The following is a 70,777-nucleotide window of genomic DNA, read 5'->3' as shown; positions in this document are numbered from 1 at the left end:
CATGATTATAAAATAATAAAATAAGACAGTTGTAGTGGCACTCTTTCTTCGGTTTTTTAAAAGAAACCACTCAGAGCTGCAGACACAATAACTTCTTCACTCGCACGACATGACGAGTCCTTTAGGTTTAGATGTCTTTACTTAAAAATAAAGAGGTTACAVGTCATTTGCACGSACGKTAAGAAAACTATATGYTCTCGTACAGCTYTGTCTAATATGGCACTGCACGTTCTCCATTACRTCACTACAAGGGAGCGTCAAGCATTTTTCATATCAATAATTTTCTTAGAACTAAAACTACATAACAAGATGAATTAAGAATTATATAAAATATAAACTGCAACTATAAAATTTACTTTTCCACATTATATCTTTCCTGCTTTATGGCTCTTACAACAGTGTTTCAGCTTACTTTCCAAAACTTTAAGAAATCCTGCTACATCTTACATTTTAGGCCAAAACTAACTATTGATTATAACTGTTCATAATTGTATCCATCATTGCAAAATCCTAAGTACATAATGTCATGTGAATAATGCCAAATTTATTTTGAATCGTGAGAGTTTTTAGGGTCCTTCAGGTAATTTCTCAGATGGCATTTTATCATAATTTGGCTACTTAGTGTAGCTTTAACAGTTTAAAGGACTCAAGAAGTAGCTGGAGAAGCAAAGAAAATAATATTTGGAGAAGGTACAATCCTGCCATTCATTCTGTTTAAAGCACATCTATGCATTGAAATCCCTTAACAAAGCACAGAGGATTCTAGCTGATCAAAAGCATCCTCTTTGCTGCCTTTGAACTGTTACCCTGAGGTAGAATGCATCGCCACCCATCTCTTTTCAAAAAATAGGACAAAACAGTCTTTCATTGCAAAAGCAGTCCATTTGTTAAACAAACATTTACAAGAAGACAGGTTTTAAACTTCTCTTTATGGCCTAGCAGGCCTATACATTAAAAATCTTTCATATTTTCCTGTGCTGCTTCTTTTTGAGTTGATTTGTATTTATTGTTCTATGTCCTTGCAGAAATAAAAAATGGCTCTGGTGCATTAGTGAGCTCAGTTTAGTGGATCTGATTCTTGATGTGAGGACTGGCTTTCACTCTTTGCACTCCAATTTTACACAACTTTTTATTATTTGGTACCTTCCTACTCACGTTTTATCCGACCCATGCATGTAACTCAGCTGCTTATCGTGACTGCAGAGAAATATCAGAGGTAGTTTCAATTCTTTCCCTCTATTTCCGCTTTGAAACCTTGGGACCCATCTTTAAAAATGCTTTGAACTGCTTGTTTTAGTAGTTCAAACACCAAATATACCTTAAAATGCATTAATGCGTACAGGGTAAACCATCTAAACACGTCCATATCTCTGATTTTGGGGTTACAGCCAATCAGCATAAAAGAAAATAAATACTTCTGGATTAACTGCCTTGCAAAAACCAACCAATAGTGTGTCAAGTAATGTTGCGTCCTTCCCAAGCTGCTTTTATTCTCAAATATTTCAGATATTCTAAAGAATATTATTCATAAATAAGCAGAAAACACAGTAGTGTGGCTAATGGTAGATATTTCATTAACACTCCTGTGAACCCCTGATGAAGTAGCGCTCTGGGCAAAGTGCCTTGGTGTCCAAGAGAAAAACTCTTGACTCTTGACTGATTTCTGCTTTTTCTTTTATATGCAAAAACACACATAATATAGTTATGAGTTAGATTAAACTCCTGTTTGTGTGATTTGATGCTGTGTTTAGAAGAACTAAACGCAGTAATTTTAACCCTGATTTGCTAAAAGTTATTAATGTTATTCTCATAGCACAGCTCTCTAAGTAAAGGGTTATCCCAGCTGAAAAGAGCAAACAGATAAACGATTTTTATTAAAAAATAACAGCAAAAGTTTTGATTTAGATCAAAACGACTTTCCAAAAATGTCCTAAGATTCTATTATTTTTTTTTGGCAGCTGGTATAACAAATCAATTTCTTGGAAATGTTTTGTTTTTGTTCTGTTTGAAGTGGTTTTGTTAAAATCTGCAGCTGTGTGATACTGAAACAAACACAATCTTGCTTCTGGTGACTTCTGCTGTTTTCAAGATGTCATGAAAAATCCATGAGCAATCAAATACTTTTGGTCTTTATGTCCCATATGGCCTCAAAATGAATGCTATTTTAATAGCTTCATATGTGAATGTTATTCCAAGACTGAAGCGTAATTCCACAACTTCTCTGATCAAAAAAGAATGAATTAAAATACGCTCTGACTAAAAGTGCTGTTGTTTTACTGGAAAAGTTGTTTGATATTTAGATAATTAACTAAACACAGTAATCACTGCATGACTCTAAACCTCCAGTCAATATGCAAATATTTGGTTAATTTGACATCCTGTGAGAGTTTTCTGTTATTGGATTAGATTAAAGGAGCAGATTATCGGATGTAGAGCCATCTAGTGGTCAAGGCTGGAATAACTAAACCTTAAAGTGAGTAGAGAAAACAACAGATGCTGCTGGAAGACTTTCAAAAGGAAATTTAAAAGGGTTAAATAAAAAAATATCAACTTGGATAAGATAAGATGAGATGAGATGAGATGAGATGAGATGAGATGAGATGAGATGAGATGAGATGAGATGAGATGAGATGAGATGAGATGAGATGAGATGAGANAGATGAGATGAGATGAGATGAGATGAGATGAGATGAGATGAGATGAGATGAGATGAGATGAGATGAGATGAGATGAGATGAGATGAGATGAGAAGAGAAGATAAGATAAGTTGTTTCGTGAACATCTTATCTTAAATCCTGCTGAAGGGAAAGAGGACTGTTGGGTAAAAAAGGATAAAAGAAAGAAGAATAATAGGATTACAGGAAGGACTAAACATTTCCAAAACATTAAAGGACAGAAACATTTACAGAAACATGAAGAATGAAAATGCACAGGAAGAAAAGTTTTAACAAAAGAGATGAAAGGACACAGCTAATTACAATGTTTAAAAATAGAAAACAATACAGACCATTGAGTTGTACTCTGCCACTTCCTAAGTCTTAGTTCCAACAACAATTACACTTCAAAATAGTGACTTAGTGAAGATCAAAAGGTCTCACTTGACCTTGACCCGAACAAAAATGGAAAACAATGTTTGAACAGAAGCTGTTTTACTGATGAAAAGGAGAACTTCTACCTGCAGGGTATGTTCTGTTCGTGGGTGGATTTCAGCCGTACTTACCAGCCAATACAGCAAAGGACCAACGGTGCTGGTGGCACTTGCAGCATGAAGGCCTGGGGTCAGGGTTGCCAGGTCTGGCTAACAGTTTCCAACCCAAACACGACTCCAAACAAACACAAAATAAACAAACCCAAACCTCAACCTCGATTTAAAGTCGTTAATGATAATGGTATGTTCTTTTAAGTCATGAAGTTTCCCTTGGATTTCTGTTTTACAACACCACTACATAGCGACACTTGGTTAATCATCGATGTCATGTCCGAAAGAGTCTAGAGATTTCAAAATAAATCTTTAAATTTATTTTCACTTGCCACTTGCAATAATTTCTTGCTTCTACTTTGATCCATTGAAATGTTGGATGTTTGTTTTACAGACATGCAAGTTAAAAAAAAAAAAGGGAAAGAATTTAGAAGAAACCCAGTTTGTGGTTTTTATTGAGAAAAACAAGAACCAAACTGATGTTAGTGATGTGAGGTCCTGACCTTAACCTTAACCCAGGTCAGGAAAATAACCCTCAAAAGGACAAGACAAGTGTAATAATTATGCATTTTATTACACGTTTTGGGCTTTTTTTTTTTTTTTGCAAAAAAATAAAATAAAAATTGGGGCCTGGGGCTCAAGAATTGGGTTTGGGGTTCAAATCCTAGTCTGGGGGAAAACTGGGTGAGTTTCTCAATGTAAGGTTAATTACTTTAAAACCACCTTATTCTGTATAACAAATCCGTTTGTTGCAAATGTTTTTTTGTTTTTTTCTATTTGACCAACAAGTCCTGTAAGGATAAGTAGGTGCAAACAATGAATACATGTCATTCTTTTCAGCCTGATCTCATTCTAAGGTAGTTTTAAATCTGAAATCATCTGGAAAATAATGCACCAACACTTGTAAATACATTTTGGGTTAACATTGATTGCATCAGAGTTTACTTTGTTTCTAAACTTCACACACAGCCTGTCAGTATCTCTTGTCTCTTTTATTTCGTTTCCAAACGGAGACGCCACAGGACCATTCAGTCCACTTCCGAGAGAAAATTCAGGGCAGCACGGCCTCCTCTTCCCAGAGGAATATTTACTCTTCAACGCCCCCTTTGAGTTTCTCCTGGGAAAAGACAAGGAGAAAACTAGAAGGCAAACATGGTCGGCGCCAGCTTTAGAGCCTCTCACTGAACGTAAAAGAAAAGTGAGAGGTGCCTCCCGTTTAGCTCCTGACCCTCACAGGAAGTGGAAGGTGGCCGGGTTAACTTGACATTGACAAGCAGAACGGCGGGAGCGTGTTTATTATGAGGAAGGACCCGCATGCTGGAATCAGAGGTGTGGCAAGGCAGAAAGTGGCGGGGGGACAAAAGGTGTGCTCAACACCTTGAACAGAGCCGAGAAGAAAGGGTCACAGTGGCGACACGGTTTGGAAATGTTCCCAAAAGCAGATGACAGGTTGTGTCTGAATCACTGCTGTTATTTCCTGACTGAAGCTCCAGCCTGAAGTGATTCAATTCCGATTTTTTTTTTAAAATTAAATTGGATTTTTTGGGCGTTATTTGCAAATGTACGAGGCTTTAAGTGATCTCCAGTTTTTTCTTGCTCAGGACGCAGAACAGTGACGTAAATGCGTAAATGCGACCTGGCCGTTCAGATTCTGGTCACATTTGAAACTTGGGTTGCAGTGTCAACGCAGCTTATATCTTTTGTTTTCTATGTGGTATTTATGTGATTATTACTGTCACAAATCAATAAGCAGCTTTTGTTATTGTTAACTTTGTGAATCTTTCAGGTGCACTGGAGGATTATTTTATTATTATTTTATTCTGAGGGTGACGGATCTTACAGTTCAACAGTCAACAGCTTTATACAATAGTATTTTTCTTTCCTTAGTCATTTTTAAAAATACTTTTATTTTAGTATTAGTGTAAGAAGGGCCAAAAACATTAGCCGCATTTTTACTCAAAGACAGACTTGGGGATTCAGAGCCATTCATTATGCTTGGCTTAAATACAACAAGGATTTTCTGTCTGTTTTGTTCCTGAGGTCTACAACCTGTACAGTCAAAACGCTACTTTTGCCCTCAGTCCAGCTAAATAAAACATGTTTAAAGCTGCTAATGTTTGAAAAATAGATAAAAGACAATTTATAATATATATGTACTGTAACAAGTTGGCTGTTATTTTTAAGGAACAATAAGTTAATCTCTAATTTTAGGTTTTAAAATCATACCCCTGCCCCCAAAAAATAATTTTATCAAAAAGAGGATAGATACATTTTCATCTATGGGATGTGAATAGTTGTGAAATATGATGGAAAAAAAGCACATTTCCAATCTAATGACAGGAAAAATTTATCTAAAAATTTAACTGGTACCTTGTTGCTCTGTAGTGGAAATGAAACACAATTATTGAATGAGACAATTGAAAAAGTACTAAAATCTGCTTTTATTATTATGTCTACATAGTGGATTTTTATTTAAAATTATTGCCACTTCAGAAGGTCCAAAGAGACACTTTGGTCCACAGAACTGCAGGTTTCAGACCCTGAGTAGACTAAAAACACATTGCAGACCAATAATGTAAAACGAAGGCAAACACTTGAGATTATAATCCAATAAAATCAGTTCATTCACAGTTGAGCCAAAATCTAGGGAGATTTAAATCCTGGCAGAACAGCGCCCCCGTGTGGCCATCTTTAAAAACTACAGACGTAATAAAAACGTAAATCATGTTTGAATGGAGGGGATAAAATCTAAAGCCAACCGTTTTTCATTTTATATTTATAATTTTAAATTTCTCGAGATGTATTTTATGAGACATGTTTACAGAAATTTCACTCAGATCAGTGGAGACAGTGGAAGAAATAAAACCCGTTTTAATTTTGACATGAATGCATCAAAAACATGCTGAGAAATATTAAGAAAAAATACAAAAAAATTATGTCTGAGGGAATTTTTCATTATCATCCCAAAGGGAAATAAAAAATTAAAATGTGTCTTTTTGGAAGCTATTTACACTTTTAATGTAATTATTATTTTTTTATATGTGGACTAAACTGACTATTTCTGAATAGAAATATCAGTACAATATAAATATCCTGAATTGACTTAAATAGACTTTAATTTTGGGTTGTTTGTCTCATCAGGAAGTGTTGTAAATACAAGAGAAAAAGTAGTAATTTTTTTTATGGAAAATGATTTATTTTTCTATTAACTGACAGTTTTTTTCACTGCCTCCAACATTTTCTTCCTTAGTTCACCAAGACAAACTCACATTTACATCATCCACGTCTAAAAATACCTCAGATTTTTGGTCAGCATTAAGCAGCCTCACCTTACACACAAACACACACGAAATGGGGCCGTTGGTACAAAAATAAATCAGACAAATGGCAGGCGGCACAGCCACTTCATCCTGTTTGCTACAGATTCTTAAGGCAGATTAATGTTGCATCTTCATAATCGCTGTGAACCCGGACCCTCCGTGTGCTCTCCCACATTTCTACAAACACACCAGAACGTGTAGCATTTTCATTCATAAATAGGAAATGGACAAAAAGACATGGTTCAGTCTCAGATGTTGATAAATATTCCTGGACTAGTCTATCTGGTTCCCAGTGAAAGTGTCTGTTTCCTCTGCCTGTGCTGGGTGGATGCGCCCTGGAGAAGCGGTGGATGTCAGGATGCTCCTCAGTTGTCAGCAGCTGGGATGGAAGTGGAGTCTGGTGTTTCTGCAGCAGCAGCGTCTGCAGGCGTCTCTTCGCTTTTGGTTTCCACAGAGAGCTCCTGCATGGAGTCTGCAGCCTCCTGGACGGATTTAATCTCCTCTGAAAACAGCAGAGTCGCTTCAGGTTACAGCCTGCCGTCACAGCAGTATGCTGTGATTCAAATTAGCTAAAAAAAATGTAAATTTGACCTCAAATCCAAAAGAACAAAGCAGATTCCACACAGTCATTAAAACAAATCAAAACTTAGAAAGTCCTGTTCTCCAAAGAGCTGCTGTAGATGCTGGCAGCCAGAGTCGGGGAGAAACTAGTTACATTTACTCAATTACATTTACTTGAGTGACTTTAAAAAAAAAAAAAAAAGTACTTTTAGGAGTAATTTTACTACATTGTGCTTTTTAATATTTTATTGTGAAGTATTTCTACTCTTACTTTAGTAAATGTTCTGGATTTTCTCCCCACCGAATGAAAAACAAACATGTTTTATCCAAAACTCAACCAGACACAAACACACACCTGCAGTGTTTGTTAAAGTTTTGTAAATTTCTTATTGAAAGAAACTGATCTGGAGAAATTTTCTTTCATTATTTTTTAATAGTTTTATGAATTGTTGTCCTTAAAATACCAAAATGTCAACTTAAATTTAAGATTTTGATGCAATTTTTAAATATAACATGACTGATAATTTGATCAGTTATTCAGTACTTGAGTAAACGTTTTTACCAAATACTTTTTTTTACTCCTGAGTATTTTTTGGATGGCTACTTTTTACTTTTACTTGAGTAAAAACATTTAAGCAGTCCTACTGTTACTGGAGTACACATTTTGTGTACTCTACCGCCCTCTGCTGATGGCTGTGGACAGAAAAGATCTCCAGTAGCAGTCTGTATTACACCGCTTCTAAGGAAGCCTCTGACTGAAGATGAGGATTTTGTTTAAAAGCGACATGAAGGTGATGTTTAGGGGTAAAGGAGTGGAAGAAGCAGCCATTTTGTGTTAACCCAACATGATGGCAGAAAGACCAGCTATGACCTCAAAGAATCAATTGCTGTTCATACAATTCATTCTTACAGGTCCAAATCTGAACTATTTGGAAACTATCAATGTATAATCACCAAATAAACAGACAATTTTATCTCAGACTCTAGAAACGTCAGGATATAAAAGTACAATTAGAAAAACTCAACAGGTTCAGGTTGATTCAAAGAGAGAAGACTTTAGCAGCTGAGATCTGCAAAGTTTCATCCGAGTGAACCACAATGGGAACAGAGATGCAGAAGCTGATAATGCATTTTTGTCCTAATATATGAACTAAAGCTCATTTTTTGAAGTTTCTGGATGATTCACCTTTGCTCTGCTCCATCCTCAGTTTGGCCATTTCTGCCTCCTGCTTCTCTCGCTGCTCCTGCAGCTTCTTACAAACCTTCTTGTGGGTGAACCAGTGCATTTTCTGGCACGCTTGTCCACAGTAGATGACCTGAAAAAAGAGCAAACTGTCAGTGAAATCCCTCACTTGATAATTATTTCTGTGGTTTCAACACTCACCATTTTGCAGATGGAGCATCTCTTCTCAGCTCCCTTTTCTCCACAGGTGGTGCAGAACTCTGCGTCCATGAAGCCGACCTGCCCTGTGATGGCCTGAGTCAGAACCGAGAGCGCCGTGGGGTCGTTACCCTGCAGGGCAAAAACCTGATCAGATATCGCCATCGAAAACACAGATGTGACGGGAAATGTTTGGGCTGAAACGTTTAATCGTGATGAATCGATTATTGAAATAATCTAATTTAGTAACCAATTCATCGTTTTAATTGGAGCAGACAGACTCAAATAAAGGCTATTTGCTGATTGAACATCATCTCAGAGCAGTAATAAAGTAATAAAAACCTTCTTTGTCTGTAAATATGTCCAAACTCCTCTAGCGGCAGTTTTATCTTCATCTGGTTCAAATTCAACAAGAAAAATAAAAAATTCAACCTGAAAACTAGTCCTGATGTTCAGTCAGAAATGTTGATGTTAAAAGTATTTTCTTTTACAATAACCAAGCGCTCACTAAAGGAATGTGTTTAACATTTTAGGCAATAAAATTCTTATTTTCTTATTTAAAAAATTGTTCAATTGTTTTCTAATGTATTGTATAAAAAGAACGAAATCTGCAGAATGAGAATTTTTTTGATCATAGAGTGATCAATAACTGAAATAATAGTTGGCGTATTTGGAGTGAATTTGACGTTTAGTTTGCAAACTTACGATGTCTACAGGGGCGATGCTGCGCACCAGCTGCTGCAGCAGCGTGGCGTCGCAGTACGGGAACTTGCGGATGCATTCTCTGATGAACTTCTCCTGGAAGACTGGGAAACCGTCGCTGTCACGACCTTTCAGCAAACTGGAGCGCACAAAAAAGGGAAAACACCCAAAATCCAGTGAGAAACAGGACAAAACATGTTAAGACTGAAGAAACAGGCTGAAGTGACATCGACTTAAACAGGACAAAAAAAAACACAAAACTAAATTATATGAGATACCCAAGGTACAAGAGAAGGGATAACTAATTGTTTTCATATAAAATACAACACTCACCCTGGAAAAGACGTGTAAAAAACCTTTTAAAGAAATGCATCTTTTGTTGCAGCATCATAAATTTAAATATAAATCAGTGGTTCTTAACCTTTTTTGGGGTACCGAACCCCCCAGTTTCATATGCGCATTCACCGAACCCTTCTTAGTCCCCCCCCCCTCCCGACACGGTATTCTGATTTAGTAATGTAATTATATAAGCTGTGTTACCACCCCCACGCCACTAGAGGCAGTAGCAACCCCGAAAAGATGCGACTAAGGAGCAGATTTAGTTAAAAAAAATTGGTAAAAACGGTGAGTTTTGCTGAAAGACACAAGTTCAAATCCATGCTGAGAGTGGAGCTCCTTCAATCAGTGCTCCTCCGCAGCTCTGATTGGCTAAGCAATGTAACGTGATCCTCTGATTGGCTAAGCAATGTAACGTGATCCTCTGATTGGCTAAGCAATGTAACGTGNACGTGATCCTCTGATTGGCTAAGCAATGTAACGTGATCCTCTGATTGGCTAAGCAATGTAACGTGATCCTCTGATTGGCTAAGCAATGTAACGTGGTCCTCTGCAGCAAGTGACGGCAAAGCGGGGCGTCATCACGACTTTACACAAGTGTGTCTTTACCTCCGCGGCAGAGGCTCCGCCGAACCCCTGAGACCGACTCACCGAACCCCTGGGGTACGATCGAACCCAGGTTAAGAACCACTGCTTTAAATACATTTATGAAAAAAAAAAAAAAATCACTGGAGTAAAGATATTTTTACTCAGTTATCCTCTCTTTTATTAATATAATAACAAGCCTTGTTTCTCTTAGCCAGTCTTCAAACAAGGTAAGACGGAAACATCATCACAGACCAACATCACAGCAATGATAAGAAAATTAAAACAACTGCAGCAAACAAGGCTGGATGAGGAGTCAGTTATCTTAAAACAGAGCGGATGGAAAAGAAGGTGAAACAATCACCAGATGAAATGACAGAGTGGCAATTTGGGGTCAAAGGTCGCCGTGGAAACCAGTAGATGCTACTAGCTACATGTCAACCTGAAAAATTTAAATTTGGACTTTTTTTCATGCTAAATGAATGAACAAAGTTCTATTTTGCAAAATTGTAATTACTAAAATAACAGATGAATTAATGTTGGTTTTTTTTTTACACATCTTCACCAGGAGGACGTGGAGGGTTCTGTTGGTAATAAAACCCATTTCCCTCACTTATTCCCACCTCTTTACGAGGCCGTCCAGCTTGTCCTCGCGGTCCTTCAGGAAGGAGCCACACTTTCCCAGCACACAGCTGATGTAGTGCATCTTCATCGCCAGAACCTCGTTCATGTCCTGCTGCTTGATGCACTTCTCACAGATCAGCTCCATCACTCTCCTGCATTTGTCCAGAGCCTCCACCTCGGCGAGCAGCGGGTTGTCCTTCACCAGCATCACCACCTGGAAAACAAAACAAGCAACGGTGGAGATTATTTGGTTTTCTAGGCGCTGTTCTAGGAAACAGCAGAGCATAAACACAAAGTGAGCCGTCCCAGTTGTTTCTGCTCGCCTTACTGGTTAGGATTCTTCAATTTAAGCAGTGAGAAAAGCACACGGAAAAACGAACGGGAAAATTCACCCGAAAGCTGCCAGGTTAAAGGTTTTGTTGTAGCAGACACTGATATGACGATAAATTAATTTGATTTCAAGTGTTTCCAATTAAGAAATGTCTCAGTGTTTTGCTGGAGATGCTAAAAAGTGATTGAATACTTAAAAAAAAAAAATCAGGAAAATATGTAAAAGCACAGAGATGAACAAAGAAATGTTAGATTTTTTCAGCAAAACTCCTTTAAAGCAGCTCTGAAAATCTCTCTCTCCTGAAAAAAGGTTTATATTCTCAGATAAAATCCAGATTATATCAACAAATAATTTGCATAAGATAAAAAAAAAGGTCTCCCACGCAATGCAGGTGGAGAGAGACTCTTTAAAAGTTACCAGCGTAAATCTTGTTGCTTTCTTGCAGAAGGTGCAGCTGACAAACGAACTCCACACAGACTGTTAAGTCAGTAAATTATGCAAGAAATAATGTGATGAATGCAATATTTTATGGCAACTTTGATTTTTATTTGCATTAGCTAAACTGGTTGAGCTGCACTTCTCTTCCTGTTGGGTAGAATTAACGATTTGATGCCACATTTAATTACAAGTTTTTGTTACCGACACTGAATAAAAAGATGAAAATGGGATCGACTGTGTTTCAGAAGGGTGACATAAAAGCAGAAAGCATATTAAAGGTTCATTCATGCTGCTGGAAGATGAACCGGGTCTTTACATCCCACATGCTCCGTTCAGTGAAGTCCTACTTTGACCGGGTTCAGGTTGGTGCTCATGATGATCTTATGGAGCGGTCCGGACAGTTTGGGCGGCAGCTTTGGTTCCTTCTCCAAACCCTGCGGCTTGGTGTAGTAGTCCAGCCTGGCTCGAGAAAAGTAGTTGTTGATTACGGTGACGCAGTCGTGCTGACCTGAGGATGAGCAGCGGAGGGTGGTTAAAACTCTGAATGTCGATTTTAAAACAATAAAACATAATTTAGCACAAGACTTTTTGTTGATTCACTTGAAATCTTGTATTTTATAATTTTGTGGTATAAACACACATTTTAGTTACATACCAAATTAAGCAAATAAAAATGAATTAACTAGCATCAATTATCCAAATATTTCAGTCCATTGTGTTAATATAAGAGACGGTTTTTACCTAATTAGATAAAAATGGTTAAACTTTTATTTTAAATAACATTCCTGCTGTTGCAGTTTTTAATGCTACATTGCAAAAACTGAAATACAAGTAAGATTAAATATCTTAAATTAAGGAGATTTATCCTTGTTTTCTTTCCGACAAGATAATTTTTCTCACTGAGAGATTTTTATGTTAGAATATTTTTCTTATTTTAAGTGTTTTTGTACTTAATTATCTCAATAAGATATTAAAGCTTGATATTAACAAAATATTAGTTATTATATGTTATATATTACTAAACTAGAATATCAATATTTACAAAGCAAACCTCAAGTACTTAGTTTGTTTTAGTAAAATTCTCTTATATCAAGCACAAAAAAAGAAAAAAGTCACTTACTTATTGTAAATAGTCTCATTTTATGCTCTTAGTCACATTTTGTACATTTTAAAAATTACCCTATTTAGTTGCAGAGTCATTTGGATTGGAGTAGCTACTTTTAATAACTGCACAAAATTTATGTTGAAATTTCCCCCTTACTGTACAGCATTTTATTCTTTATTTATATATTTTATGTTCTTATCTTTGTGTGAATTGCTTTGATTGCCTGCCACTTTGCTGCTGTTGCACTGGGATTTCCCCACTTTGGGGATAACAAAGGATATTTCTATTCTAATCAAACCAGAAAAAAAAAATATTTCTTATGTTTAAGGTTTTGTAGATTTTAGAAAAATGCAATAAGAATAAATTATATGGTCACAAACCAACAAAAGCTGCCATCTGAGCGGCAGTCCGTCCAACAGAGTTGGTCACATCTGTTTCCGCTCCGGCATCCAGCATCATCCAGGTGATGTCAGTCTTTCCTACAAACATAAAGGAAAAACTTCTAATATATTGTGTGTTCAGACGTATTTATTTGTTGCTGTGTGAACCTGCCAAACCCCACAGTGATGTATGAACCCTGACGCTCACCTGACAGGCCAGCAAACATGAGCGCCGTGTATCCGTGTTCATGCTGGTTGCAGTTTACGTCGGCTCCGTGTCGGAGGAGCAACTTGCACATGTCTGCTTTCCCTTTGTAGGCTGCGTGCATGAGCGGCGTCATCCCATACTGAGACGAAACCAAATCTGTGATTAACCATCACACTCTACCTACAACTACATCTACTGTGGAGCAGAAATATTACAGCTGACAGGAGCGTTAAGTTGAAAGCAGATGCATTCAGGGCAATAAATTCACTATTTTTTAGTTCAAAATAGAGACACATATGGGATACATGATCAAACAAGTGGAGGGAGAGCTGCAAAAAGCTTTAACGTAAACAAAATAATGCACTTAAAACTACATCAAACTCCTCATATTAACAGAAATACAAAAGCTTCTCAGAATCAAAAAAATAACTACAAACCTTAACGGCATCAAAGTTGATATACAAAAAAGCTACAGGTAATGCTCTATATTGTATATTAGTAATATAACAGTATATACAATTGTTTTTGCTTTTTTTTTTGTTGCAATTTTACTTAGGTAAAAAAGGAAGTGTGACTGTAAAACACAAGTCTTTTTTAATAAACTTGTAACGAGAGAAAATAAAAGTGAATTATGAGCATGTCGGGATAAAATCACCAGTCTCGCTGTGTTTACTTGTGCTAAGCTACCTCATCCAGACAGTTAACTCGAACATCCTTACAGCCCAGCAACCTGGAGGCCTCCTGGACGTTTCCTAGAAAGAAAGAAAGCCTGTCTTTTCATCACTTTCATACATTTCCAGATTGAAGTTTTATACCAGAATATACAAAACAAATTCACAAACCCATCTAGCAGCTAAATTTAATCAGCATGTTCAAACTTATTTCTAGCTTTCATGTTAGAATCAATAGAAAGGTATAAATAAAAACAACTAATTTCCTACTTTTTATTTAAAATAAAGTGCTGTCAAACCATAGTTTCTAGACAATTCGCTATAATGGTCTAAATGGGTAGGCGTGGAGCTTGTATCGTACAAGCTAACCAGCAAGGATTAGCGTTAGCCGAGGAGGCTTACCTGCAGAAATAACCTGAAACAACTCCTTTTCGCTTGGAGACAGGTCTCCTTTCTTTGCGGTGGACATAGTGATTGTTTACACCTTTAAATAAAATTTAAATGGCACCAGTATTGTCACTAGTTTTCTCACAAGCACCGCAGTTCTTCTCTCTGACAGTGTGATGCTCAGGTATGTGTGCTAGCTCTGGGCTAGCTGTCATACGGAATGTACCATTTACACCTGAAATAAGGGGGGTGTAGCGCCACGACAGAAGACTAAAAAACTCAATGTTTGTCGTTATAATGACCTTACTTTTAGAATTATGTACTCTATATAAGATTATACGAGAGTAAAAAAATTAGTATAATCGAGTAGCTACCCATAAAACGAATAAAATGCATAACCGAATCACCCCTTTGTGTTTTGTGAAAATAATCAGGTCCACGGGCGTCTAGAAACTCATTCATAACCGAAATCCCTCAGCAGTGAAAACCAGAAAGGCCATATTATACTAGTTTTAATTATAAAATTTAAATACTGTTATAGAATAAATATTCATCCGTCTTTCTCTCATTTAAATATTTATTGCATGCAAATACTCAGGTATACAGTATTTACTAGAAAAAAAGCAAAATTCAAACAATATCAAAATTCAGACTTTGTTCTTGAATAATTACAAATTTGATGAAAAGACGGCAGAATTATAAGGAAAAAAGCAATTGAAAGAGTCATGCAACTATCACTATCATTGTTACAAGAATGTGGTCATGTGTTGATGTAAATTGACCCAAAGAAAATCAAAACAGTCTTTCAATAACAGTAATGTGTACAAATAAAGTTCATTAAATCAATTAGATGAATTGCCACCACCTAAATAAGTATGAACTCTACATTGTTGGGTAACTCTTTCTGTCATGATTAAGGTTCTGTCTTTGATTCACCTTTCAAAAGGATTTACAAAGTTTGCACTTGCCACTTGTCTTACTGCTGGATTTTCATGTGTTTTCCATATTCAGGAGAACAAATAGTAAAATATAACTCCACGTATCAGAAACATCACCTCCTAAATCACATGTTTGCTCCAAGACGTGGGCCTTTAAAGCTGCACAGACCCACTTCTGTCCAGTGTTGAGCTGACGGCACAGCTGAAAAAACTGAAACGCCACCAGATATTTGGTAAGACTCTTTGATTGTCTCTGCAATAATAACGTAAACAGATGCAAACGTTTGTTTAAAAAATGTCTTTACTATGTATTTATAGAAATGTTTTGAAATCCCAGAGTTCTGACAGTGTTTTAGTGTCGTTGTAGATAGAAAAAAAGTTTTCAAGAAAGAACAAGAACATTTCTGAGTTTGAAAGGTCAAAAATTGACAAGAAAAAAAATCTTCTAATCTTAAGAATTAAAATAAGAACATTTCTGAGTTTGAAAAATTGAAAACTTGCTCGAAAACAATTTTGAGATTAATTTCAGAAACCTTTTAAAAAATACAAGGAAAGTCAAAAATGTTCGACTTTTGGAAATTTTCCAAGAGTCAAAAGTTGAAAGCTTTCAACTTTTGAAACTCAGAAGTTACCAGTTTTTTCTTCTTGAAATTTTCTGACATTAATAAAAAAAAAATTCTGCATTATTTCATAGCAAATTTTCCACTTTTCAAATTCAGAAATTTCCCCCAAAAAATTTCTAGAAACTTTCTGAAATGTTTTGGCTAAAATGTACTCCTCCTTTTGTTTTTCTATCTTCAAAGACAGTAATACTCATTACTGACTCTCATGTGAAAATTATTTTCTAGTGTCCAAGTACAGAAATAATCTTTTTTCCCCATTTGCAGACTGTCATAGCTGCCATGGAAAGGTTTATGCCTCTAACTCTGCTGGCAGGTCAGCATGAACCGAAACTTTTCTCATCAAAAACATTTATTTTAAGAGACAGTGAGAGATTTATGCCGTTTTGTACCAAAGGCCTTTGCTGTCCGTCTCTGGCTGCCTCTCAGTACCGCTTCGTCTTGTTCTCCACTCCAAAAACGTGGAACGACGCAAAAATCTACTGCAGAGAGAACTGTCTGGATCTGGCCACCATTTACTATCAGGAGGAGATGTAGGAAGTCGTGAAGCTCGTCGAGAGCGGACGAGATGATGCGTGTTTTGGGCTTTTCGAAGCAGAAACGAGGAGCTGGCACTGGTCTCTGACTGCCAGAGGTTTCTACAAGAAAGGAGAAAAAGATTTTTATCGCTGGGCCGCTCCTCAAAGTTACCATTGTGGGTTTTACAAACAGGAATTATTCTACACGCTGGCTTGTCATCTAAAACTCCCTTTCATCTGTTTTGATGGTAAGACTATTAGTCACACTTAAATGTCAACTTTTGTTTATTTATTCATTTATTAGAATCATAATTGTGAGCAACAAGAAATAGAAAAGAAATGAATAAAAACAAATGCAAGAGAAAATAAATAAAACGTAGTTGGAAAAGAAGCAGGAAGAAATATTAAGTTACTCATTTATTAAGTTAATCTCTGAGATTTCAGGACTTAGAGCTTTGGATCACTGGGCAAATATTGAGTTTCACACACCGGTACATCTTTAACTAAAGGTGGCCTGGGTATTTGCAAATCTTTGAATTTTTTATTTTTATTTTTGTTTCATGTTTTCCCAAATAGAATGTTTTAAAAATCTTTTTAAAAAGTTAGATACAACTTATGTCTCATTTCTTAATCAGATTTTTAATTTTATGCTAAATAGAACCTCAAACATCAAACAACTTTTACTCAAAAGTAGATTTCTAAATGAATTGAATAAAACAGCAAGAATGAGTGAGCAATGTTCAATTCATATTACCTATGGAAAAAAAAGTAACATGAATTGTATAGGACATTAATTTCCTATGTCAAATAAATCAGGAAATCATAATCCTGTCCTGTTGTGCAACAGTTAATGTTTTGGATTTACAGTGATTTAAAAATCCCTTTTTTCTGCAATGTCTTTTGTCATTATTCTACAAAAAGATCCAATTGCAATCAAATTTTAGTTTGAGATTTTATAATGCCATGGATGCTAACAGATTCTTTGAAGAGAAGAAGATCTTCTGCATCACTGGCCATTTATAATACCTAAAGAATAGGATAATGAATAACTTTCACTTTGAGATTATTCAGCTGTAATAAAAGCAAACTTCTCTCTTTCATATGTCTTTTCTATAATCTTCATCACATTTTCATTCTTAAAAAGGTTTTTCTAAGTCCTTTTAATTCATGTTGACTCTATTTCTATATTTGAGGCTTAAATACATTTATTTCTTGTTTTTAGCAACAAAAGAAGGTACGGACCAGTATGTTATGGTTGATGAAGTGATGGGCTGGAGTGACGCTCTGGAATATTGCCGAACCCTCTACACGGACCTGACCAGCGTGAGGAACGACGCCGAGCTGGACATCATCCAGAGTTTAGCCGTCAACGCCTCAGTGTGGGTCGGTCTCTTCAGGGACTCCTGGGTGTGGTCGGACGGGGCCGACTCGTCCTTCAGAAACTGGCTACCGGGAACGTCGGTGTGGAGCGACGCCGCTGACAGCTGTGGGGCGTTGCTGAAGAACCAATCCAGCAGATGGGGAGAACAGGACTGCACCGAGACGCACCCCTTCCTCTGCTCCTGCCTCCCAGGTTCCCAAATCATTTCAATTTGTAGCTTCATATGTTGTGTTTAAATTTAAATGAAAAAAAAACATGAATTCTAATTCAAATTAATGCACATTTGTAGAAACCAAACATATGCACTTCAAAGTGAGGATCAACTTGCAGAACTCAGCATTGGATATAAATGACCCAGCAGTGCAAGACGGCGTCCTGGAGCAGGCAAGTGTTGCAACTGTTGCACCCAGTGTGCAAAACAAGACACTGCATGCACGCAGGTCTGGAGAAGGATGGTGAACGTCACTCTGTCTTCCTGACAGATGAAGCTGAGAGCGAGTCAGACCGGCGCCAAGGACGTGCAGCTGCGATGGAGGAAGCAGTCTGACGGGAAAGTTTTTGACAAGGAAACTCCTTAAAAACCCTCGATTTAAAATGTGTGAAGAATAGGAGCTGTAGGTTACAAGACAAAAACAAAACATAGATAAATTGCAGTAGTTTTCATTGCATATATCAAACAAATCTTAGGTGTTCAAGCCCATCTAACTTATAGGAAACACACTGCATATGTTTATTTGTGATAGCAAAACCTGATAGTTAAGTTTCTCAAAAGATACAACCATTTTTTCCTCAACATCTTAGATTTTCCTTAGAATTTGGTAGAATTGCTTTTTAAACAGTTTAATTAATGGGTTTAAATGTTACAATTGTCTACGAGCTATACACAAATTCATTCTTATTTATTCAACGTTGTTTCAGTTTTCTCAGTTTGTTTTAGTTTATTTGTGCATTGCCAGTTTTCTCAGTTTGTTTTAGTTTATTTGTGCAGTGCCAGTTTTCTCAGTTTGTTTTAGTTTATTTGTGCAGTGCCAGTTTTCTCAGTTTGNTAGTTTATTTGTGCAGTGCCAGTTTTCTCAGTTTGTTTTAGTTTATTTGTGCAGTGCCAGTTTTCTCAGTTTGTTTTAGTTTATTTGTGCAGTGCTTCACCTCTTGATTTAAATGTGACTTTCACAACATTTCTTTGCATAAACGGAGGAACACTGAGGAAATGACGCTGGCAGTGACCATTTCCATATTTGCTTCTCACTGTAGGCGTGACGGTAACCTCTCGGCCTAAATACATAATCTTGTTATGGCTGTAGTGTCTCAATATCTGACATGTAAACGGGAAGGAAGCAATAAATAATAATAATATAATAATAAGTACTGCCTGGAAAGCTATTATTATTTGTCCATACATTTTTAGTGAATGAAAGGCTGTTATAGATTACCTTTTGGTGGTTTGAATTCATTTAAATGATTGCACTTTTATTTGTTCAGGTCATGTTAAATAAAAAGCAGCATTGGGTTCAATTCTTAATAATCACTCAGGCTGTTTGGATTAAGAATTTGTCTGTGGTAGTCCTTCAGGTAGATTTCCATAATTTGCATCTTGTGAAAGGGTTTTCATGTGTTTTACATACAAAGGAAGACAAAGTGAAATGTGACATATCTGAAACAATCTCCTAAATAACCTGCTTACTCCAAGTCTTTAAGCCACACACACACTTCTGCATTTAACTAAATAATGAGCAGAGAATCAATGAGATTAAGACTGACTAATCCTGACTCACTGCAAATATTCAAATGCAAAGTGTTCTGTATGTTGTGTTATTTATAGGACAATGTTTGCTGTCCTGGGAAGGATAATATCTCTCTCTTTGTTGAAGATAGAGGATTCTTCACTGACAGGATAGGTCAGTATGTGCTAAACTTTTTTGTGCATCTATCCTCAGTTCCTGTTTCTGCAAAGAGCTCAAATTGACAAAACAGCTTTTTTTCCAGGGTAATTTTTTTCCCTTCTAACTAACTTTATGACCCATATAAATCCCACTTGTTTTAGAAATAAAATAGCAAAAGAATATTTTAAGTAAAATTAATAGCCTTTTTATTAAGCAGAATAATACAGCTGTTTTGTGTTGCTGTTTGCTATGTTGCAAGTTGTAACACAAAACAGCAACTTGTTGCCACTACAGGCTTTATTCCAGCGTGGAGCCGTAAACCTCAACCTCACAGAGCGTAAGGTACTCGCTCCTGTCCGGGATGACGATGTTCACGTAGCGTCCGTCCATCCCGTTACAGTCAAACTCATATAGACTCTTTCCTGGAGAAACGGTGATCACACCACATCTATTAAAAAAAACAAATAAACCAGAAAATATTTAATAAAAACTATAATTTCAAGACTTACAGTATTTTTAACCGTCGTGTGTATCAGTCTGAAGCGATACAGTTGATGCTGACTCGGGGTCCGACTGGACCCAGCCGAGGCGCAAACGAAACAGGAGCTCTCACACAACCAAAAATAAAATAAAATTGTTCTACTACATCCTCTGTGTTCCTGGCTGTAACACAGAGGAAGCCAACTTGATCCTTGTTGTTATGAACTAACACCACCACCATAATGCGTCACAGCATGCCAGCAGGTGTTATGCCAAGCGGGGTCTGATACACCCCAGAGTCACACACAAGGGTTAAATATTGTTATAAATACACTCAGATGGTGGTGAAGAGGTGGCAGAACTCTGAAAACCAGTTTCTGACATAATTTACAGGCCTGTACAGTAAGGTGGCCATCAAACTCTGTGACCAGTGTGATCCTGGCTATTTTAGAGTTAATAAAGCCTGCAAATAAAATCAAGGGTTCATTTTAATTTGTGTTTTTTACACTTATGACTATCATTATGTCCCACTAACAGTCACTGCAGCCCCAAGAGGCTTTGGACCTCCATCAGAACTAACATTGTTGCCTTAACTTTTACAAAATCAGAAAATGAAATTTATTAGAAAACTACCTGGAATTGTTGTTGCCATTGTTGTCAAGAGAATCTCCGATGCGGATCTCGGTTCCGTTGAGTCGTTCTTCAGCTGAATCCTGGTTGACGACCTTTATGGAAAACACTTTACGTGTTTTGCGCAGATCCAATCGCCACCAGGGGTTGGAGTCGTTTGAGGTTTGTGAGCAGGACCCCTTAATCAACTGGTTGCCACGATTCCCGTCAATGGCGTTGTAGGGAAGATAAACACCATTCAGTGATGACTGTGAGGCTCTGCCTTGAAGAGCAAGGTTCTCACCTGTTAAGGGAAATAAGGATAATAATAAAACCCAGCAGGAATTAAAATAAGAAGCAGATGTTCTTTTTCAGTTTTTGTAATTCTCAAGCTCATGTTTTTACCCATGTTTCATGGTGCCTGGTCTGTTGTTTTGATTTGTTTCTTTGCATTAACTTGTGTCTGGTAGAACACGTGGTCCATGAGTTGTAGACGAAGTTATTTCTGTTAGATGTCAGAAATGTAACTAAACCCTTCATTTTTCCACGGGATAATGTCCCACTTAAATTCCAGCTGAGTCCTGTTAGAATTACGATTTAATGTTACATGTAATTCATCATCTTTCGGAAAACATACTGAAATCAAGCCTGCATATCCCAGGAATTGAATCTAATTTCCCAATCGAATGGCAGATATAGGTATTGATGAAGACGACTTGTTGATCTTCAAACTGTGTATCAGAACAGTCAAGTAAGACGATATAAGCTAATTTAAAAATGCCAGAGCTACTGGTGCCAAATGAGGACGACTGAGTCTTTCAGTAACTTATATCCTGACAGGATTTTCACTAATGACTATGTCTATCGCTTTATGGTCTAAAAAAACCAGAATCCATCCAAGGAGGGACAGCTGAGTGAACAAATGCGGTTTGAGATAATTGAAAATAAATAAATAAGCTAAATAACTCCATCTCTGACCTCAGAACCAATGGTATTCTTCAGCAGACGACCACGCCATTGCCTGGCCCAATCAGCCTTTAATTTCAGCTCCAACATTCATGGTGGGGTTAGGATTTGGTACAAACATCAGGAGAGCACAGATCTGCCCTTTCTTGAATCAACAGTTCAAGTTACTGTTGGTTACACAACGGTGGAGGAAATATTTTCTTGGCAAACTTAGGCTCTCCAAGAAGCAAATCCAAAAGACCACATGATCTCAATCCAACACATTATCTTTGGGATGTAATGGGATATTAGGATGAGGGATGTGCAGCCAATAAATCATGTTAATTTATGAACCAAAATGTCGGAGTCCGTTTCTGTTGCCTTACAGAAGAATCAAACCACAGAACAAAATGTAGCCTAAACTTTCTCACCGGTCGGGGCGCGGTACCCGTAGACCTCCACTTCACAGAGAGTCAGAATCTTTCCTGATCCAGGTATTACGATAGTGACATAACGTCCCTCAATGCGGTTAAGAATATCTATTACTTTAAAGGCCCCTCTTGGAATGGAGAAGATTGTAGCAGCCCTGAAAGAGAAGAATTTTGTCAGTGATATTTCGGATCTACTCTGAATACTCTTAATTACTTGATTTAAAAATGGGTTTTTAAGAATATATGTAAATAAGAAATATACTGGCTGTCTCCCACAGACCCTTCTGTCATACTGCAAGACCGATAATAATCTCTCACCGTGGGTTTTCAATGCCATTGAATTGTATAGAGTTTCCGATGCGAATCTCTGCTCCGTTGATCCTCTCTTCACAGCAGTCTTCTCTGTTGGTGATGATGACTCTGGTGACGACGTACGAGTCCAGCAGGTCCACTCTCCACCAGGGGTTGGACTGCTGTTCAGTGTGGCTGCAAGATCCGTCTCTGAAGACAGAATTTGTGTTCCCATCAATGGCGTTAGAAGCAGCTCCAAAAATATCCCATTCTCCAATGTAGCGCCGAGCCTGAGTGGCTTTGCCACGTAAAGCCACATTTTCTGAAAAAACTATGTATAAAAAGTTAGGATGTTAGTTAATAGTTTTCTGTCATTGTTAATCAAGATGTTAGGCTTTTGAAAAATGTGTTAAGTAAATAAAAAAGTAATTGTCAAAGACTGATAATGCAGAATCACTGCTGAAAATTGCATTATTGGTTAGATTTTATCTTGTTTGTTCAATTAAGCATTTATTTGATCTTTTAGCAGATGTTTGAATTTTTTGTATCCTATCAGTGGTTTATTCAAATATTAAGCAAAATGTATTGACACACCAATTGTTATATTCTCATAGATTAGTAAATATTTCAGATACTTACTATAATTTTGGGTTGAATACATCGGAAAGAAGAGCAGTAAGTGAAACAGGATCATTTGTCTCATGATTCTGTATGAAACATCCACAGCAGAAAATTATTATCCAACATAAATCTAAATTCTTTAACAGATATTAAGCTTCAGCTTAGAAAAAGGCTTGTTATTTTTACTCAAGCATACTTTGAGCATTTGACAGTGTAATTGTAAAGTGTATGTTATTTGAAATGTAACTTCAGAGAAGAAATTTTAGTTAAATATGTTACAAATTCAGATCTTACCTTGATTTCATCAGTGTCAGACTTTTTGGGACTTGATCAGTCACAAAACGCTTTTTCTCATGTAAATATCTCTAACTGTCCAATCACATTTCAAAACGTAGTGTACTCTTCTTTTGTTCTTGAAAGTTCAAGGATTTTGCAGAGAACCAAATATAGCTTGTCAATGTTTAACTCCCTTTCAGTTCAACAAATCCAGTTTGGAACAGAAATTTGTTTTTTGTCTTTGTCCTCTTTGCCGTTACCCATTAGAGCTCACTCTGATTTAAATAATATATATTTAGAAATGTCATGATTAAGACATATATGTGGTAATTATCTTTTAAAATATGAAATTCAAGTCATTACATCACATAACAAACTCTGCTTCAACAACATATTGTCAAGCGCTTATCACTAAACCTTGGACTCAAATAGTCAAAGTTTAATGCACTCAGTGGAAGACAGTTTGGGAACCAGAAAGGGATTCATGCCATTGTGTTCATCACCGTCATGATTTGTGGTGGCGGCTTGGTGAGGTGAAAAGCAGGACGCAGCCAGACCCAGGTAGAAGTGAAGAATGATTTAATGAATATCCAACAGCGGAGGCACAGGGAAACAGACTGACGACGGTGATACACGACGAGGATCCGACAAGAGACAAAGACAACAGGTGGACTTAAATACACAGGGAGGGTAATCAAGGAATGAGACACACCTGGGAAGCAATGAGCGGGGAAGACAAAACTGGGACAGGACTAAACACAGAAAACCTCAAAAATAACTACACAGAAAACACAGAACACAACAATCACTTCCTGTCTAACAAATGCAACATCGTACCAAAATACAACAGAGGGGTCTTGGACTGGAGGTCTCCCCCAGGAATCATTCCACCCTTCTTGGTCCATGCAGGAAGCGTTTTACAGCATTAAAGCCGTAATGGACTTCTGTGACGTGTGAAGTAAACTGCTCAATAGTTGATGCTCTTATAGACCTGCATTTATAGCAACATTTCATGTTAACAGAATGGATAAGAATGTGAGTATCCAGGAGCAGGTGAGGAGGCATGGCCCTCTTCTGTTCCTGCCTCTTGTCCGTGTCAGTTCATTGGGAACTGAAGAGGTGGGGATGATCTAGGGACTCTGGCAGTGTCACAAGAAAGAGCCTCCTTTACCATGAAGGGTAAAGCTGTCATTGGTGTGGTATAGTTTGGGTGGAGACTTGGACCATGTCCTGGTGTGATGGGTTCCCTACTAGTGGCCTTTTGCTCTTAGGGATGTTTTACCAGCTGTGAGGATTAAACTGGACTCTGGTGATCTCCCTGGGGCCAGCTCAGCAGGCAGGATGGTACTGAATCATCTCTTCTTAGAGTTACAGTTGAGTTCTCTCTCCTGCTAAGAGCTGGGCAGTCCTGGTGCCAGGGACCTGAGCAGACACCTTCCTCCTGGGGTGACTGGCTTTCGATTTTGGCCTTCACTGGCTGCGGTGCTGTTTTGGGAGGTCTGGTTCAGAGTCTCTTTGACCTGGGGGCTGGTGATCCTGTGTTTCACCGGCCCCCAGTGAAAGACAGGATCACCGACATGTTGAAAAGTCGATGCTCGGTCACATCGTTTTCGCACAAACCCTTCAACATCAAGTCAGGCTGTTGTGAAACTCCTCCTGCTCGAGTATGCATCATGGCGTTTTGTCAAATGTTCAAAATGTTAGAGCAGGAAATAATGATTGACAAACTGCAACATCTCAATTCTTGTTCCAAGTTTTCAGAAGTAAAAAAAAAAGAACAGTGAACATAGATAAGATGTCAGACCAGAACTGAGCAGGCGGAGTTCATTGTTTTAGCATGTATGTACTTCCTCACAGACTTCAATGCTATCCATGCTACTCCTTGGCTAAAAAATGACTTCTATTATTGAGTAGTTGGGGTTCTTTCCACATAAACAAACATCAAATGGGGACCAATCACACAGCAGTTTTGCGTGCAGATGGGGGCAACAAGTTTGTCAGGTAGGTTTTGATAACAAAAATAATCCGACTGTGACAACGAGAACCATTTTGGCCAGTTGGCCCAATCCGGCAGAGCCCTTCATCCATGACAGAAAGGACTGAAGTACATACAGGTACATTTTCATTCTTTTTTACAGAATAATTGTAGTTTTTCAGGAAGCAAGTCACAAGCACAAAGTCTGATTTGTCTGCTCAGATAAGCACTGCACTCCCTACTCACTAAAACACAACATATTTTTGTTGTAATTTCAGTCCACCACAAAGCAAAACCAAAACTGCCGGTTAACATACCGTATTAGCTTTATTACTTTGGGTGCAACTAAAAAAAGATAACAGTTAATTACTGAACATGGGTTTGACAAAAACTTTGTAACAACACAGCTATATTCTAATATTTAGAAGAATAATTTATTTGAGGCTGTCAGAGTTTTAGGGCAGCAGCAGATGTCGCTAGTGAGCAATGAATGAGTAATGAACCTTTGGGGAAAGCAATGGACTGGAAAACCTCATTGCTGCTTTATGACGGTTCGTTTGGGCATCATTAAACACAAGATAATGTATTATTGAGAAACACATCTACAGGATCTATTAAAAGTATTCACCCCACACGTTTAGACTGCAAGCAGTCAGAATGTTATATTTCTCTTCATGAAGATGCACCATTTCTTTATTATGGGCCGTTTGCAGCAGGCTGATTGATGAAAACGTTGCCATCCCAGTTGCTCCTCCATTGCAGGCTGTTAACTTATCATATGTTTTCGCTCATTTTCAGCTTCATCTGGGAAAAAAACATATTTATATTATTGTTTAAAATGGTAAAATCTTGCTTTTATTGGTGCTTTTTTTATTGGGATGCTTTGAAGTGCTGTCTTTGACTTTTAACCCACATGACCCAATACTGCTTTTAACTTAATTAATTTTTCTAGATTTACTATTTCAAGGCTTTTTATCTTCAGCTTCCTGATTTTTATCTTTTTTTCTCACCCGAAAGTTGCAAATTTTTCTGGTTTCTTTGACTCTTTCCACCCTTTCCTCAGTGTATAACTTCAATGTTTATAATTTTTCTCTTCTACAGGTTTTATGTCTCATTCCCTTTGTGAACTCATAGAGCTGAGCTCTATGAGTTCACATCTATCATTAATAAAAACTCTCCTCTAAACCTTTTTGCCATTGATTCTGCCAGTATTTGGTTGTGTTTTAAAGAAGCTTTTTGCTTTTATTCAGCGCAGAATTATTCAATTCAGATTTAACCGGTTTGGATGTTTAAGATTTTGAAGTAGAGAAACCGTCTCAATTAAATTTAATACAGAAATTAATCTCATATCAGACAACAACTTCAAAAGCCAGCAGTGGTTTAGGAATATATCATAAACCCTTGAACTGCTCTGCTCGTAAGATGTCTACTTCCTGTTGACTGGAAATGGCGACTAATCTTATTCAGAAACTGCGCTGCGTTTGTGACAAACTCATTCATTTTTGCAACCATTGTTCTAAGGTTCTGTTGGCTCCTTCATGTAATGACCTGATAAAGTTCTTAATCTCTCCAATCTTGAATAGGTATTATACAAAACGCCATCCAAATTTTGACTAGCATGTTAAGACCTTTTCCACATCCTGCTCACCCTGATCTGATCTACCCTCGGTACAGTTGGTCCTCGTTTGTAAGAAAGAGGATAAATAAATGAAAATGTATCTTGATCACTTTGTTCAGTCACACATGGCACCCATCATTAGTTTGCTAAGTAAACTGGACTAAAAGACTTACTTGCTCCAAGATGCTATTTTGCATTGCAGGCTCATTTAGATCCAACATTGAGTCCTCCTGTTGACTGATTCTCAGTTTTATGATCTGCACTTTCCTGGTTTCTGTTATGGACAAAAATAAACAAATTATTGTTTTTTGTTTTGTACTGCTTCTTCACTGCAAACATCTGAACATACAATGATTATGAAAGAGATGTTGCTCTGTTTCAGTCGGGTCGAATCATCAGCTTTCAAGGGGATTGATGAAACAACTGAACCTGGATTAATAAGAGCATCATGAAAAACTGGAAGGATAAAGGATTATAAAAATCATCTTTGCATAAGAAATAAGGTGTAAAAGAAATCTTGAATGATTGTGGTTGCGGTGAGAAGTTTGGTGAAATCAAAACAGAAAAATGACAGTTTTGTTAAGTAGGACTGATATCACTTTCACAATATTAGAGGATCCAGGCGACTGGTGTTAAACAGCTGTGTATCCTGAAGAAAACCACGGATCGGTGAGGCTAAACAGAAAATAAAATGCACATGAAGTGATGCAATTATCATGCCTATCTGTATGATCCAAAGTTTACAGAGTGACTACGTTAGTCCGTCAGTTAAATTTCTTCTTCCCAGATGACACTGGTGTGATTTGAAGTAAACATTCAGGATTTATTAGGTTGATAAGTGTTTGGAAGAGCTTTAAATGTGACACTGCGATGGCAGACAAATGTGTGTCTTAATCTAGGCTAAAGGAAATACTAAAATGTGTGACTTAATTTTGATGGTAGCTTATATTATCATTTTATTTTGGTTGTACTTGTTACTTACTGCATTTGCAGACGAACAGCTGTGCTTCTGTGCAGTTCCTGTCTCCCCATTTGCCAGATTCTTTCTTCAAAAGAGCAGCGCAGTTCCCTAAACTTGAGGCGTAAATCGCCTGCTTTCCCCGCCAGTACCTGAACGAAGAGTCTGTCGTGTCCAACCAAACCCAGGAGTCCCTGAACAGCCCAACATGCACAGCTGTTCCATTAACCAGCTCCTGGACCGTCTGGTATTCTGCATCATTCCTCAAGTTGACCAGGTCTGTGTAGATTTTCCTGCAGAAATCCCGAGCAGCGGTCCAACTCTTTAGCTCTGGATAGAGGATGTACTGATCCACTCCATGTTTTGTTCCTAAAAAGTAAAGTTTCACAGTTTAAACCAGGTTTGAGGAATGGCTCCAGGCAAATCAAAGTCTCACCAGCTAATAGATCAGTTACTGTAAATGTTTATTTTTCTCAGGTTGTTTTATATTTTTATAAAATATCTGTTATAAATCACCTTCCCTTTTTGAGCAAGTTAACTTGTAATGAAAATAATATTTAAGAAACATTTCAGTTAATAATACAATAATATTGTTTTGACGTTTATACCTCCTTTTTAAAGTTTTTAAGAAATCTGTTTTTGGCTACCGGTGCATATAATTAAATCAGAAACTTCTATTATTTTTGGCTATGGTGATTATGACTATCAGCTAATGAAAATGTATTCTAATTGACAGAGATGTACTTGCAATTTTAGAAAGACCCAAAGGTTTTCTCACATTTGGTATCAGAAGAGAAACTTCTTAACACTTATTGTTATTGTTATTTGTCTAATTTTAGCAAAAATGGGTTCGTTGAAGGAGCTCTTAGAAAAGAAATGCGCTGAAGTGTTCTGCAGCTGCCTGGAAAGCCAGACAGCAGTAAAGCATCTTGACCTAAGCTGGCACAAACTGTAATTTCAAAATGTAAATGAATTTGAACATGTCACACTGTGGGGGCGCATCCTGACTGCTACTCCTCTGATTGACCGATGGAAAATGCCACGTACTGTCAAAGCAGACCGAATGCCTGTAGTCTGTGCAACCACCCATATTTAGTTCTCCGTTGTCGTAAACGCCTCAGTTGTAGCCACTCTTTGAGCCCCATTTGAGATAATCGTCTTCTCCCTCCTTGTAGAAATCTTTGTCTGCAAGAGACCAGTGCCATGTTCTCGTGCTGCCTGTCTGCAGCCCAAACCACACGGCATCACTGGAGTCGTCTCCAACGTCTTCCAGGACCACGTCCATCTCCTTCATGTCTTCCATGGTGGCCAGGTCAATGCATGTCTCTCTGCAGTAGCTCTGCGCCTCGGTCCAGGTGTCATAAAAGGCTTACTGGTGTTGTTGCACACAGAAACAACGAGAACACAGGCCTGGAAAGCCAGAAAGAAACTTTTCTTTCTTTCTTTTTGTTGATAAGATATAAAAACACATGAAAAGTAAATTGGATGATCGTAGTTTTGTTTTAGAGCAGGTTGCTTAAAACAGAAACTGACCTGTAAGCTGCAATATCATAATAATGATAATGTTTTCCATAACCGTCATGACTTTCACAGAAAACATAGATGTCCTATAAGGGTGCAAACAAAGCAGTTATAAGATTTAAAGCAATATTAAAGTTTACAACAAAGGTGAAAGTCATGACGGTTATTGTGAAACTCAGAAGACTGATGTGAAGTCTTCTGAGTTTGGCTAAACCTAAAATACTTATAGCAATAATAACTCACTTCTGCTCAGTTTTTAGTATTACTAGTGGTTTCCAAAGAGTGACCTGAGGCTATATGTTTGTTGCAGCAGTTTAAGTTTGTTAGGGAGATTTGCTATTCTGATCCTCCTTCCTCTGTATGTAAAACACTATGAAAACTAACCTGGCAAATTAGAAAGTAAAACTTTAGGTAAAGTTTGACATGAAACATGCATTACTCATGGTTTTCTGACTGCATGGACAATAGATCTTCTGTATTTGCTTTTGGTGTTGTAAAAAGAGGCAAGTTGTGGAAATGTTGAATACATAATTATTGAACTCAATCTAAATAAAGTTGTTTTTCTCTCAAAAAATGTGGGAACCCAGTTTTCTTCTTTCCAAACAGTGTGCTACTTTGTGTATTTATTTAACTAAATGTGTGGTTGCAAAAACTTAATAAAATAAAAAATACAGGAATATTATGGATGGTGAAAATGAATAGCATTTCATGTCAGCCGTCAATAAAAATCAAGAAGACAAAGCCGCTTCTCTTTGCTCACCTGGGATTAATTTTTGCAATTAAAGCCTAACAGAGGATCTCAATGCAACACATGTTGTGTGTGTGTATATATATATTTGTTGAGCTTATATGTATTTATTCAATAATTTAGCAGTAAAAATGGGTTTGGAATTGAAAATGTTTATTTTGTTACATTTTTTGATTAAAAGATTATTAGGATTCATTAATAACAGACTTTGCAATTAACTAATTTAAATTTCTTTTAAAAGTTAATTTAAAAGTTAAGAGTTTTATAAAATTTCAGTGAGATTAATCTACTGCAACTATATACTTTTTTATTTCTAGGGTGATTTCTTAACCCTTTTACCTGTGTCATATAAAAAGGGTTGTGTTTTTTTTTGTTTGTTGGTTTGCAGCTGAAGAATATGGTCAGCTGCAAATGCTTTTGTTTCAATTTATTGTCATTACCAGAAAAACTGCAGCTGTTAATCCGACTTGTTTTAGAAACTAGACACATAAGAAATAAAATTAGGGGAAAAAAAATCAACACCTTAAGTACATTTGAAAGCCTTTTATTGAGCAGAAGCATCAGGTTTTTTGTGAGCAACACAAACAACCATTTGTTGCCACTACAGGCTTTATTCCAGCGTGGAGCCGTAAACCTCAGCGAGACGTAAGGTACTCGCTCCTGCTGGGGATGACGACGTTTACGTAGCGTCCCTCCATCCCGTTACAGTCAAACTCATAAAGACTCTTTCCTGGAGAAACTGTGATCACAGCACATCCGTTAAAAGAAACAGAAAATAATATTCATTACATTCTCAAGGCTGACACTACATTTAATAAAACCAACAACAACTGAATGAGTTGTCAAATCAACAACTTTCCTTTCACAAAATCAGAAAACTACCTGGCATCGTTGTTCCCGTTGTGCTCAAGAGAATCTCCAATATGGATCTCGGCGCCGCTGAGTCGTTCTTGAAATGAATCCTTGTTGACGACCTTAACGGAAAACACTTTACGCGTTTTCAGCATATCCAGTCGCCACCAGAGGCTTTCGTCGTTTGATGTGTGCGAGCAGGAAGCCTGAGTCCAGTCGTTTCTGAGATTCCCATCAATGGCCTTAGATGGATCACCGGTTTCGTGCTGAGAGGACTAGAAGGACAAGGTTCTGACCTGTTCAAGGAAAACATTGAAGATAAAAAAATCAGCAGGAGTTGAAATAAAAATCTGACGTATTTTTTTCAGTTTTTGTTACTCTCTGGGGATGATTTATCATGATGAAATACATTTTACCAACGTTTCACTGTCCCATATTCTGACTTTTGTTTGCTTCTTTGTGTGTATTTGTATCTGGTAAAATCTCTGGTCCAGGAGTCATAATGAAAGCTTATGATGTGAAAAATATAACTAAACCTTGGTTTTACTTTTTGAATAAGCTGAGCATTATTAAACGTTGCTTGGTCCATGAATGTTGGATTTCAGCTACAACATTCGTGGTGGGGTTAGAGTTTGGTGTAAACAAGAAGAGAGCACAGATCTCCTTCCACGAATCAACAGTTTTGATTATATACTGCTCAAAAAAATAAAGGGAACACTTAACACAATATAACTCAAAGTAAATCAAACTTCTGTGAAATCAAACTGTCCACTTAGGAAGGAACACTGATTGACCCGACGAGGGTCCCCGTGGTCAATCAGTGTTGCTTCCTAAGTGGACAGTTTGATTTCACAGAAGTTTGATTTACTTTGAGTTATATTGTGTTGTTTAAGTGTTCCCTTTATTTTTTTGAGCAGTGTACAATGGTAGGAGGAAATTGTCACTTTCCTACAACAACGACCAATGTCGTTTTTTGCCAAAAAAAAGTGACGTAGGCCATTATTTTAGGATGGTGATGAAATATTTTATTGCCAAACTTCGGCTTTTCGAGAAGTAAATCCAAAAGATCAGCTGATCTTAATCCAACAGAGCATATTTAGGATGTGTTGGGAGATTAGGATGAAGGATGTTCAGCAGACAAACTTTGTGATGGCATCATGTTCATTTGTGGACACAAATCTCTTTCCTGTAGAATCTGCGGTTTTGTGTTTAAAAGAAATCCGGATTCTGTCTCAGTATATTTCTATTTGCCATAAAAGACAATTTCTCAAGTCTTCAACTGAAACAATATGAAAATCATTCAACAGTGATCAACCTCAGTTTTAAACCATAACTGTAACCTAAACTTTCTCACCGGTCGGGGCGCGGTACCCGTAGACCTCCACTTCACAGAGAGTCAGAATCTTTTCTGATCCAGATATTATGATAGTGACATAACGTCCCTCAACGTGGCCAGGAATATTTGTTGCTTTAGAGGCCCCACTTGCAATGGAGGAGATTGTAGCAGCCCTGAAAGAGAAAAACATTGTCAGTCATATCTAGGATCTCCTTGGAGTTGCTCTCAAAGACTTCATGGTATGACATAAGTATATGAAATCAGAAATATTATAATCTCTCACCGTGGGTTTTCAATGCCATTGTTTTGTATAGAGTTTCCGATGCGAATCTCTGCTCCGTTGATCCTCTCTTCACAGCAGTCTCCTCTGTTGGTGATGATGACCTGGGTGACGACATACGAGTCCAGCAGGTCCACTCTCCACCAGGGGTTGGACTGCTGTTCAGTGTGGCTGCAAGATTCGTCTCTGAAGGCAGAATTTCTGTTCCCATCAATGGCGTTAGAAGCAGCTCCAAACATATCCCATTCTCCAATGTACCGTTAAGCCTGAGGGGCTTTGCCACGTAAAGCCACATTTTCTGGGGGGAAAAAGTTAAGAATAGTTTAATCCTATTTTTATCTCAATGTTAATTATTCTGTTGAGTTCTGATAGAATTTATTTAGTAACTAGAAAACTAATTATGTGTCGTAGATTGACAACGTTTACTAAATAGTGATAATTGCACTTATATTCCTTATATTTTATCTTGTCTGTAGATCCACCAACTCTCAACTCAATAATAGTGAACCATTCAAATATGTTCCTTCTATAGTCAAACGTTTCCAGGTGGCATGATAAAGTCAACTTGTCTACATTGTATTAAAAGCATTTCTGTGAGGATTTGAGTTTTCTGTGTGTTTATTTCTAGATTTTTGTTCTTGTGAGTCTCTGTGTTGTCCTGTCTGCTCCTTGATCATTCCCTGCTGTGTCTAGTCTCCCTGATTCCCCGCCGTGTATTTAAGTCCACCTGTTGCCCTTGTCTGTTGTCAGGTCCTTGTCGTACAGACCGTTGTATGTCGTTTGTCAGTCGGCCGTCACAGTCGAACTGGGAAGTCCGTGTCAGTCTTTGTTGTTTTCAGTTGCTACCGGTGCAGAGTCTCTGTGTTTCCGCTCTGCCTGAGATCTGGACCGTTTGAGCTATTCTGCTCATTAAATTCATCATCGTTTATCTGCATCCTGGGTCCTCCTGCGTTCAGTCTCACCACAGACATCACATCATGACAATTTCATTCCAACTAAACATCCAATTTGAATTTCTACAGCTGAATTTGTACATGTAACTAAGTTTTATTTGATTGTATATAACTTTTACCTGTGTGTCCATTAAAATAACTCGAGGTGAATTTTATGTTGTATGTAGATAAGCTGAATTGAAAGGATTTGGAGCAAGTAAATAACTTTGCTAAAGATTTGAATGATGTGCCAGGAAATAACACCAATAATCAAATTATCATCCTAATTTTTAATGGAACAGTGAATCTTTTCAGGATCCAAACACAGACAGATAATAAATCACAGAACAGGTTCTGTGATTAATTGTGATAAAGAGTGACAGGTACAAAAGAAGCAGCCTCTTTAAGATGAAATGTTAAATCTTAAATATTTAATCTAAGTCTAATCTGTGGATAAGAGTTGCTTCTTTAAAATCAGCTGTCCTATGTTTACAGTCTCAACAGATTAATACATATTTTTAGATTATAATTTTGGGTGAATACATTCTAAACAAGAGCAGCAAATGAAACAGGACAACGTGTTTCATGATTCTGCAAAACAGACAAAATAGGAACAAAAGTTTCTGAACTTCTGTACAGTTATTAAGCAGTAGTTATGGTAAATTCTGGTTATTTTACTCAGCCTACTTACAGGATTTAATTTCTGAGAAATAAAAAACATAATTGCACAAATTTTGATTGACATGGTTAGTATTAGAGTTAATAATCAAATAAAAAAATGTTTTGGAGGAATTTTTTGGTTCCTGACATGATAAAACACTCCCTGGGTCAAATTGACCCACGAACATTATTGCTGTACCTCAGAAACGAACATAACAGGAGGGTTAAAATTTAAATTGTTAGCTTGATGTTACTTGAAATATGATCAAATTGAATGAAAGATGTGGGAAATTCAGATCTTACCCTGATTTCTTGGAGGACTGATTTTTCATCACCGGAGCAGAAGGTCTTTATGGTTTGACTTGGTTTGTCACAAAACTTTCTTCCACCTTTTCATCATCCAATCACATCTCACCGTCTAGATAATCCTCTTTTATTTCTGTAAGTTCAACTGCACTTGCAGATTACCAGAAATTGTTTGTTAATATTTACTGGCCTCTCAGTCCAAAGAACCGCATTTGGGACTGAAGTCCGTTTTTTGGCCTTTCAGAAATGTTCTGTTTGTCTTTACCCATCAGTGCTAATCTCACTTAGTTTATATATTGAAATGTAACATTTATGCTGACATTCTGGAATTACTTTTTTAAATATAAAATGAAACCTATTTAAAATATTTGTTGTTTAGTGATGTAAAATCTTGTGGTTATATGGCATGGCTTTTTAACATAAAATTGGTTTTGCCTCATAATTACATTCTAGATATCTAAACATTTACTTTGACTAGACAAAACTACATTGTGACAATCTTGAATAGTAATTTAAGGATCTGCATTTAGATTCTAACTAGTAAGAGTAATAATTCAAGATCTCTTCAACTACATTTTGATAAAATGTCAAAATTCCTTTCATAATATCTCAAATAACAATTTGTAGAAACGACCTCCAGCTAAAAGCCTGAGGAGATGCAAAAGTTTATTTTTGTTAACTTTGGAACTGTAAAATCAAATTGAGCCTTTAACATTCAGAATATGTCCAAATGAAAAGGCAAAAATTCGACGTGGTTCTAAAATGGTGTCAAACTGTTCATATTTACATCTTTATTCAGCAAATTTGTCAAGTTGAGGCTTTTTTTGAACATTGTTCTAAAACTAAATTATGCAGACTAAAACATCACAAATGTTTGGACATGATTTAAACATGGAGTCTATTTGGGAGCCAACAAGGGAACGTTTTTCATTCTACATCAATGCTACAAATGGACCAGAGCTGATGCAGAACTGAAGTGTTTTTGGTGCTTTTATAAAACCGCATCTATGCTTTAAACAGTCTGGACCAAATTGCTGCTGTTGTGGCTTCAGTTAATTACCCACAATCCTGTGCTGCACCAGCCCAGTTTTACTTAGCACTGCAGTGCTAATGCCGGTACTTTGAGCCTCTCTACTCTAGTAAAGACACGTGTAAGTTAAAGTACCCTGAATATGCAGCTTTAATAACAAGACTTCCTTTGGCAACAAACAATAATTCAAGAAACACAATATGAACCATTTTAAAGGCTAAACATCGGTATTTTACAAAACAAGCATATAAAAAGTTGTACCAGGGCAGTTTGAAGATATATTTACATTTTTTTACCATTTTCGTCCCTAAAAAAACTTCCAGATTACAAGTTGCAAGGGCTCTTTTCTCATGATAAACTGTCTAGATCATTCAACACTGTATGATATGTATTAGATTTAAAAAGCCTCCAAACACAGACATCCTAAAATCTTGAAGTTGCATAAAACTGCTCACAGAAATAAATTATAAAAATACTGTACTACAGAAAAACCTTTTCACTGTGCATAACGATAGAGGAAATTAGCTTTTTTTTTGTCAAGTTTGCAAACGGTATTGCTTCACAGTATGTGGACATCACCGACAGTTTCTGACTGAAGCGACACTTATAAGGTTAAAAATGTAGGAAGGAGAATAGAGATGAATCCTTTAAAACAAGGAATAATCGTACCGGAGCCAAAGCAACAAGCTAAGTGAGAAACAGTGATACTTTTTGGCTTCCTCATAGATCCGGACATGGACACAGTGACGCTTCTGTATCAGAAAAAAATACTGGAAAGTCACAAATACTGGGCTGTGAGGGCAGCGACTCAGGCTGGATTTACCACAGGTGTGGGAAGAAGAAACAGAAGTGTGAAACCAGGATAAAAAAGTTTGCTTGAATTTGGTTTGGTCCCGTCTCCCCAGAGCTGTTATCTCAGATCTTTGGGGACTTCGAGAACTTTGTAGACATCGTTGGAAAAGACAGTGGTGAAGTACGGCCACGGGTCGTTGGACATTTGAGTGCAGAAGGGAGTTTTCCCGACGTTGTCGGGGTCCTCTACGTCCCAGATCTCCGGCATGCTGCACCCGGGCCTGAAGAACAGAGACAGGGATGAAGACGAGCCCACAGCCCTAACCAGAGAGGAGAGGTCTGGGCTGGGCTTACCTGGTTCTCCTGGTGCACCAGGAATCCTCCAGGATGAAGAAGTCCACCCCCAGCTTCATCAGGTTTCGTTGAACTGTTTCACCAGACATGCGACTGTACATGGAATAGACCAGCTTGGTTCTCTCCCTGTGAGGAAGCATGGATTTAAACGTTACCGTTAACAGAGTTTACACACTGTTCCCATGGCAATATTCATGGCAATATTCAAGGTAACTTTTCTAGCTTTTCCAGCACTACATTTGGAGACAAAGGCAAAACAAATGAATGAAAACGGTTTCAATTCACCATTAAATCATATAATTCATTACTGTTTTTAATTGGGATGCACCGATCTGCTTTTTTCACTTCCGATGCCGATGCAGATATCTGAGGTTTAGTATCGGCTGATTCTGGTTCCGATATACAATAAACCGTCCTGAATTGACATGCTTTCCTTTCCTTTTTAAAACACAAACATAAATGTATTGAATTTTGAATTTATTTGATAACTTTGCAGCGATACAGCACACTTAAATTATAACTGACATAAAACAAAAAAAAAAGTTTAGTCAAATTTAGCTTCAGACAGTGAGACAAAAAAATTTGCATGAAAATATCTGGTTTCAACTGCAAATAACTTAAAATTAGGCTTTTAATCAAACATGAAGTTACTTTATTAAAAAGCTGTGCAGCTTGAAAATAAAGGACTTTCAGAATCAGGATCAGTGTTTATTGTCATTCAGAAGCACAAAGAAATTTGCTTCAGTACCGGCCGTCCAGAAAAAGACAAACAACATGAGACCGGGGTAGACGGGCGCCTGAGGCTGCAGCCACCATGCAGAAATTAAAAACTTTCCAAACCATGAACACCTCTAAATGAAACTCAAACATTTTCGAGGATTTCAAGTAAGGGTGCACTGATTTATCGGCCAGCCAATTTATCAGAGTCAATTTCTTGAATTTTTGGAGATCAGTGATCGGCCGATGCTTACATGCGAAGCAGATCTTATCCACCCGTCTCATCTACCTCAACAAAGGCCTAAAACTCTCTTCTGTTTTCCTGTGGCAGGTTTGACTGATAAACCGACCCACCAGGTCACATGTACAGTTAACAATAGTCGCCAACTCAGCAACCTTTTTGAAATAATTAGTGACATTTCAGACAAAAAATTTAAATTGGCTAAAATTGGAAATGGTAGGTCAGGATCGGTAATCGGAGATCGGCCAAAAAAATTGCAATCGGTGCATCCCTGATTTCGAACCCTGCATTAAAAGCTGACCGCTGCCCATGGATCCATGAAAACAGCTCAGAAACATGAAAATGTGTTCTTTGTGATCATGAAGTGTGAAAAACTCATGGCAGCTGAACTGACCTGAGACCAGCGTCTTCGTAGTGGGGGTGGTTGACGATCGGCCGGCCAGCAGAGAGCTTCACGCTGGCCATGGTGGGCATGGCTCCTGCAAACACCGAGTCTACACACAGAACCAGTGGAACCAGTTAGCAACAGAGCTGCTGTATGTGTCAAAACGAGATTTTCAGAGTGAATTTAGTTGTATTTCTTGTGAAGCTGTTGACTCACCGGGCTGGGTGTTTTCCTGGATCCAGTCCAGCAGCTCCTCCTGCGGCAGGTTGCTGAACTCTCCAATGATGGCCCACTGGGCCTGCAGGTTGGCCACCCCCTGTATGGCCATCATGCCCAGCACGGTGAAAACTGCAGCCTGTTGCTTGAACCTCTCACCGATCCAACCAAACAACTGGGGAAGGGATGGAGATTTGATGACATGCAGGTGGCGTTTTAAAAAAAAAATACTTCTTGCAGTTATGAAATTCCCAAAGTGAAATGAGTTTAGCTCATAGACACAGACACAGAAAGTGTTAATTTTGATTACTGTAGCTTACAGCTAATGTAAAAATGTGGTTTGTTATATCGTAACTCTACATAAGGCCAATGAAAAATGTCAGGCATAGTCATGTTCCGTACAATATAAGTTTACAAAAAGTGTTCACAGTCCTCCCAATGTTGTGGTTGTCAATTTTGCTTGGGCACCTTTTCCAATTACAGTTTTTCCTTCCACTTGACTTTCCATTAAAATGCTTGTATACAGCTCTCATTGAAAAAGCAAGTGTGTCCATGACTGTCCTTTTTTACAATTGTACACAATTTATGATTAAAACTACCAAAAATAGTATTTTGGTTTTTCAAAATATCTCCGATCGTCTCAAATTATGAATGCAAGATGCAGATGAGCAGTTGAGTTTAAATATATTTAAATATATTGAAACCTGTGTTGGAGCAGGACAGGAAAGCACAAAATATCAAGAAGGCGGCGCTTCCAGAGTGTCGTCAGTGACTCCGTTAAGTGTGACACAATTCCCACATTACTGTGTTTATTTAGTTTTATTTTACTGCATCTGAGGGCTCGTATTGTTCCAATCAGTCAGTGTTCTGGGCTCAGCTTGTCGTGTCTTTGGGGGTTGAGGCCCACCTGTCGGGAGCAGAGCAGTGACGCCATGATGCACATATGCGGAGTGAGGAAGAGCTTCAGGCGCATGATGAGGATGGCCAGGACGGCGAAGGCCACCAGCTGCAGGCTGTGGTACACCAGCTGCACAAAGACAGAGAAATGGATGAGTTTACGCAGACATTCACAACTTCTCACGCTTCCACAGCACACAAAATAAAAAAGACAGAGTTTTCAGACACTCTGTGAACAGGAGCAATATGTATTGGGTGTCATTCATATTTTCTGTAAAGGTTTAATGGAACAAAATGCAAAAACAAACTCCTGACAACAAACAACTTCCTATTTGTGAGCAAACAAATGAATCAATAATAATAATTCAGATCTTTACAGCAGATTTTAGAATAACATGAAGGTTAAAGGTTACATAGGCTGGTTTTTCATTTCATTGTGCAGATCTTCTATTCCAAAAACATGAAATCTTGCCAAACATTCTTAGTAAACTTAAAATATAACAAAACTAACTTGACACCAAGGAGCTTATACACACAAAAAGACTTTTTCTCACCGTTATAAAGGTTATATTGAAATTAGCATTTGTAACCCAACTCATGTGTCACTGTTAGTACTGCACAAAAAAAATAAAGCCATTATGTGAGGAATTTGCTGCTGGTGGGTGAACAGGGTTACAGAAAATTACACAAGACAGCTGGGAGAGGGATGAAGAAAGGAAGGATTTCACAGCAAAAGACAAACTGCTTTTCATGTCTGGGTAGAGACAAGAGGGATGAAAATCCCTTAGAGACAAAACCGACTGCAAAGCAGAGGAGAAATATTCTGAAATCAGAGGAACAGTGAAGCCGATGGCATCTGGATCAATTTATTCTCTATTAAAAAACATAAAGGAACTTTATTTCCTTACCTCTCCTTTTGCAGCTACATCGGACCTGCAGCACAAAACAGGTGAACAGAAGAGACAAAATTATTAATTAGAAAAATAAAAAGACTATCTAGAATATTTTTAAACAAAAACAAAAGCATAGAGAAGGAAGGAGTCACCCTGTGAATTCATCTTCGTCCTCCATGTTTGGAGACGTTTTTGCTTTTTGTGTCAGAGTCCGAATCAGATCCTGCACCGTCTGAGGAGGACAAATTAGGATTAGGGTTAAAAGCAACGGCTGTTGGATTTTTAATGTCATCGCTGATTTTTTTTGTTTTGTTTTTAGTGTTAATGCCCCTGTAACTGCTTGCTCATGTACTGCCTGCTGTGCTCTGCCAAAAATGATTCATGTATTCTTAGCTTAGCGTGGGCTGGGCATAATAAGATTAAACACCAAATATTTTTTCTCTCTCACATTTTTCAGCAAGAAAAATCCTTGCAATAATAGATACTTTCTTTGCTTCTCAGTTTAGTGAGGGAAAAAAGGTGTAAAAGCTGCAGGGGAGAAAACATTTTCATGTAGATTTCTCAAACTGAAGCGATGCCACCGGCTTCCTTCATCCCAGCAGTTCGGTTTGGTTGTCTGCAAGCAGCTTCGTGTTTCCTGCGTGAAAAGAGCTCTGAGGTTTAAAAAGAGATTTCATCTTCATGCCTGACAGCATGCAGCGCTGCACAGAGCAGCAGCGGGTTTGTAGTGAAACCTCCTGACTGTCTCAATGTTTAATTCATGATGCCACATGCAGGGAAATTCAATAAGCCTGAAGAGAAGTGCTTAATAATCCATAATAATCTCAGTGACTTTGCAGAAGATTTTAGCTTCCTTTGGTGAGAGTTTGTTCACTAATTAGTTTTAATAAAGGAGATATTACACACATAATCTAGCAAATATACAGCAGATGGTTTGTCTGCTGCAGCAACGATGATCAGGATAGAAAGAGTCAATGCAATCCGTTGGCTTCCTCGGATATTCGGCTGTTTTGTTTGGAAACAAAATCATTAAAGAGATTACTTTATTTAGTAATAAATAAAAAAAAAATCTGAATTTAAATTATGACTGTTGGATAAAAAGAAAACCCAAAATTCTGTTTATCAGAAAATTTGTACAGTGCCACAGAAAAAGCTTTGTGATGTATCGAAGAACATTAATGGAGAGTTAAGTGGAAGGAAAAACTGCCACGCCATGCAGATCCAGTAATTCATGCAAAAAAAAGGCACAACAAGGTGTTGAATATATGTATGCTACAGTACAGGGTCTTACTCATTTCTGTTAAAAATGCTCTTTTTTAATTAGTTTAATGTTCCGTTTTTCATTTAAGCCATAAAAATAAACATTGACAGAAAAAAAAAACACTTGAAATAAATAACTCTGTGTTTAATGAACATAGATAATATCCCAGTTTCCTTTCTTGAATATAAAAACTGAAAGAATTTAATTTGGAAATTCTTTCACTTCGGTTGGTAATTGGTGTCAAACGAACACATTTCATCCAAATCAAAGCAGCAATTAATGAATATAATCTGTCATACTATTCAGATCGATCGATGATTATTTAATCCATCTCTGCTTTCTTTAATTCACCTTCATATGCCAAGTTTTTACCAGCCTGATTCCTGCTGTTTCCTAACTGGACCTGCTCAGAGGTAAACGTAAAATAAGGAGTTCACAAATAACAATCTGTGTTTTAAAGAATCTCTTTTTATTGTAAGGCATTAGAATCAGAGCTAATCAAAGGTAGATCAGAGTCTTAAAATACGTGAAATATTGGTTCACAGACCTGATTTAAGATTAAAATAATAGATGAAGAATATATATTTACATATAATATCTGCTACAAGATAAATGCATATCAGCTGCTTTAATATAATCTGAATAAATCTTTAATGTCAAACATTTCAGGTGTAATATATTTCTGTCAGCCTCTTGTTTTAATGATTTCTAGAAACCTCCTGAGGTAAAACTGAAAGCTTTAGCTCATCACTCTGAGCTTTATTAGTTCAGATTATTAAAATGTACTGAGGGAAAAAAAGAGCCCGACTTGGAGTGAAACAAATAATTAAAAGTCAAGGTTTTTCCTAATAGGACTATATATTAAGTTTTACTTATTTTATGTGAGCAAACTCACCTTGCTTGCAATGAGCGCAACAACCAGCATGTTGACGGGCAGCAGCAACGTCTTAAGGTAACGAACCGGCGTCTGAGGGAGAGAAAGACAGAGAGAGACATTTTTATCAAGTGAAAAACTTGATCTTTATCCAAAATTCAAAGATTTTTGAGTTTATTGATGAATTTGGGTTTTTAGTAATTTATTTGCATCGTTCATCGAAACACATCTCCACTGATGTTGGATCAGGGGTGTCCAAAATGTGGCGCTGGGGCCATTTTCTGCCCTTGGAATGATTCTATGCGGCCAGTGTCCACAGTTTAACGAGACAGATTTATTTTACCAGACTGCTGATGGTGATGTGCTCAAAACAAATTAAAGTTACATTTTTGTAGATTAAAAAAACATAATGCAGAAAAATGAAGTCTTAAAATTGAAAACTTAAGCAGCAACACAAAATATAATTTCTTTAATAACCACATTTCTAGCTTTCTTTTCATTTTTATGATGCATAGCACCACAAACAACCTGTACATTTTACTTAAAAGTAGAATTGGGTACACCATTTGACTAAATATCAGGATTAAAAACGGACCTGTATCATTTTCTTATAACCTAGAATACATCTAAAATTATGTACAGAATCTGTCTGTATGAAAACCAGGTGAGGAGGTTTCATTTTAATATTGTGTATTTATTTTTTTTCTTTGCATTTTTCACAACATACAAATGAATACATAAATAAATAAATAAATAAATAAATAAATAAATAAATTGTAGCCCATGATTACTTTTAACTTGACAGTTTGTGACCCCTGTGTAGAAATGCTTGGACTGTGACTGCATATGTAACTTTCAGTCTTCATGTATTGTTTTGATCTTGTGTGAATTTGAGTAAAAATAAGCAACAAATCCAAGCTTGAGGAGATGATTGTTTTTTTTTTAAATAAATCATTGTGGTTTGTATTGTAGAATCATTGGAGGTGCAAAGAAGTCAAAGGAAAATTTATAAAAGCTGTTCAATAAATAATCTGAAATAAGACAACAAAGAAAAAATATTTTTTTTTACCTCTATATAACAATGAAATAACACAAAGTACATTAAATACAGATGTAAATGAAAAACACCTGCTTCTGAAATTAAGAGTTTTTTTAATAATGACATCCCTAATCCACAATAATGTCAAAGTAAGGAACTACAATCAATTGCAAACATTTGCAGACAGTCAGTGTACTTTCATTCATATTCTGTTCAAGCTAAATCATTAAGTCAGGTCAGCGTGCAGCACAAAGCTCGACTGAATCAGCTGTCAAGTTCTACTGCCAGGGTTTTTATTCCCTGTCGGCACAGATCTGGTTCCATCTGAACTCTGACACAAAGCAGCGGGAGTTTCAACATGTCTGACATCTAAAAAGAAACCAAGTGACATTTTAAAAGCAATTTAGACTTTCATTTTGGATGAAAGGACTTGAATGCGACTCTTATGAGATGTTCAGAAAGACGAACGTGAGCTCTGCTGACAGAAAACAATTTGGTTTGACTTGCCTCAAACTCCATGAAGTCGAATTCGGCAGCGCAGGTGTACATCAGAGTGTGGAAGTCTTTGTAACTCGTGAATTTGGACTTGATCAGTCCACTGATGTGAGCCTGGAAAAAAATAAAAACACAAAGTGCCAATTCTGCCCTAACATGGAACCAACATGTGGTTTAATACTTTCAGTAGGTTTCAAAATGTTCAGAGTGGCTTAATTTAACTATTTCTGACATCAAGTGTTACAGTTTTACTTGTTCCTACTTATTGTTTCTTACAATGTTTAAACATGAACATTCTCTGAAAATACTCTAATCTTTTAATGTAGAGTTAGAATATCATCATCTCATGGAAAAGTGGAAGCATTAAAACATGAAACCTTGGTATCTTACATCATCAGAGGCACCAAACACAGAGGAGAGCAGAAATTTGAGCAGAACTGTGGAGCCAACCCAAGCCAGTCCCTGCATCACCTGTCGATGAAAACATGAATTATTTTTCAAGCAATCAAAGCCTCTCTGTAAAAAGCAACAAGAGCAAGCTAATAAATAATTTACTATAATTACAAATTCTATCCTAAATGCTATCTGCATCATTTCACCTCCCACTCGTTTGATTTTGCGTTTCATCACACAAGCGTTGGCTGTGAGCAACAAAACACACCAAAAGAAAAAAACTCTGTGAATATTAAACAAGGCCTATAAACAAATCCACAAAAATCACAACAAATTAAAAAATATACACAAAAAGAGTCAGACAGATGAGAACCAAAAGTAAAGCCTGAGCTGAACAGTCATTTTGAAGTAGGGATTGACTTAAAAAACTGTTTTGAAATTAAAAAATTGTTGCAGAAAAAACACTTGTCTAACCCAAGTCTAATTATTACCAGCACATTTCATTAAATATGCTGCAAGAAACATGGAGACTCCACACAGAAAGGTCATCCAAACCCAGCAGCCTCTTACTGCGAAGCAACAGTCCTAACGAGCATGCAGCCCTTCAGCTGCCTTTACAGATTTTCAACAACATTTTGTATTTATAGATGTTGTGACTTCCTGCATGTAGTGCTTGTATTTGCACTAAATCACAAGGCAGATATTTATATCAGTGCTTTTTAAATACGGTTTTTATATCCTTTCCAATCTTCTACCAGAAGGAAGCAAAAGTTTAGAGATTTACACAAATATTTAGTAATAATGTGTCAATTTTTTAAATTCATTTTATTGCATTCACGCTAATGTAAATGAATACAATATTCAATTTGAGTTAAAATGTTCATTAGGGGAAAACATGCTATGACATAGCAGGAGTGCCACAATTAATGGCACGCCTACGTCATCCCTAATTTTACAGGTAGAAGAGATTTTTTTTCATTTCTTATTTTATGATGTCATGCTTATGGCTCCCAGGGCCTTTGAGGAAAAACTTGATCCCAACAAAAGTTGTTTTTAAAATATTTATTCTATGTTTCACATCAGATCCACCTTGAGAGTCTCTTTCTCCAAAACTCCAACTTACAATTTATCTCTGTCACACTATTGAATATTTGCCAGATTTCTTTTAAAGGGAGAACATGCAAACTCTATGCAGAAAGACCGGGGCCGGGAGATTAAACTAATCTCCCGGCCCCGGTCTTTCTGCATGGAGTTTGCATGTTCTCCCTGTGCATGGTGGGTTTTCTCCGGGTTCTCTGGTTTCCTCCCACAGTCCAAAAACATGACTGTCAGGTTAATTGGYCTSTCCAAATTGYCCCTAGGTGTGAGTGTGTGTGTGCATGGCTGTGTGTCTCTGTGTCGCCCTGTGACAGACTGGCGACCTGTCCAGGGTGACCCYGCCTCTCGCCCGGAACGTTAGCTGGAGAGGCACCAGCAACCCTCCCGAACCCACTGAGGGACAAGGGTGTAAAGAAAATGGATGAATGGATGGATAGATGAACTCATGTGACACTATGCAAACACTCTGTCTGCACTGCTGAAGGTTAGCCTACTGTGGAATGCCAGCTGCTCAAAACTGAAAGTAAAACTGAAGGCATGAATTATTTTTTGGTTAACACAACCTTATCACTTTGGGGGGATTTAAGAGCTTTTAGATTGTATTCCTAATTTGTCATTTTGCTCTTTAAATTTTAAAAAAGGAATGCATAAAAAGTGAATGACTGAATTTTAAATCCTTAACTCTAATCCTCATGCAGTATTCAGAATTTAAGTGCGTTAAACTAGAGGTTCATAAAAGTGGACAGTAAGGATATGATAACTGTTACCAAAGACCTGATATTATCAAATAATTTTGCATTTGTGAAGGAAACTTAACAACTTCAGCTCTTCTGTTTGTTCTTTTCTCTGCAAACACAAAATAGTAACATCTAAAGTATCGCCACAGTACATGCTTGAAATGATGCGTGAAAAACAGTGTTAGGTTATTTCTTCTCACCCAGAGGATAACACCATGTTTGAACACCTGAATGAATTGGTTCCTTAAAGCAATGATGACCTAAACAGAAAAAAGACAATTAAATGCTGGTTTGAATCCGTTTCTGTAAAAACACATAGATTCTTACAAGAACATCTTAAATTGATGTTTGCATAAAAAGAACTTCAGAAACTCACCCAGATGGAAATGAGCGAAGAGGCGTAGAAAGACGTGAGGAGCATGGAGTTCCCAAACATCAGGACGAAGCAGACGCCGAGTGTGATCTGAGCAAAACGGAGAACAAGTGTTTTCTCTCAGTGTGAAATCTGTAGCTTTATGTTTGCAAATGATCTGTGTGATCACATAATAACACTTAGAGGCTGACAATGACAGTGATCTCATACAGTATCACTTTATTAATGCACCCTTAGGGAAATCAGCCTTGCAGCCAAATGAAAAACCAACATCACAATCACTCTATATGAATGGCAACAACAGAAATGGAGACACAAGGGAAAACATCAGACTAAAATGACAAACCAATTATAGCTCATCGTATTTTAAATTTGCCTGAATAATAACAGTTTGCTTTATGCTTTATTTTATTCAACTTTCTTTAAAAGATTTTTGTGGCACATCAGGTGACATTAGATCAGAGACTTTGTCTGCCACCATCACTACTGTCTCTTTACTACATCCTCTACTAGTTTCAGTCGTTTCCTTTGGTCACAGAGAAAAAAGCAAAATAATATCTGTGTCTGAATACAGCGGCAGTGTGGCCTGGGATATCTGCATTAAGTGATAATAATAGATCTAACCAATGCATTAAACTGGGAATTCGCAGCCACAAGCAGAAAATAATCCCATTCAACAAAGTCTTAATACTTAATCCCAGTGAAGTGTAGAAAACCGAATTCCTCTCCATTGTGCAGACGTTGATCACCAACTGGGGTTTCTTAGGATTGAGGGGCTTTTCAGCTGTTGCCAGTCGGTATTTGATAAAGCAGTGTAGGATTACTGTAGCAGGTTTTCAAAAAGGGGAAAGCTGTTCACACACAGAGGTACGCTTTGGGCCTCTTCGTTAAAGTGCCGCAGCCAACATGGCTGTATGACATGCATGACAACAGTGACGGTCACCAGAGCCCAAAGGAAAACCTGTGGGAGGCGGCGGAGTCTCATCATGGTGGTGCAGCAAAGGCATGATCCAATTAAGCCCAATAAATCAATTAATCGCATGATAAATTAAAATTATTTCCATTTGGACAACAGTCGTTAAATAGATACTCCCCTTTAATATCGTTTAGAAGCAGGCGTGTTGAGAAACGCTGCAAACATTTGACACAGAGTAGTTAGTTTGCACTACCTGCCACTTTTGCCTGTTTTCCTGGTCTAAGCTAAATGATCATTATTTATTGAAATGTAATTTTATTTACAGAGACTTCACAATCCATTTTAGTTGATGCTGTTCTGTTGTTTTGTTTATTTATAACGTCTTCCTGATGCAGAGTAAAATGTCTTTTTTTAATCTTTGAGTGGGTGAACTCACATTAATATGTCACTTTTCTTTGTTACAAACATTATTGTTACATTAGTTGAAAACGATCTCAAAATGGCAATATTATTTTTTATCACAATAACTTCTGGGACAGTTTATCAGCCATCAAAATTTGCCTGGTTTGTTTCTATGGGTCCTTTCTCTTGGTTTGGGTTCTGTTATCATGAAATTTTATTGTAAAAATCAACATTTGAATGTCTGGTAATGTTGCATTTAAAAGAAAACTGATACACACGTGCTTTATTTTAAAAAAACATCCAGAAAGGAACAATATTTCAATTATTCTCAGATTTATTATCATAAAAGCTAAGCATTTAGATCAATTTATATTTATTTCCTTCTAAGCAGTCAAAAATTGCTGCTTTTTCCTGCCAATTTATTATATAAACCAAACACCTAGGAGGGTAAACACTAACCATTTTATGCACTACATGCAACTCTGCATGTGGTAGAGGACACACACGTCAAAACTGTGTCACTTCTATTTCAGTAGACAAAGCCAAAGTCATCGCCAAGCTCTCTAAATTATGCACAGCCATATGCCTTCCCGTCCCAATCTTCCCGTAAAGGAGCTTCTCCTTATCTGCGGCGGCCACAGACTGCAGCTGAGAGCCAGGCAAGCCGAGGATTAGGGCGACAGGAATGTGGACCAGAGGAACAAACGGTCGCATTCCCGTATGTTCTGAGTTTATTGTGGCAAAAGGAAACTGTGCATGAGCAGTGATACTGTTAATGTCATAGAAACCCATCCCTGTGTCTGCCGGTTCTGTTCTCCTGTCTTATGTGATATTCTTTCAGCTAACACTTCCAGAGATAACACAACATGTCACACCTCAGAGGTAATCAGCTGGGAAAAGGTTTGTTTTATGCAAAATACAGAAATGCTTTCCTTCATGCCTGTATTGACAAATCCAAGCTGTCAAGGTGCAGAATTGAGTTGCAAAGGAGGAAGCATAACCATCAACATGTTTACTGATTAATCATTAATCAGATGTTTACTGATTAATGTACTACATGTAGGTCTGCTGTACCATGTGAGTGACCAGGATGGACTGCATTTTAGCAGCAGCAAGGTAGCCCAGGATGTAGGACGCAAACAGCGAAGCCACCTGGAACACAGAGAGCAGAAACCTTAGGAAGGAAAACCTGCAGCATGTCAGAGGAAACATCATTTCAACGTAAAGGAACAGCTTCTAGTACAGTAGACTCTGGATTTAAAATAGAAAAAGACCTTTAAATAAAACCATCTTTTATTCTAGAAGGACAATCTCACTCTGAAAAAACCCTAAACGCTTTATTTGCTGAAATGTATACAAATTTGGATAATTCTGGCATTACTTCTTGTTCACCTGGGGTGTAAATATGATGTAACACAGAATCCCATTTCTGTTAGCAACCAAGACAAGAGACAACATGCATTCAAGTAAGTCTGAGCCTCATAAACCAGAAATAAAACAGCTCCTCATCTTAAAATTACTCGCATCTTTAAAAGTTTAAAACAACTCAAGCTGTGACAAAGACTCTTACAGCTCTTTCTCTCTTGAATCGCTGAGAAAATTCATCCATCTGTGGAGATTACGTTGGTTGTGTTGGGAAAGCAAAGGGATAAATGTAGTTTTAACAGCAGAAATCTCTTAACAATCAAACTAATTTATTGTTTTCACTGTGAAATTATGCTAATGAATAAAAGATAAATATGTTTTAATGATCACAGAGGTGTCAGGTGTCATGTAGACATTTAACATTATGCCATTGAGACATGAAATTCTCAGGATGAAAAAACAAACTCAGAGGTATCTGACCCAGCGCTAACAGAGGCCTGGGATTTAGAAGTACTATATAAAAAAAAAACCCTGCAAGAGAAACACACACACACACACCCACCCACACACACACACGATCAAGGACATGTTTCCAAGGATGCATTGCAAAGGATGCAAATCGGTTTAAGCTGTGAATGCAGGGAGTCAGGATGAAACAAGACGTAGTGAGAAGAGGTTTGGCTACTTCTTTGCTTCTTTTTCAAACTAATTTCCACACGTTGGGCGATGAATTAGATACAGTTGGGCTGCAGAAGAAAAAGGGCTTGGTGGAAACTATAACTCATACAAACAGAGCAATTTCACACTTTTTGAGAGTCTGCTGAGAATAAGAGCAGAGGAGTGGATTCTAAACATAGAGCGGTATCGAAAGCGCACAGCGGCTGTGTCAGATTTTGCTCAGTAGGTCTTCAGTTATGATCTGTGCTTCTGTGGGGCCGTGTTGGTACAATTAGGTTAAACCGACAGCTACACCAATCACATTCCTTAGGTTCCCATGGAAAGTTTACTCCAGGGTATCGGAGAGATCGTCCATCATTCCACACAGGATGAGCAGGGTTGCTTTCAAGCTGGATGTGAAACAGTGAATGTGATCTTTATTCTGTTTCAAAAACCTCCCAATTTTTAAGCCACAATCGACGGGAGCCTAGCAACCCTAGTGGAGATCCCACACGTTTGCTCAGCTGGTTTTACTGCTGTATGCACTGACCAGTGTTTGGTTGTTGACTTACTATTCAGAAACCACCTGCTGCATTCTTGTTGGTTGTGCAGGAGGCTCTACTTCTGCTTTTTAAAGATGTATGTCTGCGTAATTGCACGTCTGTTTGCAGCCACTTTCACATGTAAATGTTGAGTTGGGGAGCATAGCCTGCAACAGTTTACTTGGCTTTAAAGTGACAATCCGCCCTAAAAGCGCTCAAACTGAAAGGAACTCAAAAAAGGCAGAACTGAGCACTAAAATCTCTTTATCTAAAAATGAGTTTGTGCAAAAAATGTAATGGAAAATATTTTGTAAATCCCATACACCCCTCCTAACCTCTTCAAAGAAGCAAAGTCCCTTTTAGGGAATGGTTTAAATGGTTAATATCTTAACTGAAGGTGATAATTCTGCTTTAGTATAAATGTAGATTACTTGGTCCAAGAGGATGAAGCTTAGAATGTATCAAACGAGTTCAATAAAAAGCTTAGTCAGGCTTTCACTGGATGCTATTTGCAGGTGAAACAGAAGCAGGATGCAGTGCACCAGTATCTTCCTGCATGCAACCCTGAAGCGTTTTCCTGTCCTTCCCGACTCCTCTACTGTCTTCTTGCTTTGTTTCTCTCATGCTCAGCAACAGCGTTTGTCAGCAGTGTCCTTGCCAGAGTATGATGTTTGTTCCCAGTTTATATCCTTAATCTACCAGCCCTGCACACATTCTCTGTCTCTGTTTACCTGAGTGAGCAGCACGAACTGGGCGAACTGCCAGGGCAGCATGAAGCATAAATTGGAGATGCCCAGAGCGACCATGGCTGTCCTGCTTGGGTTTCGTATGCTGCAGAAGAAGAGAGAGGGAGGAGGTAAAACCATAATTCAGAGCTGAGAATCTAGAGGAGATAAGAAAAGCCGTATTAAGATGTCTGAGAAAACAGACACGTTCAATGGCCCTATTAAAAAACCCACTGAACCTTATTATGTATAATGTCACTCAGAAGAGAGAGCCTTTTCCGTTTACCGTAAAGCCGATGCAGAGCGGCTTCCTAACAGGTCTCACCCAGAACAAAGTGTTATTCACAAGATGATACGACATGACAGGATAATGTTTCACTGCGGTAAGTGCTGCAGCTCCTCTGAGAGCTTCCTTCAGAGTGTCATTTAGCTGATAACCGGAGCAGAACCTCGTTTCCTCAAAGCACAAAAGCAGTAATATAGCTATAGACTACCAACACAAACTACACAAAGGGTTTTATTCGAGAATACACTGACGGCTTAATTAGAAACATCTCGGTATTAATGAAATTATCCCTAAAAGGAGGACAATCTCCTTCGGTTTTGGGGTTTTATGTATCCAGAAGTAAAATAACATTCTGGTCTTTGCCATGTTAAATTATTTAAATCTGACCTAAAGTGTTCAAAAGCACACAACAGTCATTAAATATTCAAGAAAGACAAAGTCAAAATGGGTGGAAAGTTCAATCGGAACCAGAAGCTTGGAGAATGTGGTGGATTATGTAAGTGGTGCTGCCATAATCTCAGTTGAGAAACAGACTTTCTCCTTGAAACAAATCATATTTGCTTGTTACTTTTTTACTACAGTGAAACAATAAAGTTTCACTGTTAACATGCAAGACACAATGAACTGAAAAAAAATCTAAATATTGCTGAACTAATAAAAAAAAGGGGATGCTGGACTTTTTATAATATATAGAGATACTTCGAATGTATGGGATTGATTTAGATTATAATAATGGAGAGTAGCTTTATTAGTTTGAGGATGCAAAATGTTAAGATAGCTGTTTAAGAATGTCTGGAGATGATCATTGTAAAAGGTCAGTTGACAAAAGGAAATAAAAATCATGGTCAAATCACTGAAACGCTGTCTATGTGAGTACAGTACTGACAGGTGAGCGTTAGCATGACGAGTGATTTGTGCATTTACCGTAGGATGTAGGTGAGAAGCAGCATCTGCAGGACTAGAAATGGATACGCAAAACTCTCCCTGAGGGGTGGAGTCCACATCACACGAGTGCTCTGATTTCATACAGAAAGAAAATAAAGGACAATCAAACGGAAGTGGATTACAGTTTATGAAATTATTTAATAAGCAATGAATTTCTATATAAAAAAACAGGAAGGCAGGAAGTTTTCATGTACTGCTCTAAAAAAAAAGCTATACAATCTGGCAATAGAAAACACGTCACTTCATGCATGTTAAAAAGGAAACTGCAGCTAAGCAGATCTCTGATTTTCAAACTCTAATTTCTGCTCTGATCAGAGTGATTGGTTGGTTGTATTTTTTTAGTTGTTAAAAGAAACATACTCACTTCACCATGATTGAAGAAAAAACACAACGTGGAGACAATTCCCCCCAGTCTGCTTCCACTGGATAGATAGAAAAATAAAGAAATATATCAAAACATCAGACGAGAGATGGGAGAAGAAGTTTTCTAGTTGTTGTTTTAAATACAAAGAATGGCCAAAAACAGAAAACAAATTATCACTCGACACATAAATTGGCATAATCTTTGCTTTTCTCTGATGCTGCAGGGCAGAGCTGAGGGCAAACATGAACTCACCTGAGGTAAGTCCCATAAATAAAGAAAATGCTCATCATTGCGCCATTCAGCAGGAAGACACAGGCTACGTAGAAATATGCCGGGTCGCCCAGTCCTGATGTGTGCCAAAAAAAAAAAGAAACAGAGTCACATTTTACAGTCAACAGATTCATTTGCAGCTAAAGGATGTTTGGCAAGTGGGCAGGAAAAACTACTTCAAGCTCAACTGCTGACATTTTCAGCTCTGTAAGATCAGAAGCTCCTCAGGTTGGTAAAATTAGGTCAGGCACATATAGCTCACAAAAAAAAGATAATATACCTGAGGTGCTCTGCTTTTCCCATGAGGAAACTCTGCTTCACTGCTGTGGATGTTTTGGTTACTGTACATCTGTTTTTTAAATATTTCATTCACCAAAAAATTACACAATTATACTTTCAGTTTGCAAGTTAATATTGCATTTTATAGCTCCTTCAGAAAAAATAACCTGATTTTAGAAGGTTTGCATCAAGATTTCTGGACAAGTTGTTTCTACCAAGCGGCGTATTTGGAAGAAAGTGCCTTGATTAGATAAGACTAAAACTAATCAATCTGTCAAGTTTATTTGTGTAGCACATTTCCACAACAAGGACGTTCAAAGTGCTTTACACCATAAAACATAACAGAGTAATGAATCATGAAACAAGCAATAAACACATTTTGTCAAATGCCATTATCAAAATCAACAAGCAAATACACAATTTTCTGAGATACAGGGAGCCAGCAAAAGGATTTTAGAAATGATAGAGATGTTGTTCCTGGTTTTAGTGAGAACTTGAGCAGCTGGAGCTCAAGTTCTTTTATTTGTTGATTTTATGTGACTTTATTTGTAGAAAAAGACTTCAGATCACCCTGACAACACCATCCCCACCATGAAGCATGTTGGTGGCAGCATTGTACTAGGAAAAACTAGCTGGAGTCAATAGGAGGTGGATGGACTTAAATACTGGTCAATATAAATGAATAATACAGAAAAATACAATCCTATAAGAAATCATGTAGAGCAGGGGTGCCCAAAGTCGGTCCTCGAGGGCCGGCATCCTGCACGTTTTAGTTCTCTCCCTGGTGGTAGTAACAACCTTTTCAGCTTGTCAATGTTCTTCTAAGGCCTTCTAATGGGCCATTATTTGATCCAGGTGTGTTAAACCAGGGAGAGAACTAAAACATGCAGGACGCCGGCCCTCGAGGACCGACTTTGGGCACCCCTAATGTAGAGGCTGCAAAAGACTTGAGACTGTGGTGGATTTTCTCCTTCCAGTAAGACAACAAGAAGAAACAAACAATCAGAGCTGCAATGGAAAGATCCAAGTTCAGTAATCATTACCAGTGTCCTAAATGTTTTAGAAATGCTTCTGCTTCAGCCATGCTGGAAAAATCAATGATTTACCTCCTTAATTTGTAACCCGGTTCTGCAGAGGCTGCATAGAGATGTTCGTTTGATACAGATGCTGTGAGATTCAATCTGACTGATTCTGAGACTAATTCGCAAAGACGAGTGGGTGCAATTTTCAAATTTTGATGTTTGGAAAGCTGGTAAAGATTTGTCTGCTTATACAGGCTGTTAACTCATGAGTGCTGCTTACAAATATATGTTCAACCTCACATTTCAGGAGACTAAAAATGAGCACTGTTAAAATCGGTTCCTCATAAAGCTTCTAGCAGAGTAAGAAACAAAACAGTGAATCTTATTAAGGATGCAATGACTAACAGGTTGTATGTGTGTTGACGTGATCCTTCGACGGTCTTGTGTGGCTGTGAATCACAGAAAAAACAGCAGCTGGTCTAAATATGGAGCGCATACTCACTGCTTTCTGCCGTGTCGCTATGGATTTCACAAAAATGAAAACGACGGGTGACAGTTTTTACAGGAAACGCAGGGTGGCTGTGCACCAGGTTCGTGTAAACACTGTGAAAACAGACTGTTTACAAAGGCCCTGCTGCTTGCACTAATGAGACAGAAGCAGAACAGAGACTGCAGCTGCTGACAGCAACACATTTAAATTAATTCTGAAGCTTTTCTTCATCGCTGGATGCTTCTTAAAAAAAAAAAAACACTAAATGGAAGCGGTGCTTTACTGCTGTACATTTGTTGTGATTAAACTGATTATCTTTTATTGGACAAAAGGAAAAACAAAAAAGGTTCCTCATCATAAACCACCGACAGCTGTTATCAAATAAGAAATTTTACTGGGTGATTAATTGTCCAAGAAATAATTGCAATAAAAGATAACATTGTCGTTTGGAGTCCAATGTTCTCTAACAGCATAAAAATGGCAAAACTAATTTCTAAAGACACTGGAACTAAAAGACATTTTAAATATCCAAAATAAATGAACAAACAAAAAACAAATAAAATAGACTATGAAGTTTCAAAATAAAAAGGATATAGTTTAGTGCAATGCAGCAGATTTTCTGTGTGTGTGTGTTTGAGTGTGAGAGAGAAAGGCAGCTCAGGATGGGGCTCCATGGCAACCGAATACCTTCACAGCTATCCACAGGAGTGAGTCCCTCTCCTCTGTTAATGGACCAGCACGTCTTAGTGGGGATCCCAAAGTAGCCCATAACACCTGTGTACATGCGGTACCAGCTGGCCAGTACCACCTGAGGAGAGCAAAGAGGCAGTGAAAAGCTTGATCGAACAAGACGCTTTCAAAAGGCTTTTCTCTCTCCTCTCAGAGGAATAATCGAAACAGTCTGATGGCTTTATGCTCTTAACAGGGTTCTGGGTTTCTGATACTCTTCACAGAGGCAATCATACTGTCTGAGTAATTTTTTTATTAACAATTAATGACCTCCAGTTTCCTTCAGGTATAAACAAATAGTCAGAAAGGCCAATTTTTTCTAATTATTATCACAAACAACAGAATGAAACAATCGATTTAAGTCTGGAAATGAAGAAACATTCCCATATCTGAAGTCAGAGCTTAAAACAACTGGAATGTGTTCACATGCAAATTTAACAATGTATGCAGATGATACTACTATATATTATGCATTTGCAAAATCAATATCTGAATTTACTTGAATCGTAAACAATGAATTAGAAATCATATGGCAAAGGTTTTTAGATAATAAATTAATAGTAAATACATTAAGGACAAAAAAATTGTTTCTTCACTCAAGTGAAATGTTGTATGGACAAAAATGGTTGCAAAAAGTCTTTTCAGCTAAGGTGCCAACAAGTGCTGCACCCCCAGTGAATGGAAAGAGTAATATAGAGACAATACAACATGTAAAAAATGTTGATAAAACATTAAAGTTACCTCTGGGTAGAGATTGAACCTCTTCAGCGTGTTAATGACCAGAGGATACTCGGTTAGTCGATCGTTCATGATCATGTGGAGTCCATCCAGGAACGAAGGAGCTTCGATGATGGTCTTGTAGTAGGAATAGTACAGACCCTGGATTCAAAATTAAAGATCAAGAAAAACCTATACGATAAAAGCAGGATGAACAACAAGAGAAAGTAAAACCCAACAGACTTAACCCTGAGAAAACACTCTTTTCTTTTTTTTAATGTTTACACACCAGGCTGGGGTCATCTCTGGTGTGTGTACACAAAAGTGAAAGCTGAACTTTGCTCCAACAAGACTGATTTTGTTTGGTAGTCAAATAAAAAAAAAACCTAAATGTTGGGAAATGACAAATTCTGCTGCCTTGTCATCAAAACCGACTTTTGACCTTTTCATCTTGTTGCTCAACATCCTTAATTCCCACCCTGAAAACTTACATCCGTCTGTCAGGCACAGGGCCGCTGCGATCTGAACCATCCTGTTCGTCGTGCTTAATCTGATCAGTACTTTCTAAAATCAATGTGACTACTATGTATTTATATTGCTAACATGTAATGAAGTACACATTAATTTGCTACATTGAATTATAAATGTTTCCTGGTCAGCTGAGAACTCACGATGGCAGGAATCCTCTGAACATTTATTCATTTGAGTGTTTAGATTCATATATAAAACTAAATATAGAATGACAACCTCACAAGTGCAGGACAATCTGGAACCTACGTGCAGGAAGGATTTTACTATGATTCAAGACTAAGTGCAGCAACATCATAACGAAACAAAAGAGAGAAGTACTCAAAAATGCTTCTGCAATCCGGTACAACATAAGGGATAAAATGGACATTTTTAGGATGGATCAGCTTTATTCCACAACAAATGCTACAAGCACCAGGGTTCATTTTCCGTTTGATTAGTTGCGAATACCAACCAGACTACACACAACAAATAAAAATCTCATAACACTTCCCAATAAAATGTCAACTGAGTGATAGACAGACACAAACAAACATTTTGAAAAATTGACCAGTGAATATCAGAAGAATATCAGCATGCAAACATGGTACACAGCAATTAGACTGACCTAGTAATCTAATATGCAGGGTTTTGGACAGTTTTTGTATTATATAAAGTAAAAACTTACATGCAGGTTCTGGTACTCAAGTACAATACAATAAAAAAATTTGAGAAAATTAATAACATCACACCAAATTTTGGCAATTCTCATGACGTAAAACCTTGTAAACCAACACTGACTGTATGACCAATAGCCTTACTGTCATTTGTTCATTCAGAAAAGTTAACTAGAGGCCAGTACAATAACTAGAACTTGTACTCAACAGTAAAAAGTGTGGTGCATTAAAACGACTCCTAAAAGTACCTTTTTTCCCCAAATACAACTAGTTGCTACGCATCTCTGGTTACAAACAGCACAGAAACACGTTCTCTGCTTAATTGTGTCTCATTTACTATAAAATATGAAATGACAATCTGAATTGAATCTGGAAACTACTTGGGTCTGCAAAGCTAAGTTGTGTGGCTGGACAAATGTTCCAGATCCACAGTGGTCAGCGTTTATCACTAGTGGTGGAAGGAGCAGTGGTGAACTGGTGACAGGGTCAATGGAAGAGCAAAGGCCGGTTATACGGTCCGATCCAATAGATTAGCCACTGTTGCTCAGTTTTTTTTATATATTAATGCTGGTTCACTGAGTATGGACCCTAAGGGGAAATTGGTTAAAAACATTGGTTTCTACGCAACAGCTACTTTCTCGTGCAAACCAGAGAATGATGTGACAACACATAAATAAACCTTTTCTTCCTTGAGTTTTTGGACAACATTACCAGGTATATACTTGTGTTTTCAGGAAGTTTGATACATATCATTCTGTATAATCATCTGATTCAGGATATTGCTTGGTTGGCTACCGATATCATCTGGTGTGCATGAAAAACTAAATTTTTATGTTTACTTCTCTATACACTGTAAATTAGAAAGGTGAGAAAATACACAAAGCTTTGCCAGGGTATCCATGATGGTCATATTATGCCTGATCAGTGTTTATTCAGTGATCAGGTAAAAGAGAAAGCCAATGCTTACCATTTCTGTTCGGAAAGCCATTTCCTTCTCCAGGTTGGACAGATGTGAAAAGTGTCTGTCATTCTCAAAGAGCTGAGACAGATGATGCCTAGTCACAGGAAGAGGACAAGTGTGTAAACAAGTAGCAAGTAGGCAAAACGAGTGTGTCTGTCTAACACAGCAGTGTTGATGCTGCAGCTTACCAGTGCAGATATCCAGTCAGCCCAGCTGTGGACAGAGAGATTGAAAACTTTGTGAAACGGGTGAAAATGGGTCAGTAAACAGCAAATACACAAACACTAGTAAAACCGCACAGGTCACGATTTAAATGGGATTGTTGAACCATCAGTTTACTGCTGGGTTATTATAAATGGATATCCAGGAGTGACGTTAATGTGGAAAACCTGTTAACACGTGTCCAACCGGTGAATAATGCAACTATAACGGAGCGGAAGTTATTTATGAGAGTTTATCGACGTCGACTACCGGAGAGCTAGCGCTTGCGTAAGCTAACGGTTAGCCTTGTGATGGTGAACCGAGATAATTTCCCTGATTTCCCGCTGTAACGGCACCAGTTTACCAGCGCTAGCCCCCGTTAGCTTGGGTTTTATCGGCATGCTAGCGGGCTAAAGCTCCGAACTTACCGAAAAGGACCGTGACAGCCAGGCTCCAGACCGACGGCGAAGTTAGCCCGAGCTTGTGTCCGATTATCGACAGCCCGTCTGGATGAGAGAAAGCCTTGATATCCCTGCCTGGTCGCCTAATGGTACTTTTGCTGTGGGGTGAAATATGATGAAGTGTCTGGGTCTGACCGGGACTCTTACCGGTCTGTTTCCTGGTTTTAGCCACCATGACTATGAGGAACGGAGCTTCGGGGAGCGAGCGGAAAGAGCTGAGGGGTGTGAGAGCTAAACAGCTCCACTGTCGCTCCTATCTGCCCCTCCAATCTGGTTTACTACCTGAGTGATGCTGTGACTGACTCCTCGTACAAGTGTTATTACACCGCGCCCCCTGTTGGTGGTTTAGTCGCACTACAGTAAGCGTTTAGGTGTAACCATGGCAACGTAAAGCGCAGACTCCTGTGCATCTTGTTACAGGTTACGTTTAGAAACCAAGTGCAGAAAACTGCAAACAAAATAAAAAGAAAATAACACATCAGAGAGCAGAGGTATGAAATAAAACCAATTTCAGACACAGAGAAAGTATGTAACCTACCTAAATTGATAAAGTATAATGTAAAAAATAACAACACAGCATACTTAAAAGAACAAATGCTTATGTTTTCTCATGTTTTCTTATGTTTTGTCTTTACTGATATGATTTCAAATGTAACTGAGTAACCTTATTCAAAATAAGTAAGTAAAAGTAAAAGTTCAGGTTTTGTAAACAACTTAAAGGGCAAATTAAACAAATTGTAATTACATTAATAAATTTAATTACTTTCCACCCTCATAGCAGAACCAATACATATATTTTCCATATTGTGAAGTGCTTCTACTTCTGCGTTGTCCATACAGGCAGCTTATAGTAGAGTAACATTTTTATGATTTGATTTATTTTGTTTCCCACAATGAGCCCCTGACGATTTTCGTCATAGTACCGGCAAGAATTTAAACTACTTTCACCCCTGGTTCAGTCCACTTATTTTTGATATGTGATGCACATTAATCTTCTATCTGTTAATAAGGTGGTTTGCAAACAACTTCCTAGATAACAGTATGGATGAATACTAATGCAATTTCTTTCAAAATAAAAAAAAAAAACAAGAACTATATCCCCAGATATTCATTATCCCTTTTCATATGAAGATTTATTACTAGTAAATGTATCTCCCTGTGAGAGCATTTATGAAAATCTAAGAAGAATATAAGACGTTTCCATTTGTAAAAAAAAGGAAAAAAAGAAACTAAAACACGAGGCAGTGACAAATCTGACCAGTAGGTGTCACTGCAGAACTACAATCTGTTCTTTTGCAATAGTTATGATTTTATGTTAGTTAAGTTGACATGATTCCTTTTCATAAAAATACAAAATAATGTTATTGTTTCTTGAGACTGCTGAGGTTTATAGAAACTGTTGCATTTTGTCAGAGAATTAGATCAGAAAATATGAGTTAATCTGATCTTTTTTTAAAAATATCTTGGGGAGCAGTATGTTGAGGCATGATGATGTCAAAACGCCACAAGTCCCAGAGTGGTAATGTGACTGAGAAAGTGTTAAAATAGATTGTTTTACTTAGGGTCATAGGATCAAATTCTGTGTCGAGATTGGATATCGGACATCCGATATCATTTGTTAAAAAAATGATTCGATTACTTGTTAAAAATCTATTTTTAACAAATGAAACTTATTTTGATGTCAAACTAAAGACAGAATAGACAATTTACGTTGGTAGCCCATCTAAGTTTTGTCAACAAACTCCTTTATTATCAAACGCCAACATTTTCTTTCTTGCATAGTCAATCTTACATGTTGATACATACAGTGCAGATGTACTTGTTTATCAATCAAAGAACCATTTAATGCAAACTAATTTGAGCAAGTGTTTTACTTTTAAAACATTTGGCACTGATAGATTTTTAATCTGCATAAATAGCAAGAAATCAAAGAAGGAAGATGAAAACTAAAAACTAAATTCAAATTAAGATTCTTTTGAGATGTATGCTAGGGATTGTTTTGGACTGATTTCCGATGTTGTTTATTTATTTATTAATTTTTGATAAGTCTTCATGGCAGTTTTAAGTTATTTCAGGTTCCTCTTAAAGAACTAAAACAACAATATTTAGTGTTTTTTCCCCCTAGCCTTTATGCTATTAGAAAGACATTCTCTCATTCCACACGCTGAGTGAGCTGTCAAAGCAAAATGGTGTTTCTCTAATTTAAAAAAGTTATCATCTTATATTAATGAATGCAGCTTCTTACTTTGGCTATGAGATTTCCGAAAATCTTCCAACATTTCCAAATCTAACATGACAGGGGCAAATATAGATACTTCTTACGTCCTTCCTGTTAGCTGCTGAAAGTCTTGCTTTCTCTCACTTTGTTGCAGCCTAAATGAGCCAGCCACAAGCTGGACAGGTTGTGGAAAAAAAACTGTTTATTTTTAGATTAATGAGTAAATAAATATAATCTTTATTTCAATCTTGTAAGCATGCAACATGTGTTAGTGAACGCAGAGCAAGAAACAGAAACAAAGTAAAAAAATTAAAATGCCAGATAATCTCCATCATTCAGATTATGCGGAATAAAATAACATTTTATCATTTCTTAACCAACCGGAATAAGAGAAAACAAATACTTATTCTGTTAATATCTAATTGATAATAAAAAAAATCTATCTTTAAGTTTTCACTCTTTAACTGTGTCCACTCCACAGAGTGTTGTGTTAGCACAACCTGTTAGCATTTGCATGTAGCGGGTTCACTGATGGGCTAAAACAAATCCCAATATTTGGGTTTCTGACAGTCAAGTCAAGGCCAGTGAAAAAGAAAATCATCAGCTTCAGTCAGCGTCTCTAGTCTCAAGACATTTTCACACTTTTTAGCGGAAAAACTAAAAGTACAAATCTTTTTGATAAAGTGGGAAAACATACATGCAAACAAATGTTTGTGTTTCTTCCCTGACTAATTTGATGTGTCTCACCGTCCTGCTTTCCCTGAGACTGTACTGTCTCTCAGACTGTTTTAGTATCATTGCCGTGGTCAAACAGGCGCTCCCTCAGCCCACACACATCTGACTCTTTGCTTATTGTTACACCCTCTGCAGTTGTTGTTGGAGCACCAGGCGCTGTGCCTTTCGCCGCTCCCTCTGTCCAAAGCCAACCCTACAAAACCACCAACACATGTGGACATCGCATGGGATAAAAATCCTTCCCTGCATGCCACATCTCTCATCATCCAGCCCTAATTCCATCCCACCAGGAGGTTGATTCCTCGCCGCTTTTTGCTACCACAACACTATTTTCTCAAACTCCCCACAGAATCAAAACAGCCAGCTCAAACTGAAACACAATAACTGTGGCTGAGTGGTCGCTGTGGCTGTCAGAGACGGGAGGTGTCGCTGGACAGGACTCTGGTGAGGGATGAGCTATTGCTAGCCGTTCGCTCAGATTGTGATTTGTTTTAACAGAAAACACAGAATGGCAGGGCGGGTACTGTCACCGGTTTCCAGTTCTGTCAATAATGTGAACGACGCTATGCAATTCATTCTGTTACCTGATGATTTAAGTCCAGATTTTATTTAGATCACTACAAAATGCGATGTTTTTTAAATCATTCAGTATTAGCCCTTGTGCTTTGGAACAATGTCCTGCTGCAGAAACAAACTGTAATTGGGTTTAAGGTTCTGCAATGCACAGAGCAAAAATCACAACTACTTCAGTTATGAAAAAACATCCAGGTCTTGAGGAAGCCCCATATTTTCACCACCACGTTGGACATGCAGGATGATGTTATATTTCTGAAATAGTTTTAGGTAACATGGCACACACTTTCCCAAAAGTTAAACTTGTGTCAAATCAGTCCACATAATATTAAAAAAGTAGTTTAGTTACAAATAATTCATTTTTTAGCAAGGTGAAAATTACTTTGTCCAAGCAGGCCAGGTTGGTTCGGATTGCTACTTTCGCTTAAAGAATGAAATCAACATCAGAAAACTCCTGATTTCAATTCAGTCTTTTTCCTACATTAATGTTTGTTTTATAATCTAAGACACTTCAAACACTTACATTTTGACAAAAGTAAAAAAGCAGAAAAAGCTGTAATAGGCAAAAGACTTTCTAAGACACACAGCTATTAACCTATCAGTCAAGTGTATTTTTATGGCAGCAGTTGTGAAAACCAATGACAGACATTACATATTGTCAAGAGCCCTCATTAAAATGATCAATGCACATTAAATATGTTGGTCAAACCAGAGTTTTTGTCTTAAAATTGTCTGGCATCAAACTCAGACAGGTACTTCCACATAAATCAGAACATCAGAGTTTGTTTCAGACCAGAATACAGCCCCCTGCACACTGAACAATGGGGAGTAAGTCATAAAAGGCCATGCACAAAGTGCTGCATTCAGTCATATAAGATGAAAGTTCAGTGGAAGAAAAAAAATTGCACAAAGCAACAGAAATTATCGACGTGCCAAGGGACTGAAGCAAAGCCCATTCAGCTGCGGTGAGTAAGTCGCAGAAGGTCAATGCACAGAGTGCTGCATACAATCATATAAATGAAAGGTTTGGTGGAAGGAAAAAGTGTGGTAGAAAAAGTTGCACAAAGCAACAGCCAAAATCAGAGCATTCAAGAACTGAACCAAAGCCCATTCAAAAGTTTGGAGAAGATTCACCAGCTGTGGACTGTGGCTGGGATCAGTGCTTCAACAGACATTAGGTCATTTTCTAATTTATTGAAAAGCCAATTGTTGAAGCTATTTATTCTTTATTTTCTTTATCCATTTGAATTTTGTTAGTTTATTCTTAAATTTATATTTTTTGTATTATTTACAGAACTTATTTGTAGGTTAATAACTGTTGATTTTATTTATCTTTTGTTTGATAATTTTTTCTTATTTTTCTAAGCAAACAGGAAGTGAGGTGGGTTGGCCCACTTTCTATAAGTGTTGAACCTTCTTTTGCCTGCGTTAAAGAAACTTGAACCCAGTGCCTTAGTGGCTTAATGGAACTTAAGTTGGATGTTTGGTTTGACAAACAATCGCCACTACACCAATGTCTCCGGCTATCTTTGTAAATCTTAGCTGAGTAGTAAAGCTGATGCAATGCCGTATGTGTGTTTCTGAGGCAGAGGCAGGCTGTGTGAATTAATTTACATGCCAGCTGGCCACTCCTGTCGCTGTGACATGTTCATTACGAAGCAGGAACATATGTTGCCAATGCTTGCTCGTTGTCTGAGTATCAGTTATCCCAACATTATGGCCCATCAGTATTCTCTGGAAAGCAATTCAATTAGAGATCTCCAGGGGCCCCTGGGGCCGTGGGGCCCTCAGCTCCACCTCACTGAGGCCACAGGACTGAACGGCCGTCTCTTCAGAGTCCTGTGTGCTTGTTAAATATGATCATGTGAATTTTAACCTGTTAGATGATGTTACTAGAACAGATTCATATTCTCTTTAACTTTGTGATATCTTCAGTGGACTTCTAGGCTAATATTTTGCATTTTATTCAACTATTCATTAAAATGCAAGGCAGCAGATAGACGGTATTTTCACATTTTTCTTTAAATTTACATCTCTGAGGTGTTTTTTGCTTTATTATTATAAAACTACATAGCTATTAATGCAAAAAAAGTGTGATGCAAAGAAAGAAAGTGTATTTTTTCTACCTGGATCTGACATTTTTTTATCCTTGTAAGAGTTGAAATGTGACTTTCTTTTAGTTTTTTTAGCCCTTTATGACATAAGAGAGAAAAAACTTTTTCTTTGCTTCAGAATTTAAAATAAAAGGTTATTCTTTAGACTTGTTGACTTCAAGATGCCACTTTTTGTTGCACTTTTCTAACATGCTTTGAGAATAGTTTTACCTATAGGCTATCATCATATTCGCAACTCATGGTGAATGTAATCCTAATTAATCTGAACCAACATCGAGGGTTTGTTGCTCAAAGCCTAAAAGGTTTCTATTAAAGTCCCAGAAGTAAACTTCACATGTTTACATTTGTGATGGTAGGTTGCAAATGATTTTGTATCCTAAACAGATAATGAAAATGTTTATTGTAGAAGATTTGTGAGCAAGAGTTGGTAAACATTTCATAATTTATCATACTTGAAGGGCATGTTCTCGTCTTTACCATTTTGAAAAAAAACATTTTTTTTTACTCATCACAATACAAAGTAAAAAAAAATTTTTACTTAATCATAAAACTAATCAATTAAATGGCTAAAATAATGCAACAGTTTAAACTTAAATACAACATTTGTGACTCAACATGTTCATTTTGGAGTATCTTTACAAATAGTGCTGCAGGAACAGAACGCAGCTTTTTCAAAAAGAGGTTTCCTAGTGCTGCCACTGAAATGAACCTCAGTGTTAGGTCATATTTATATCCTGGGAAAACTCAGCATTTAATAAATTACAAGTTCCTTTGACATTCTGATAAAAAAACACCTTTATTTTACAGATATTTGTATATATTTATAAAATAAATGAATTAAAGAATAAGCTGTTCAGGTGCAGATCAGAACATGAAAGTTGATTAACTAAACTGAAGGAAGCACAGAAACACCTAAAAAATGGGTAAAAAGATTCTTCTGCATTTACAGTTAATAGTTTATAGATTATAAAGTTTCTCAAGTAACAAATGTTAAATCTTTAAATGAGCACTAAGTAGCATTTTATTATCTTTACTGCATGGCTGACGTTGCTTTTCCTCTCCTGGTTGGATGTTTTGTCTTGAGCTACTACAGGTGCTCCAGGACCTTTCCTTCACCCTTTGGTCGTTGTCATGGAAACACTGTTTTACTTGGACACAGTGATGGCCTTGGACTGATCTTAATCCCAGTAACACAGCTGCCTGGATTACCGGCGCACCTCGACCTGGTGCGTTTGAATCCCCCACTTCCTGGGACAAAGCTGACAGCCAGACTCACCTGCTGCTCCGCGATGGAGAGATAAACGGAGGACGAGGAACCAGGCTGGGATTCTTCTGTTTTTAACAAGTGATGATTAAAACCTGCAGGAAAGAGATTTATTCCCCTGGCTGCATATCAAGTTAATTGAGAGTTATTTTCATTTTGTCTTTGTGTGAATTAATCAGCTGTAAAATGTTTACTATAAACATAAAAAGAAAAGCTATGTGACCTCTTCTCTGGAAGCTTTAAAGCTGTACTTAATCCTGTGACTGAAAATCCACACTGATTTCACTTTTAATTGTTCTTGAATTGTCATATCATAACTATGTTAATCTTTTTATGTTTTTGAATAAATAATTAGAAATATTGAGAATTTTGTTCTGAAATGTATTTCTGTCCTTTTCTTGGATGATTATTTAGACATTTTTTCTTCCAAATCACACACACGGCAGCATTGTTTCCTAAAATGTTTGTCCAGATTTTCTAGGACAGCTGTGTCCTAGAAAATCTGGACCACCAAATGATCAATCAGATCTGGCAAAAGTTGCAGTTAGCTGAACATCCTGCTGGATTCTTCAAGTCTGAAACAACATTTTGCCCTAAAAACCTAAAATCATTTGGATGCTTAAGTTAAAAACAAATGTAATCAAAGCTGTGACTGAAAGCAGAGTTAACTAAGTGATCTTAAAGTCTAAAGAGAAGATGGAGGGCAAGCGAGAGGCCAAGCGGTGAGTTGAGAGAGAGGACATGATTGGCTTAAGTCGGTGCAGAAAGATTGTTTCCTTTGGTGCTGTGCTGCGATTTCCTGTCCTGTGATCATCTATTCCATATGATTAGGCGATGTGCAGGGCATGCAGTCACATGCTGGCTGCGCAGACAAATGAAGTAGAGCAATGACAATGTTGGCAGACCAACACAGAGCGGATTAGCTGCTGCAACGAGGAAAACACACGAGTGATGTGCTTTAGTTGCTCGTAGGACTGACTACTATTGGTAATAAGAGCTCATGCATTTCGCTTCTCAGCTTTAGGTAACAAAACAACTAGTTGATTTCTTTTCCATCCATCTCATTTGAAAATGTAGAGGTTGAAAAGGATGCATTCTCACTTGCAAGGTTTGAAACTTGTACAAATGCTGTATACAGTGAGTGAACCTAAGCAACTCTGAATTGGGCTTATGTAATATAATTAGCCTAAATCAGAGGCCTTCTATTCAGAGTCGACACAATGCTGCAGAGGCCCAGCTCTCCCTCTGCAGCACCTCTAACACTCTCTTTCTCTCACACACACACACACACACGCATACACACAAATATACGCACCCTCAAGCTGTTTCAATAGCACAAAAAGAGTCACACAGCTGGGGCTCTGTAGATAATGGACCAGTTAATGATGTCCGATCTGTACTTAGACAGAAACACAAAGAAAAAAAACAAAAAATCTACAAGGTTTATAATTTGCTGAATCCAAAGTTTAGCTCTAAATATGTCACACAACTCACGACATATCAGAGTCCCACATAAACTCTATTTAAACATGCAAATGCACTTTTCTCATAATTTCCAACCCCAATTATCATCATGACTCACACAGCATAGGCTGCAGATTAATAATGAAAGATTCCTTCTGGGGGAGAAAATGTATAGAATTACCTTTTCACCCATTAAGTTTCTTTGTTAAATGTAAGAATACTAAACGTTTATTACAAAAAGAAGAAAATCAAAAGGTATGAATGATGAATTTATGACAAAATGAGAGAAAATGTAGCAGTTTATACATAACATGTTTTACATTTGCAGTTGCAAAAACATACAGGAGCTTCAAGAAAAAAAACACCTGCATCTGTAAAGACCTATTGGCACCTGCAGAATTAGAATAACATAATCTGAACATTGTAGAACATTTAAAAAATGGTTTGTTTTGTAGGTACTCTGCAAAACAGGAAAAAGAAGAGAACATAACCTGTGGAGTGTGTTAAATGCTACAAGAAATACACTGGGTTTTAGATCATTTCAGTAACATCTGGTGGACTCTTACTGTGAGAATGATGCAGAATATCTAGTCAAATCAACACAGAAATGTTTCGCCAGACAAAATCTCAACCTCAATTCAAGTCAGATTTATGATTTTCCATTCCTGCTTATCAAGTGTTTTTTCTTTCATTATACAGTGATTTTTAAAAATGTTTTTATTAAGCCTCTTACCTTTGTAAGAGGTGTTTGATTTAGTTTTGGAGAAGTGGTCAGGAAACCCAATTGCTTTAATTAAGACTAAGATTCAGTGGTTATTTGGATAAAAAGGTGGAAGATGCCCTGGAATAGTTCGTGTGAGTGTATGCATCCGTGTAACTGCGCCAAGTTTCCCCTGACGCTTGTCAACGCCTTGACGGTTTAATCTTTTCCGCCTTGTGCGAGTATTAAAAGGTTACAAGTGTTCTTCATGGCTTCTTGCACACAGCATAAGGGGTTTGTTCACCAGTGGCAACTTGGTCAATTCTCAAAGGGGATGAGGTGAAGGCTGACGGGAAGAGAGGCGCACAGAAGGGATGCAGATGTGCAGGGGACGTTGGTGTCAGAAGTAGTTTTTCAAATTTTCCTGTGATGTAAAGGGAAATCAGAGTGGCTGCTGTGTTTGTTTCTTGTGTTTTTGAGATTTGCGTTTGACTTTTCTGCGTAGAAAAGTCAAATGCAACAGTGTTGAAGATATAGAAGCAACTGTGTCTGTATATTGCCTTGAAAAGTGTTTTAACATCTTAAACTTTTTTCTGTTTTAATGAAAGTGAAATCAGAAACTTGAATATTATTGGCACTATATGTGATAGAACAACATAAAGGAGGACAATGATTATGAGGTGAAAAGAAATAAACACATTCTTTTATCCAATTTTTTTTAAAAAATCATAAAAATCTGAAAAGTGTGGTGTGTTTGTGTTCTCCATCCATCCATCCATTTTCTTTACATCCTTGTCCCTTAGTGGGATCGGGAGGGTTGCTGGTGCATCTCCAGCTAACGTTCCGGGCGAGAGGCGGGGTCACCCTGGACAGGTCGCCAGTCTGTTGCAGCATGTTTGTGTTCTGCCTTCCTATATCAGTACTTTGTGGAAATATTTTTCATTGCTTTAAGTCTTCTGGAGAATTCCCTACTATATTTGCAGATAGAGGCTGGCATTTCTGTCAGACTACATTAAGAGAATCCATAAGTTTTGCCACATATTCTCTTTGGTTCTAGGTGTGTACTTTGACTGGGCCGTTTTAACATATGAATGTATTTCGACCTAAACTATTCCAGTCGTGGCCATTTTGAGAGGTGAATATCTGCTCCAAATTCAAGAGTTTTGCAGCTTTTGCTTCCTCCTTGCTCCAATCCATTCTGATCAGCTTCCTGTTCATCCCAGCATGATACTGCCATCACCATGTTTTATTCTGGGGTTTTTGTGTTCGCGTTTTAATGCAGTGTTAGTTTTGCACCAAAATTTTTCCAGTTTAAAAAGGGGAGTGGCCTTTTCTTTAATGATGCTCACTAATGCTCTCCAACAAACCTCTGAAATCTTAAAAAATATTTTTTTAAACTTCTTTATTTATAATGACACCAAATTCCACATATTTGACTGTTATCTGATTAAGTGATGCCTGGTGCAGTTTTGAGAACATTATTTGTCTTCTACATTAGTTACATGCCTTCACTGGCTTATCACATAATATTTTACTCAAATGTTGGGGATCTGCTTCAATCACCTGCAGAGCCCAGGTGATTGGCTGGGCTCTGCAGGGTTTCTAAGTAATGGCGCCGTGTGACTCAACAATTAGGAGGATTTTGAAACGACTGTACATAATCCTGTGACTGAAAATCCACACTGATTTCCCTTTTAATAGTTCTTGAATTTTCATATCAGAACTATATTAAACTTTTTATGTTTTTGAATACATAATTAGAAATATTGAGAATTTTGTTCTGAAATGTATTTCTGTCTGTCGGGGGGCTGCACAGTGGCGCAGTTGGTAGAGCTGTTGCCTTGCAGCAAGAAGGTTCTGGGTTCAATTCCCAGCCTGGGGTCTCTCTGCATGGAGTTTGCATGTTCTCCCTGTGCGTGCGTGGGTTTTCTCCAGGTACTCCAGTTTCCTCCCAGTCCAAAAACATGACTGTCAGGTTAATTGGCCTCTCCAAATTGTCCCTAGGTGTGAGTGTGTGTGTGTGCATGGTTGTGTGTCTCTGTGTTGCCCTGCAACAGACTGGCGACCTGTCCAGGGTGTACCCCACCTCTCGCCCAAAACATTGGCTGGAGATGGGCACCAGCACCCCTCCCGACCCCACTGAGGGAAAAAGGGTGCAAGAAAATGGATGTATTTCTGTCCTTTTCTTGGGTGATTATTAAGACATTTTTTCTTCCACATCACACACATGGCAATTTGGTGTCTTACTCCAGACACCAAAAACCAACTGCTAGAAACATACAGGCGTGTTTTTAAGCTCCTACACTGATTTTAGAAGCTGTAGACATGCAAATGGAAGCACAAAAACGTGAAAAAAGTAAATTTTATTAGAGATTTTGAGTTATAGTGCAGAGCCGAAAGCTAAGACTCCTGCAACACTCAGCTGCCTGTTTACAGTATTCCTATGCAGCACGTGAGGTCCGGTGAATGATGTTTATGTTTCCTCCAGTCTTCATGTGTGAGTGTGTGTTCCCATCACTATGAGATCCAGGTACAGAGGTGAGCTCTAATAGGCTCTTTCAGCACCTTGGCTGGCTGGCGTGCTGCAGTGATCTTTCAGCAGCTGGAAGCCCCGCTCACACCTCTCTGCTCACTGCAGTCCTTCAATTAGCAGTTTATTATTGTAGGGGCCCGCGGCTTCACAAACCTCCACCCCCCGTCTCCACCCCTGGGGTGCTGAAAGCTGCATGCCAATACAATAACTGACAGTGTATGAGTTGTGTGTGTGTTTGTGAGTGTGAGAGAGATGGAGTGCCAGAGTGCAGAGTGACACATTTCAACAATAGTCTTTGGAGTTACAGACAAGACTCGGGATAATTTTTAAAAAATTATATTTGCATTTGCTTGAAAGTTTTGATGTGTGTTTCAGTACTTGTGCCCTAAATCACTTAAATATTCTCTTTCTTAGTGTGTCAGTGGATAAAAAGTATTTTTTCCCATCTTTTCTTATGCATA

General features: G+C 37.7%; 5 protein-coding genes across 6 annotated transcripts; all 5 read right to left on the bottom strand.

The window, feature by feature from the left end:
- Positions 1 to 6,375: 6,375 nt before the first annotated feature.
- On the bottom strand, positions 6,376 to 14,435 carry ankmy2a (ankyrin repeat and MYND domain containing 2a). The gene is made up of 10 exons (XM_008430931.2): positions 14,244 to 14,435; positions 13,858 to 13,922; positions 13,171 to 13,309; positions 12,963 to 13,061; positions 11,825 to 11,985; positions 10,708 to 10,922; positions 9,167 to 9,302; positions 8,465 to 8,593; positions 8,267 to 8,396; positions 6,376 to 7,021 (listed from the first exon to the last, which is right to left on the bottom strand). The coding sequence occupies exons 1-10, from the start codon at positions 14,308 to 14,310 to the stop codon at positions 6,885 to 6,887; spliced, it is 1,278 nt and encodes a 425-aa protein (XP_008429153.1). The 5' UTR covers positions 14,311 to 14,435; the 3' UTR covers positions 6,376 to 6,884.
- Positions 14,436 to 19,732: 5,297 nt separating this feature from the next.
- LOC103477670 (fucolectin-6-like) lies at positions 19,733 to 23,346 on the bottom strand. Its single transcript, XM_008430928.2, has 6 exons — positions 23,237 to 23,346; positions 22,961 to 23,028; positions 22,349 to 22,652; positions 22,031 to 22,185; positions 20,679 to 20,958; positions 19,733 to 20,013 (listed from the first exon to the last, which is right to left on the bottom strand). The coding sequence occupies exons 1-6, from the start codon at positions 23,245 to 23,247 to the stop codon at positions 19,863 to 19,865; spliced, it is 969 nt and encodes a 322-aa protein (XP_008429150.1). The 5' UTR covers positions 23,248 to 23,346; the 3' UTR covers positions 19,733 to 19,862.
- Positions 23,347 to 27,203: 3,857 nt separating this feature from the next.
- LOC103477671 (ovocleidin-17-like) lies at positions 27,204 to 29,337 on the bottom strand. The gene is made up of 3 exons (XM_008430930.2): positions 29,303 to 29,337; positions 28,817 to 29,179; positions 27,204 to 28,138 (listed from the first exon to the last, which is right to left on the bottom strand). Exons 2-3 carry the CDS (start codon positions 28,857 to 28,859, stop codon positions 27,786 to 27,788), a joined length of 396 nt encoding a protein of 131 aa, XP_008429152.1. The 5' UTR covers positions 28,860 to 29,179; positions 29,303 to 29,337; the 3' UTR covers positions 27,204 to 27,785.
- A 1,229-nt stretch (positions 29,338 to 30,566) lies between these two features.
- LOC103477726 (fucolectin-like) lies at positions 30,567 to 34,201 on the bottom strand. Its single transcript, XM_017309510.1, has 4 exons — positions 32,510 to 34,201; positions 32,245 to 32,399; positions 30,921 to 31,186; positions 30,567 to 30,777 (listed from the first exon to the last, which is right to left on the bottom strand). Exons 1-3 carry the CDS (start codon positions 32,743 to 32,745, stop codon positions 31,143 to 31,145), a joined length of 435 nt encoding a protein of 144 aa, XP_017164999.1. The 5' UTR covers positions 32,746 to 34,201; the 3' UTR covers positions 30,567 to 30,777; positions 30,921 to 31,142.
- Positions 34,202 to 35,167: 966 nt separating this feature from the next.
- Positions 35,168 to 59,094, bottom strand: dpy19l1l (dpy-19-like 1, like (H. sapiens)). 2 transcript variants are annotated; one of them, XM_008430927.2, is made up of 23 exons: positions 58,863 to 59,094; positions 58,683 to 58,760; positions 58,242 to 58,266; positions 58,060 to 58,147; positions 55,933 to 56,070; positions 55,150 to 55,270; positions 52,654 to 52,747; positions 52,402 to 52,459; positions 52,017 to 52,108; positions 50,813 to 50,912; positions 48,592 to 48,669; positions 46,203 to 46,289; positions 46,027 to 46,086; positions 43,989 to 44,069; positions 43,611 to 43,712; positions 42,086 to 42,157; positions 40,082 to 40,161; positions 39,945 to 39,969; positions 39,047 to 39,166; positions 38,140 to 38,314; positions 37,933 to 38,032; positions 36,581 to 36,706; positions 35,168 to 36,507 (listed from the first exon to the last, which is right to left on the bottom strand). In XM_008430927.2, the coding sequence occupies exons 1-23, from the start codon at positions 58,888 to 58,890 to the stop codon at positions 36,345 to 36,347; spliced, it is 2,091 nt and encodes a 696-aa protein (XP_008429149.1). In that variant the 5' UTR covers positions 58,891 to 59,094; the 3' UTR covers positions 35,168 to 36,344. The 2 variants fall into 2 exon arrangements, with proteins under 2 accessions (XP_008429149.1, XP_008429148.1); XM_008430926.2 differs by having other exon boundaries at positions 58,683 to 59,094.
- Between the last annotated feature and the right edge of the window lie 11,683 nt (positions 59,095 to 70,777).

The sequence above is a fragment of the Poecilia reticulata genome, linkage group LG16, assembly GCF_000633615.1.
Source record: "Poecilia reticulata strain Guanapo linkage group LG16, Guppy_female_1.0+MT, whole genome shotgun sequence".
Taxonomy (NCBI): domain Eukaryota; kingdom Metazoa; phylum Chordata; class Actinopteri; order Cyprinodontiformes; family Poeciliidae; genus Poecilia; species Poecilia reticulata.
Note: the sequence above shows the minus strand (reverse complement) of the source record. Positions and strands in the feature narration are given on the sequence as shown.

Coding starts and splice junctions, on each gene's coding strand:
- ankmy2a (XM_008430931.2), bottom strand. CDS start 14,310: ATGTCCACCGCAAAGAAAGGAGACCTGTCTCCAAGCGAAAAGGAGTTG. Junction 13,923..14,243: donor GTTTCAGGTTATTTCTGCAG/GTAAGCCTCCTC, acceptor CTTTCTTTCTAG/GAAACGTCCAGGAGGCCTCC. Junction 7,022..8,266: donor GAGGATGGAGCAGAGCAAAG/GTGAATCATCCA, acceptor TGCTGTTTTCAG/AGGAGATTAAATCCGTCCAG.
- LOC103477670 (XM_008430928.2), bottom strand. Junction 22,653..22,960: donor GTATTCAACCCAAAATTATA/GTAAGTATCTGA, acceptor TTTTATACATAG/TTTTTTCAGAAAATGTGGCT. Junction 20,959..22,030: donor CGGGTACCGCGCCCCGACCG/GTGAGAAAGTTT, acceptor TTCCCTTAACAG/GTGAGAACCTTGCTCTTCAA.
- LOC103477671 (XM_008430930.2), bottom strand. CDS start 28,859: ATGGGTGGTTGCACAGACTACAGGCATTCGGTCTGCTTTGACA. Junction 28,139..28,816: donor GCATTCGGTCTGCTTTGACA/GTACGTGGCATT, acceptor TTTACTTTTTAG/GAACAAAACATGGAGTGGAT.
- LOC103477726 (XM_017309510.1), bottom strand. CDS start 32,745: ATGTTTGGAGCTGCTTCTAACGCCATTGATGGGAACAGAAATTCTGCC. Junction 32,400..32,509: donor AATGGCATTGAAAACCCACG/GTGAGAGATTAT, acceptor TTTCTCTTTCAG/GGCTGCTACAATCTCCTCCA. Junction 31,187..32,244: donor CGGGTACCGCGCCCCGACCG/GTGAGAAAGTTT, acceptor TTCCTTGAACAG/GTCAGAACCTTGTCCTTCTA.
- dpy19l1l (XM_008430926.2), bottom strand. CDS start 58,890: ATGGTGGCTAAAACCAGGAAACAGACCGGTAAGAGTCCCGGTCAGACC. Junction 56,071..58,059: donor TGGCTTTCCGAACAGAAATG/GTAAGCATTGGC, acceptor TTTTGAATCCAG/GGTCTGTACTATTCCTACTA. Junction 36,508..36,580: donor TGGTGCACCAGGAGAACCAG/GTAAGCCCAGCC, acceptor TCTGTTCTTCAG/GCCCGGGTGCAGCATGCCGG.